The following is a 72089-nucleotide window of genomic DNA, read 5'->3' as shown; positions in this document are numbered from 1 at the left end:
ATGCATGATGCATTAGTCGTGTCTCATCCATTTGCTTTATTGCGACGTTGTGCGTGATTATGTGATTTTGATTTTTGAATTGTTTGTGATTGAAATTGAGACGTGAGATATATATTATGACTTGAACCGTAATATACTCTTTATCATGACTTTATTTATATTGTTTGATATCTCACCCTTTGCTTGTTTTCGCCGTTGCCTTTATACTGGTAACGTGCAGGTGATGCTAGTGAGTGAAGGATTAGCTGTCGCGAGTTGAGTCGGTTGTCGCTCTGATACGTAGCACTCGGGGGGATAAAACGATTGTTTTTATTATTGTTTTAATTGCTGAATTTTATTTAGTTTTGATTTAAATTGTAACTTAAAGTTACCGTGCAAAGATGCTATGACTCGATTTAAATATTTATGAAGTTTGATGATTCCGCTGCGAAGTAAATTATTTGATGAGGTGTTTTTGAGGACTAAATTAACGTTATGATTTGTCCGCTTTCGTTTAAGTGCTATGTATCTATGTGGAGGCGTAACTGCCGTAAGTGAATTAAATGACGAATGTGACATCCTATTTCATCGTATGAATTCTTTTAAAATACTCTGATTTTCTGTATAATTTATCGGGTAGATTTGGGGTGTTACATTATGCATTCTTTGTTGAATTAGAATACGAGAGTCTACCTCTTTTTTGTGTGAACATAGTGTGCATATTGTTCATTGTATAGATAAATGTTGAAAGTTGAAAGGCAAGAATATTGATAAGCTTATAATTTAGAATCTACAAGATTCACTCCTAAAACGTTCAAACAGGCTATACCAATTTATGAAAATGTGAAGGACATATAGAATGATGAATATGTAAATATGATAATGAATGATTACTCTATATATTTGAATAAGGAAAGAAATCATACTCTTGAGAATAACATAGAGAATGATCTATTTGTCGTGGCCATTCATCCAAAGAATGAGGTTAATGCTAATGAGGAGCATTTATCATAAACAAGCTCTTTGAATAGAAGGAATAGTGGTACCGTTTTCTAATTATTTAAATGAGAATTTGGTGATTGAGAAAGAGTCGGATGATGATAGAAGGGAGCAACCCGATTCTGATCTCGTGCTTATGGAAAATAGTTGTAATAATTTAGTAAGAGATTCCTATGATGGTTTAAATTTGGAGAAGAATAGTAACATTTGGAGTGATGAAGGTAATCCCTCTTGAGCCACATAAGAAAAAAATAAACTTTGGTCGAGAAAAAAGATAAAGGAAGGCATAAACTTTGGTCGAGAAAAAAGATAAAGGAAGGCATAAAGGAAGCCATTTATTAGAGTTCTAGAGGAGTAGGAAACTTTGATACTAGGATGGATATTAAAAATCTTTGTGATCAACAAAAGTATAACTTTCTATTAATTGTTGAACCATGGATTCCTTATGCTTATTTTCCTACTAAACAAAGTTGACTTAAGATCTTTGCATTAAATTTTAGACATAATCCTTATTCAAACAACTGGTTTTTTGAGTAGTAAATATAAATCCCTCAGTGTTGAGTTTGTGTTAATAATATGTAACGTTTTCTATATAATTGGTCAAACTAAGTTTGTCATTGAAGTTGTATATGAAAGTAACTACCATATGATTCAAAAAAAATTATGGAATGAACTTACCAATCTTCAACATGTTGGCCATCTTAACTCCTAAAATTATTTTAGAACACCAAATAGGCATTATTAGGGGAAGACATATTTATGGGTGTATTGGGATTACTTTAGAAGCCATTAATTAGTTGAACAAGAAATCCTTTGGAGGTATTAGGCTTTAAAGATAGACATCAGAAAACCTTTAATGTTTTAGAGTGGCAATATCTTATTAAATTTCTTGTTCAATTTGGCTTTGATAAAAAATTGTTATTATATTCTTACCATTATCCACTCTACCAGACTGTAAATTACAATAAATGGGTGTACTTGCCAAAAAAAAGTACAGATGTGTAGCACCCCTATGATGGCAGGGGGTGACCAGAGGCTTTAGAGTTTGTGGTGGTTTAGGGCAAGCTTACGGTGGTAAGAAACCCTAATTTGAGGTGTTTTTGTGAGGATAGAGCAAGATCAGAGGGCGAGAAGCTTTATATTTAGGCGTATTTAGTGGTTAACTCAGAATATCCTCCTCAACCGTAAGGATGAGGTATTTATAAAGGTCTATGGGCCTAGATTTGGGGGATCCTGAGAAATACTAATCACTCCACCGTGACTAAGGAGCCAATTGGCTGCCTAACTCATAGAGAATCATGGTCATAACTCCTTCCGCATGTGGTTATGGACTGCGTACATGTCACCATCAATGTTTACCCTTAGGGAGAGCCACATATTAAATGGGAACCATGCATATGCATCATATTTTAGGGCGGGCGCCTGATGGGGCCGACACCATATCACCCTATGACGGGTCTTTATAAATGCATCATTACACAACCCCTCAAGCAATAATACTTTTAAAGGGATAAGTGATTAATTTCCTCTTCCACGTAATCTTAAACCCTTTATTACTCTTAGGTTAATCCCGTAGTCAGGGGCGAGTGCCACAATTAGGGGTGAGTGCCTCATTTAGGGACGAGTCCCTCAATTAGGGGTGAGTCCCTCAATTAATAGTGAATCTTTTAGTTAGGGGAGAGTCCCCCACTTAGGAGTGAGTCATCATGCCCTTTCCGAATATCTCGTGTATAACTCATGTGTCAACTAAGGGATATTAAAAAACAGTCAAGTTTTTTAGAGGCGTCAAACATTTGTCAGTTATGGAAACTTGAGTGTTTAGTTGGAAAGAAGTGTGCATGACATTTAATGCTACTCATGATGATTTTATTGGGAAAATTAGTCTAGTTCTTTTCTTACGTGTGTCCTTGTCACGTGAGACCCTTTCCATTTCCTGAAACAATTGCCATACTAGGAAGGTACATTGTTGTGATCTTAGTTTTTCCATTATAAAGCGTTTTGGTTTGCTTTTTCAGAAAGACATTTTCCTCTCCCTTTTATTTTAGAATTTCCACTATTTAATAAGAGAAGTTTCATAGGCACGGTAGTGCTTCTTTGATCTTTAAGTTTGGATTAATTTTGGTGCGGTAGCACTTCTATGGTGAGCATAGAGACGACAATCGCCTCCCTCAGCTCATCAGAGATATAGACTCCAGTAGCCTTTCTTTCTTTGGGTGAGAGGCTATTCAGGGGTTGAGTTACTTCCAACTTATTAGCTCTCGTACTCTAATCACCATGGGCCAAGAATATGGAAGTGTAGAGAAGTACCTTGGTAATCTTTATGGTATGAAAGGAACCTTCTTACTTGATCCTTATTACTTTATAGGGATAGGATCAAATGAAACCAAGGTGTCAAAGTTTAATTTGACACCAAATCTCAACCGTTAAAATAATTGATCAAACGGTGATACTAAATAGCCTATTTTTTAGGAGAAAATATGTTATATATTTTTTATTATTATTTTATTTCATTTAGTATCACCGTTTAATCAATTATTTTAACGGTTGAGATTTGATGTCAAATTAAATTTTGACACCTTGGTGTCATTTGATCATATCCCCACTTTATATATCTTTGACATCTTTGTTTGTATGGGACATGTCTTGAGTCTCGCTCGCTGAAAGGAAAGACCTCTTAATTTAAATGCATGCTGAAAATCCAGCATTGACCATCTCTCTAGATTTCCTTAGAGATTTTCTAGAGAGAAAAAGGCAGGGGTGAGGCATCTTGTGATGGTGAAGCTCGAACTCCAAAGAGTCAAAGGCGGGAAGGGAATCCCTCAGGGCCTTTAGGAGATAACTAGATAGCCGATAGCCACTGGGAGAGGAAGGGAAGATGGAGAACATGTTTCCAGCAATCCTTCCTTTTCTTGTAACTTTATCTCCAACAATCCTCGATGATAAACGAAGACTCCTAATATCAAACAATCCTTGATACTTAGAAAAAAACAATAATTTGAATAAGATGAAAGTTTGTAGAATGGACATGACTTAATCAAACAACTAAAGTCTTCTTCACTTTCGCATATGAAACTCAAGAACAAATACTCTCTTAAGGGTCTGTTTGGTTCAAATGAGGGGGAGGGGAGGGGAGGGATTTTAATGGAGGGGAGGGAAGGGGAGGGGAGGTGAGGGAATTTTTTTAATCAGATAGGTGTTTGGTTCAAACGAGGGGAGGGGAGGGGAAGGGAGGGATTTTAATTAAAAATATGTTTGGTTCAGGAGGGGAGGGGAGGGGTTTTATTAATAATTTACATTTTTATCCTTATTATTTTATATAAGTGATACAATATAATATTCAAATTTGAAAAATTTATACATATTTTTTTAGTAAAATTTCTAATATTGAGTGACTAAAAAGTTATAATTTACTACATAATGTTAAAAAATTGAGTTCACTTAATTCGAATAAAATGTTCAAAAACAAATTAAACTATATGTTAATAACAACTTTTAAATCGTAATGAATTTTTTAACACATCAAATACATAAAATAATTTATTATTAAATATAAATGGCTTAAATATTTTAATAAAATAAATAAAAAAATGAAAATGAAATATTTAAAGTTTGATAAAAAAGAAAATATGATAGAATACATAACAAAATTAGAAAAAATATATAAATAAACATAAAATAGTTATAAAAAAAATCAAAAAAGTACAATGATTATGATTTATATTAAAGACAAAAATTTTAAAATAATTTGAAGGGGGAGAATAATTATAATAAGTTGATAGAAGCAGTCGAGAAAAATCACATAGAAGAGAGTAGTAATACAAAAGAAAATGAATAATTTTGAAATATTAAAATAAAACTGAGGATATTATAGTAATTATAATAAGTTTTAAAATATCAATATGCAGATTCCCTCCCCTCCCCTCCAAATCCCCCCGATTCGGGGGGACGCAAAAAGTATGTTTTGGAGGGATTTTGCTCCCCTCCCCTTCCCTCATAAAATTTGAACCAAACACATTTAATTAAAAATATTCCCTCCCCTCCCCTCCCCTCCCCTCCATCTACCCCGAACCAAACACACCCTAAGTGCTCAAGATACTTTATTGAATATGATATGAAAATGTGATTAAAAAATTATCAACAAATAAAAATTATGTGAAGAAATAATGCAGAGAGTTTTTACAAAGTTTTTTTTGTGAAAGGGGTAAAAATAACAGATAAAAATTCATGTTATATGGTAGCTAACACCTCTTGCTTCAAGATGCAACCTTTGAAATAATTATGAAAAGATACGATATTTGAATGAAAAATTTAAGAAAGAGATACCCTGGGCAGTTATGAACGTAATATGATTTTTTTTTGAAATATTACAGTGACAATCGATAGAAGATATAATGCAATCGATTGAACTTTTTGAAACGTTGAAAATTTTTGAAATTTAAAACTATGTCAGTCGTTTATACATTCCATTCAATTGATTGCAGCAATTAAAATTTCCGAAAATAAATAGATACAATTGATTACACATCCCATTTAATTGATTGCATAAAGTAAAATTAGTTTTTCACAAAAGGAAATTTTAGCAAAAATATTTTATAAGTTTAAAAACAAATGCATGATTAGATGGTTTGAGCACTTAAGTTATATATTAAGTCATACGTTTCGTACTTTACCATCTTGATAAATCATCCATAAGATAGTTAATTTGAGAAGATTCTTTTATGCACTTAATCATGTCTTCATTATCTAGACTGTCTTCATCAAAACATCTTTATAAAAGTTTGATTTTACAAAAATCCACATAGGATGTAAATGGATCTACAAAATAAAATATATGTGTGATGGTAATATTGTCACGTACAAAGCCCGTCTTGTAAAAAAGGCTACATTTAACTAGAAGACATTGACTATTTTGACACCTTTTCTCCAATTGCTAAAATCACAACTATAAGAACCCTCCTTACTTTATATATTTAGCCTCTATTAAAAATTGGCATCTAGAACAAATTGATGTCAATAATTCCTTTCTCCATGGGGATTTAAATGAATTTTATATGCCCATTCCAAAAGGCTATCAACTCTCTTATTCATCCCGACACACTAAGGTTTGTAATCTTAATAAAAGCATCTATGAGCTCAATAAGACTAGGAGACAATGGTATTCCAAAGTGTCTAAATCCTTACTTTCCCTTAGCTATGTTCACTTTAATGTTGATTATTATTTGTTCACAAAGACGACGACATAGTGTTAGTAGGTAGCAATCTCACGGAAATATAAAATGTTATAGTTATTCTTTAAAGAAAATTTCGTATCAGAGATTTGGGAGCTCTTCAATACTTTCTTGGCCTTGAAGTAGCTAGATCCCGTTCTAGTATTTTATTAAATCAAGGCCATTATACCCTTGATTTACTAAACACTACAGGAATGCTTGCTACAAAACCCTCTTCTACTCCTTACAAGTTACAACCTTTCTCTAAAACCTCACTGTTCTACTTCTCCATGCTACCATGACTCTACTAAATATTGTAGACTCATTGACCAACTTATTTATTTAACCACTATGTGTCCTGATATTTCATTTGTTGTCCAGCAGTTAAGCCATACTTTTTCTCAGTCTACTATAACACACTTCCAGACCGCTATTTGCATATTACAATATTTAAAGTTTTCCTTGGTTAGGACCTCTTTTATCTAGCTAATACTTACTTGTTACTTTCTGGTTTTGTAGATAATGATTGGATCATTTTCCTTAAAACACGTAGATTCGTCAAAGTCTTTACCATCTTCCTTTGACAAATCACTAATATCATGGAAGTCAAAGAAGCAAACTACCATCTCTCGCTCCAGCTCTGAAGCTGAATATAGAGCCCTTGCAAGCCTCAATATTGAAATGCAATGGCTGCATTACGTATTCAAGGATCTTCACATTGTTTTTTCGCAACCTTCTTCTTCATATTGCGACAACTGTTCTGGTGTTTATTTAGCACACAACCCTGCCTTCCACAAACGCTCCAAATACATCGAAATTGATTGTCACATCATCCGCAAAAATCTAGAATATGGCATAGTAAAATTAATTCCTTTTCCCTCTTCGGCTCAACTAGCGGACGTCTTAACTAAGCCTCTCTCTTATCCAACTTTGTCTTTCTTTTTGTCCAAGCTTGGACTCATTTCAATTTTCAGTCCATCTTGTAGGGAGTGTTAAACAATTAGTTATTTTGTTATATTTGTTATAAATGGTATGATTATGGATGTCCATCAATTAGGACATTTCAGGTTGATTTTCCATTTAATATAATGTCCTATAAATAGGACTCATATTGTATCAAAATCTCTTACACTCAGAATATGAATAATATAATATACTCTCTTCTTCTCTTTCTCTCTTATATTATTTTATTCAGTTTTATAACACGTTATCAGCACGAAACTCTACCAAACTTGAAAAGGAAAAAACAATGAAGTTCTAACTATTAGAGGTAATATTGATATTTTTTTTTCATATATTTTTTCTACCTTATTAGCTTAGATGATTGTATATGTCTTAAAGAAATTACCAAGCATCCCTGAAGGATAGCAAAATAATAGTTTAGTATATAGTTCTAGAAGAACTTATCAAGTATCCATGAATGATAGAAATATAATAAAATTTATATTGTTCCGGAAGAACATATGAAGCATCCCTAAAGGATAGAAAAATATTAAATTTCTTATATTGTTCCCGAAGAACATATAAAGCATCCCTAAAGGATCAAAATATATTAAATTTTTTATATAGTTCCTGAAGAACTTATCAAGCCATCCTTGAAGGATAGCAAAGATTTATAAGGTAACATTATTTTTTGTTTTATTTTGTTTTATAATATATATATTAGTAAACATACCTATTTTCTATTGATCTATTGATTAGAACAAAAATCAACGAAAATTTTCATGCATCCTAGAAGGATGGCATGGATAATGCTAAAATATATCTACAAAATTTCACAAATATTTTTGTGTTTCGGTGTAAAAGTTTGTAATATATTCATAAAATGATTATTATTCCAGAAGAATGACACAGATGATTCTAACGCATCCCAGAAGGTTGCATCTATAATATTAACGAATCACAGAAGGATTTGATCTATAATATTAATGAATCCCAGAAGGATTGCATCAATTATGTTAAAAAATTGCATCAATAGTAGTGAAGTATCCCAAAAGGATTTCACATAAAGATTTGATCTATAATATTAATGAATCCCAGAAGGATTGCATCAATTATGTTTAAAAAAATTTGCACCAATAATAGTGAAGTATCCCAAAAGGATTTCACAATTGCCTAATTTTTTCTCTTTAATCTTGTTTGAAGATTTGAAAAATAAACAAAAATATTACATCATCCCTAAAGGATTGTTCAAAAAAAAAACTATTTCTTTTCTAATTATCCCAGAAGGATTTCAAATAATATTGTTCGTTGAATAAGGATTGTCCAACTATTTTTTATATATCATCCTTTATGATGATTGAGCAATTGTTCCAAAAGAACTAATATTTTAATATCAAACATCTTTGAAGAATTATAATTTTTTGTTGATCGTTGTCTCTTAAAAATTTTGGTCAATTATATAAGAGTCAAACAATCAAGAAAATACTCTCAAGAATATCTTCGAGATATTTTATCATATTCAGTTATTTTTAATATAGCAGTTAAAAATATTATATTGTAATTAGGGGTGGCAAAACGGACCGTGGCCCGCTGGGCCGGCCCGCGCACCCGCTAATAAAAGGCGGGTTGGGTTGGGATTTTAGGCCCGCCCCGCCAAAACCCGTCGTCCGCCATACCCGCCCCGCCAAAGCCCGCCCCACCTCCAAAACTCACTCTTTTTTTGGTTAATTCTAGTAATTGCAATTCTTGATGGTTTATTTTATACATTTATTTAAAAATATATGTAATATTTTTTAAGTAAATTTGTTAAAAAGTTTCTTTTATAAAAAATTGTTTTAAAAAATAAGTGAAAAGTTTAATTAAAAGGTAAAAAAAAAGTCTATTAATCTATTAAAAAAACTATAAATAAAAATAGGCGGGTAAGCCCGCCGCCCGCCAACCTGCCATCTTGGCGGGGCGGGCATGAATTTTATACCCATTTTACTTGGCGGGCATAAGGCGGGGAGAGCGGCGGGCGGGGCGGGCGGCCCGTTTTGCCACCCCTAATTATAATAATAATTTAAGATACTATATTCCTATTCTTATTTATTATTTATATTATTCTATTGAAATCTGCTTATGATATTTTTATTTTATTTAGTTATTAATGAATAATGTTTTTTATTTTTTAGATTTAGTTTATAACAATTAAATCAAATGAAAATTAATCATTTGTTTAAAATATCTATTTTTATCTTGATGTTTTGATAACAACAAAATTCCAATTATATTTTCACTATATATTGTAAAAAAGTATAATCGGTTTACAAATCATAATTGTAAACCATAAGTTTACAAATTAAATTTGATAAATTAAACAAGAAAAAAATACAAGTATAATTGTAAATCAGAAGTTTACAAATCAAATTTAAGAATGTTGGCAAAATCGGTTAGGTCATCCCGGATGTATTATGATGCGAAAACTAGTATTGAAGAACCAGAAGTTTCTTCAATCTATTGAATTTTGTGTGTTTCTAAAGGAAAATAAAAATCTAAGAAATTGAGTTTTTCATGACATTAATTATTGCATCAACTAAAATATCATGCAAATGTTTAATGTCTACTCACAACTAGAAGTTTGTGAAGTAGTTTACTCAGACTAAGATCTCAATTTTTGAATTTTTCAGAATTTTCTTGATATGTATCACATATATTACTAAAATCAATATTGAACATCTTGTAGCATATGTTGATAAAAATGGACTTGAAGATTCATTCTTTAGACGTCTAAAGTTAATTATATGGTTGATACTTATCATATCATAAATTCTATATTATATATTTGAAACACCCAAAATATGATATTAAGATATTTATTCGCATTAAGCCAACATATGCTCATTCTCCCTTTAAATTATAAATTATTTTAGGTTAATAACTAATAATTCTCATCTAAGTAAACTTTTGGATGTGTCGTGTATAATTCAGTTGCTCTAATATAGTACACTAAGATGAGTCTTGAAAGAATATTAGGAAAAATGTATTTTTATATGAATCTCGTATTTGAAGATATATCTTGATTCAATAATTAGATAGTTGATTGCAGTCCGGAAGACTGATTATTAATTGAGATATTAATTTTCCCAATATTAGGGAGAGAGAATATGCGGCTGAAAAAGTGAACTAGAAGTTCAAATAAACAGTTTAAAATAATTGTTGTCTTGATCCTCGTACAAATCAATATGAACCAAAAGTTCAAAATATTATTCATTTGCAAAGTTTATGAAATAAATTATGCTGTTAATACTCCACTCAAAGTGGATTCTCCTATTGGATAATTTAATATTGCAAATGAGTTATAGTTGCGCCTGAAGCGTGGTATAAAAGTCGGTTCCATTGATAAAAGTCCTCTACCTAGAAAATAAACTAAAGTTAAAGATGACTCAAGTGAGGATATGAAAATTCTAAGAACACTTTGACATAGTTCATTGTTCAGTTCCAGAAGAACTAATCAAGTACTTGAAATATGAAATAAAGAGATCTCGATAAATTATGTCATGGATGAAATGGAATGGAACCAAAATTAAGATAACCAGATAAAGTCGACATTGACAATATATTTGTATACAATATAGCGCTAAAGATGATAAACGATAACGAGGATCATGAAACAGTCTACCAAAGATTGTAGACAAAATGATAATTGGTCAAAATGAACAAATCATGAGTCAAAGTCTATCATAGATTGTAGACAAATTGAGAATTGACCAAAATGAATATATTCAATTGAAGAAGAATTAAACTCACTTTACAAGTGACTCGATTTTGGACCTGTAGTTCGAACACTTCAATGTGTGAAACCAATGAGATATAAATGAGTTTTTGTGAAAAAGAAAAATAAGAATGGTATAAAGCTTGATTTGATTCTCAATGATTTTCACAAAGACTTAAGATCGAGTTTGATGAAACATACCCACCTGTAGTGGATTCACTTAATTTTCTATAATTAATTAGTATTGTAGCTCATGAAGGGCTTGATTTGAACATGATGGATGTTGTAACATTTTATTTGTATGATTCACTTGATAAGGACATAAAATTGAACAAGTATATCTATGGGATAAAATAATATGGACACAAGTGATATAATTGTCTCAAAAAATATTTGCCAAGGGAAAAACATTGGAGCGAAGTCCAACATATACTTTGATATATTAAGGATAAATGGAAATGAGTTTGTTTTATTCCAAAGTGTCCAAGTTATAATTAACAAATTATGCAGAAATAAGTCACTTGTCAAATTTTCTTAATGGTACAACTATTTCGTGGAGACCTGTGAAACAAATCATAACAACAACTTCATTAATTATGAATAACTTTTTAGCACTACATGAGGAAAGTCGAGAACGCTCTTGATTGAGATACCAAATACAACACACAAAAGACTTGTGATTTGACTTCTAGAAACCCATATATGAAGATAATAATGCATGCATTGCTCAACTGAAAGATGGTTACATTAAAAGAGATTGAACAAAACACATTTCTCCAAAGTTCTTTTTCACTCATGATCTTCAGTAAAGTGGTGATTTAAGCTCCAACAAAGTTGTTCATCTTACAGACTTTTTTAGTGCAAAAGATTGATCTTCATCATCGAAGAAATGATCGTTTAGCTAAGGCGGAGAACTGATCTCCTTCAGCTGAGGCGGATAAATGGATTTTACTTTAAAGGATATGTACTATTTTTCCTTCACTAGATTTTTTTCCACTGGATTTTTTTTAGTAAGGTTTTGACGAGGGATGTCCTGAACAAACATCCGAGGAGGACTATTATGAATAATGGATTATTGTCTCCCTATAATTTTCTTTCTTATTTGTAATAATATGTATGGATTAGTAATGAGGTAGTTCCTTCACAAAGAATGTTGAACTCTTTTTCCTTCACTAGAATTTTTTCCACTGAGTTTTTTCTAGTAAAGTTTTAACGAGGCATATTCTTTATGGACATCCAAGGGGAAGTGTTATAAATAGTATGATTATGAATGTCCATCAATTAGGAGATTTCAGGTTGATTTTCCATTTCGTACATATGTCCTATAAATAGGACTCTTATTGTATCAAAATCTCTTACACTCAGAATATGAATAATAGAATATATTCTCACCTTCTCTTTCTCTCTTATATTATTTTATTCAATTTCCTAACAATATTATAATTGTACCGTTAATAGGGATGACACTTAGTTGGTGCAAGGTGTATATATACACCATCTGTTTAGTGATGTAATTTAATTTTCTTTCTTGATCAATAATAATAATAATAATAATAATAATAATAATAATAATAATAATTGCCATTTTATGATATGGGAAATGTAATACCTTCTCTAAGCCATTTACATTTTGCTTCTTGATTCCTCCAGAGTTCTTCCCGCTTTAGATAGGGTTGTCTATGGTATGGTCATGTGAGAAAACTGAACTGAACCAAACTATAATAAAAAGTCATCCAGACTGAACTGTACCATTTCAATTTGTTCAGAACTCAACTGAACCAAAATTATTAGTTTGGTATAACGGTTCGGAATTCCGAACCTGAACCATTAAAAGATATTTTTTTCAAATCGAACCATTTGTTAAAGAATCGAACCGTTATACTTGTTTTTGAATTTATTTTGATAAAAAAATCATTTTAAACTTTTTTTTAACACTTTTTTTTTGGTAAACATATTTTTAATATATTATTTTACATAAGTTTTTTGACACTCAAAATTATAAATCGATTCAAGTCAATGCATTAAAAAATTGCATTTATAAAACTATATTTGCATTGTAACGAAACAATAAGGTATAATTAGATGTTCATTTACTATATTGTCTATATATTTACAGTAAAATATATTTAAAATATAAACTGGATTTTTTTAGTGATTTTTTTTTTTGGAATAATCACTTTTTGAAAAAAAATACGTAAATAACTATGTTCCAGAAATATTTACGCAACTAATTAGGTTTCAGAAATATGGTTATTTCCGTATTTCTTTTCAAAAAGTGGTTATTCCAAAAAAAAAAATCTTTTTTAGTTACTTTCTTTAAAAAAATCTTTTATATTTTAAAATGACCAACCAAAATATTTTTAAACTGAAATTAAATTCTCAATTCACATCAACCAAAATATTTTTAAACTGAAATTAAATTCTCAATTCACATCCTATTATTTTGTTTGGTTATATAAAACTATTTTTAACTTATGTTAAATTTATTGGAGATAAAAAGTTTAAGATTATGTTTATATGTATTAATTTGTAATTTGAAACAATTCATTTTATTATGTAGTGTATTCTTCTTTTTATCATTTCACCATTTTACATAAGATAGAAATCAAGTGTGTATATACTGATAAGTGCTAATATACTCTTCAATTTTTTCTTTAAAAAATAATGATTCAGTTTTGGTTTATGTTTGGTTACATGCAATTTGGTTCGGTTCTAAAACCGTTAATGAATTATCGGTTCGATTCAGTAATCAAATCTAACGGTTCAATTATTTTAACTTCAGTTCGGTTCGGCAATTCAGTTCAATTTATAGTTTTTTTTGAACAGTCCTAGTTTTAGGTGATTGTCTAGTACCTTGTCCCTTTTATATATTTATAAGCGGTATTAGAGTTTGGTTTAGGAGCATAAAGAGTATTTCAGCTTTGTTGAACTTCTGAGATATGATTAGGAAAATTTCCATAACTATATGTATCTATGTCGTGTTGGGCATTAGACATTTTTTAAATATGAAGTATTTACTTCTACATGAGTTTGGCACTTTGGCCTTCATTTAGAAGTGTTATTACTGCATGAATTTGCCTCAAGTTTGAGGTTAGCCCCAAAAAACAGTTAATCTTTAACTGTTCTAAAGAAACAAAAATTAACCAAATAAAAACTATTATAAAGTCAATAGTGTAAGGAGGATTTGCTTATGATTTATGTGAATTTTATTTGCTTCTGTATAGAATATGCAACACTTACATATTTTTTTATCGCTGACTTTTAAAAAAAAAAATATTCTTTTTGTGTTACCTCATAATTAATAAGAAACTGCTAAATGTGATTCTGCTTCTAGTTTTTTATATTACGTAAGACAGAAAGATTGAAGGTTTCCAGATAACCAACCAACTTTCTTGTATTAAAAAACGAGCTGTGTTGTGAATATGAAATGATACTATTCTATGTATTAGCAGAAAGAAATAGCATTCTGCAGAAGTTTACAATTTAATTGTAATTACCAAATGATGCAACTTGAACAATACTATGCTGAAGAACTTATTTGATATAACCTCCGGATTTCAACTCACATGATTGTAATCAAACTTGTTCTTCATCTTTGACTGCTAATGCAACATCATCACCTTGATGTTTATCATCTTTCTGTTCCTCTTTGACTGCTAAGGCATTGTCATCACCTTGCCGCTCACCATTTTTCTGATCATCTTTGACAGCTTCTATTTCAATTCTTCTGGCCTCATAATCACGTATGAGTCTGACAAATTCGTCAAACTTTTCAATCTTATCTTCAAACACAGATCTCACTGTCTTTACATATGCCAATACATCATCAAACGTGTCATTTGTTCTTGAACTGCTCATCTTGAAAGGTATAGAGGGAAGAGAGAAGAGGAGTTTTAATGGGGTAACTGAGTATATATAGAGTTAGTAGAAAACTAACAAACAAATTATCTACTAACAAACTCTAACTATCTAAGGGTAAGACTAAACTAGACAATTGCAATAAACATGAATTAAGGCCTAATAAACATGAGTTGTAATGAACAAATTTTCTAATCAGTTCATCATCACAAGAAAGCATTATTATTAGAAAAACAGAAAATGAAAAAATCTCATGAAGAAATTATTAAATGCATGGATGTATTAGTTAGTTAATTCTAAGTGTGATTAGTTTCTGAATTAACTACTTAACTGTAAACTGAACCGAACTGAAGTTAAAATAATTAAAAAGAATCTCCTCAGTTGCACACAGGGAACCTCTACTGTGAGTGCTTATTTCAGTCAATTCAAATCTCTATGGGAAGAATTAGGAGAATTTTGGTCTGTTCATACCTGTCATTGTGGGGGAGTGCAACCTATTATTGATCATATTCAAAATGAGCATATTTTTACTTTTTTGACGGGGCTTAATAAATCTTTTAATCAAGTTCGTGGTCAGATTTTGTGGATGGATCATTTGCCTTCAATAAACACTGTTTTAGCGACAGTTTCTCAAGATGAGAAACAAAAGGAAGTCACTGCTACATTGCCTCCAACTGAATCACTAGTTGCTTGTGTTGTTCAAGCAAGGTCCAAGAAATTCAAGAAAGAAAGACCAACTTGTGCAAATTGTGGTTTTCCTCCTGGATATCAGAAACCTCAGAGTTTAACGCCATCCAATCAAGCCAACAATTCAAATGACAATGGTTCTTCAAATAACAATGTTGTCATCGACATGTCTTCCATGACTTTTTACAATTATCATCAAATCATTTAGTTCTTACAAGCTCAAATGTCCAAGGCTAGAATATATGAAGCTAGTTCATCAGTGAATTCACTCATAGGTATGAATCCTCACATATACAATTATTTAGAAAAAAATCAAATACAACAATGAAAATTATTGTTAAGCCACTACTACCTCACATGCAAGTAAGCATGTTTTTTTTGAAATTAACTCCACACTCCTCACGTGTATTAGTTTTCAAAGCACCCTTTGCTCTAGGCTTAGAAGCAACTTTGCTTTCTCCACCTCCTAAAATACAAAGAAAAAGGTCAACATTCCAACACATAGTACAATATATAATGAATCACACATATTTGATTTTCAGTAATATATTAAGAATCCGTACAATTAGCCAATTAAAGATTATAACCACTGATGGCTCATCATCTATGGATTTAATTTAATATAATATTAATGTCCATGACATCAAATCTTTGTTAAGATTAATCATTTTTACTTGAATTTCTATAAGGATCATGAAACATGAGTGTGCAAAGGCAATGTTACTAAAAATTGTGAAGTTTGTTCAAATTTTGAGTCATTGCACGTCTATACCACTTATGCTTCCTTTAATGTCTTTGTTTTTATAGGATATTGAATTCAAATTCAAATCAAAATCATTCCATGAACACTAATGATTCAAAAATTGCAAAAGAAAAAGAAAATGTATTAGAATATTCATACCTACAACTTTACTCACACCAAAGATCTTGGTGTGAATAAAGTTGTGGGTATGAATGTTCTACTATATTTTCTTTTCTTTTACAATTTTGATTCATTAGAGTACATGAGCCGATTTTGATTTGAATTTGACATGTTACTAAAAAAACAAAGTCATTAAAGGGAGTATAACAAGTATAGCTATGTCATTGACTCAAAAATTAGAACAAGTTTTATAATTTTTTTGGTAACATTGCCTTTGCATACTTCTAATTCACGTAGAAATTCAGGTAAATATTAATAAAAACAATTCAATGATATTGTGAATTTTTATGTTGATATCTAATGTTGATAATTTTGTAAAATATGATTTTATATGATACAATGTCTACTTGATAATTTAGGTGTTTTTATTAATTATTTTATGCTATTATATGTTTTTCAAACGCAAACATGTGGATGAAGAGGGAACCAAGAAAATAGGTAAAATGACCTAAAGCAAACACTAGTGACATCATTTTTGGGGTCTGGCGCATCTCCGGTATTAAGTTAACAACCTAGATACAAATTAACCATGAATATATATTCCTTAATAACTGAATTAATTAATAAATCAATAGGTATAAATTATGATAACTCAAAAGTCATTATCCGGAAAAAATCAAATAGGACAATGAAAATTATTAATGAGCATTTACCTCAAGAGAATGACTTAGCATAAGCTGCAACAAATAAGAATGTTTTTTGAAAGTAGCACCATACTCCTCACATGTATTAGTTTTCAAAGTACGGTCATCTGCTTCAGATTAAGGAGCAACTTTTAGTTTCTCCACCTCCTAAAATCTACAGAAAAAGGTTAATCACACGTACTTGAATTTCAGAGATATATGATTAATCCACACAGTAAGCTAATTATTGATTAGAGAAGTTTCAATCTTAAGAATAAGAAATTGCAAAACATAATAGGTTGAACCTGTAGATCAAACAATTATTTCAACAAAAAATAATACATTGTGTTTGAAACTGACGGGAGAGGTGATTAGTGTTAACACAGAAAAAAAAGTTCTGATCTGAGTTATTTATTAGAAACTGAAAGGGTCAAATTTATAGACTTAGCAATACAACTGACTACCTGAAAAATAGGAAACTGAGTCACACACTAACAACACATCTTAAATTTTTAGACTTAGCAATACAACTGACTACCTCGAAAATAGGAGACTGAGTCACACACTAATTGCACATCTTAAATGTGTGTGAGAAAATAGAAATTGAAAGCAACAACAGTTATTAAAAAACAAACCATTGACATGAGAAGTGATTAAGGTTATTTTGGACCTACGTACTCATATTGCAGTATGGGCAAAAATGTCATCTAATATCTTTGAATTTCAGTAATTAATGACTCAGCAAAAGCTTCTTCCATAATTTATAAAAAGAATTATAAGCAAAAACTTTTTTGAATAATTTTTTTAATTGCTACTTTTATTAAAAATTGATAAGCAATGTAGAGTAATATTCATTGAAATAACTGAAAGATGGAATTTTAAAGCTAAGCAACATTTCTTGAATAAAAAACGAGCTGTGTTGTGAATATCAATTGAGACTATTCTATGTACTATTGCTGAAAGAAATAGCATTCTGCACAAGTATAAAATGGAAACAATTTACTTGAAATTCACAAATGGTGAAACTTGAATATCACTATGCTGAAGAGTTTATCTTATACAAGAATTCAAGAAAATATCCAAAAGAACAAAGAACCTGTCATTTTACATATCAACCTATGGATTTCTACTCACATGATTGTAATCAAACTTGTTTTTCTTCATCTTCTTTCTGTTCATCTTTGGCTGCTAATGCATCTTCATCACCTTGTTGTTCATCGTCTTCGACCGCTAATGCATCGACATCACCTTGATGTTCACCATCCAATGGAACTGAGATTTCGTGTCCCCGAGGCAAGAACACGTTGAATCTTGAAATTAAATCTTCATGCTCTTTAAACAACTCTAATACTCCATCTTTGAAAACTCCTATATCAATTCTTCTGCCATGGTAATTGTACAGGAGGCTTAAAAATTCATTATACTTTTCTGCCGTAACCACAGATTTTGCTTTCTTTACGAACACCAGTTCATGACCAAACATGGGATCACTTCTTGAACTGCTCATCTTGAAGGTTGAAACAAAAACTCAAAAGTTATAGATGGGAGAGAGAAGAGGTGAGTATTAAAGAGGTAAATGAGTATTTGAGAGGCTTTGGATCTATATATAGAGCTTGTAAAAAACTAAAAAAACCAACTATCTATTAATTAACTCTAACTAACTTAGCGTGAGACTAAAAAATATTTGAAAAAATATGACAAAAACAAAAACCTAGATTTAAAGCCTAACAGACATGAATTGTAGGCTTTATTTGGATGCAAAGAGGAAGGAGGGAAAGAAGGTAAAAGGAAAGAATGTCAAATGAGTGAAAGAGAGTAGAAAATAAATAAAAAGTGGAAGGAAAAAATATTTATTTGGAAATTACATAAAATACTTATGGGAAATGAAATATTAAGATTTTTGTCCTTTTTCATTTTATCACTTTTCTATTCACCTTTCTTTCTAGTTTTGAGTAAAAACATTTTAAAGGTGAATCCCATTAAAATATTATTTCTTTTCTTTTTTTCAAAACAAATAATAGAAAGTTGTGGAGGTACCTGTAATTGTGGAGGTATATGTTGTTGTAGAGGTATCTGCTATTGTGGAAGTACCTGTACCTATTATTGATGAGGTGCCTCATGAGGAAGTTGCTGTCGAGGAGGCTCCTGTGACGGCTGAGCAGGTTCCTGATGCTGAAGAGGTGTCTCTCATACCTCACATACCTCATGTTGCCGATGATGTCCTACTGATACAGATGCCACTGCTTGTGCTTTCACATAGTAACAGATGGAGCTTTTTCGGGAGGACCTAGTGACTGATTTGTGCTCACGGGGTATGCTGATCATGTCGCATACACAGTATGGCAGAGAGAGGTATATATGTTATATTTTTTAATTGCAAAATATTTATTATGATTCAGTGACGTGTTGATTGTTTACTGATAATTTTTTTAACTTTGTTTCCTACTGGAATGTTCGACACTGAAGATCACATCCCACAATTCAAAGTTGAAGAACTTCCCACTGAGTCTGATGCCTGAGTAGGTCAGACGTATTGTTTCAGATTTAAGTCTCATGGAGTTCGCCGACTACTCACTAACCATGCTCGACGCCTCCCTTCTGTCTGCTTTTGTTGAGCGGTGGCACTCAGAGACATCTTCCTTTCATCTTTCATATGGGGAGATGACCATCACTTTAGATGATATCTCCTCTTTGTTTCATCTCCCCATGGTCGGTAGATTCTTTACAGCTCTTGTCATTAACCAGGCGACAACATTGCTACAAGTAGTAGAGGATATGCAAGTTGTTGAGGAGGTCGTGCTAGAAGAGTTTGATTTTAAAAGGGAAATTCACCTTCCGATGTCTTGGCTGCGGGACAGGTACTAGGTGCTTTTGGAGGAAAAGAGGTATGAGGCTGCCGCTAAGGCATACATGCTCTATCTATTGGCACGTACTCTTTTTGCAGATAAGTTAGGTATTTATATTGATGTTCGATACCTGTGGTTGTTCAGTAGCCTAGAGGCTCCATGTTGGGCTTGAAGTGTAGTTGCATTGGCCATGCTTTATACGACACTTGGAGTTGCGACCGTGTCTGAGACCAGACAGCTTGCTGGTTATTTAAGTCTTTTACAAATATACGAGCATTTCTTAATTGTTTTAATTTAATTGGTGTATGTGATATTAATTACTTTTTATTTATCAAGTGCTGGATATACGAGCATTTCCCCCACATCTATGATAAGAGAGTGCAACATGCCTCAGCAGACGCTCCACAAGCAAAGAGATAGAAGGCAGGAAAGTGCATCATAGTGGTGTTACGGAGTACATGAGAAGGCTTGATGCTCTGACAATAGATGATGTCGTCTGGACATCATACACAGCTAATCGGGCCCATCGTGCATTTGAAGACTCTTCCTTATATTCATGGCATATGAGATGGGTGACCCATGTTTCTAGATACTTTCCTGAAAGGTGTTTGCGACTGTATGGTTATGTCCAAGATATCCCTCGATCAGTTCCGGTGGCTCCAGAAAGGGGCATTGACAGATGGTTTTAAAGTAACACCATCAGCTCAAAGGACAAAATAACTTTTTACAACCTTTCAAACATGATTCACATGACATATTATTTGCATTCATTTTAGGCATGTCAGATACTAAGTTTTTTGAACTTAATTCACTTAGACTTTTAAAATTCAAGTTACCATACCTTGTATTCTAAAGACACTCAAGATCATCATGGTTGACAAATACACCTCTTTTAAAGTATGGATGCTACAATTTGAATGTCAATTTCTTGGATAACATGGACTTCAAAACCAACTTGTCGTGAGGATAAAAAAATTGCAATGACTTATCATTCATGATAAAAAAATTGCAATGAATTCATGGTAACTAAAAACCCCTTCTCAACCAATTTTCAATGCTCATCAAAATGCACATCATACCATATACATAATACCTTTTTTATGAGTACATTCTTGTTATCCTTTTTCTTGATGACAATGTCCTTATAACTTCTATTGCAAGAAATTCCCACATAATTAATATTTTTAGTTTTGGAATTGATTTTTCGGAAGTCAAGAGAAAACTCTTGCACCTTCACGAATTAGCTTCAAAATCCTATCATTTGCCTTCACCTCTTGCACTTTACACAACTTTAGCTTTCAAACAAGTGTGATGCTTAATTTTTCACACTGTTAACACTTACTCCATATTCATGCTAGTCTAAGTACCTAACATCATTGGTAAGGAAATTCACAGCCTTACATTCTAAATCTAATCTCAAAATTACATGTTCAGTTTTAACTCAAAGAGCTATAGGCAACCTTGATTACTTCCTAGAAATTGAGATGTCTCATTTTACAATGGTAGCTTGTTTCTCCCTCAAACAAAGTACATCAATGATACTAAAATAAATATGAGCGATGCTAAATTTGGAAATTTAGTAGTCTGATCCAATATTAAAGTTGAATACAAAAGTTTAGCCAATACAACAGTTGAAGTTCTCTGGCTACCATCTTTCCTTTTTTGGACTCGGTACCATTTACCACTCATATTTAATTATGTGACAATCTAAGCATTATGGCACTATCTCACAACTATGTCTTGTATGCCAAAACTAAACATATGGTGCTAGATATATTTTTCCTGAGTGAAAGAGTTATTAAAAGCTCTCACTGTTCAACACTTCCCTGCTACAGATAAGAATGCATATCATATGACCAATGCATTGTCCTCTCTCAGGTTCCTAGCCCTCGACGACAAGCTCAAGAGTCAAGACTGTGGACAAGTTTACTCTCAGCTAAAAGAACCTTCCTTAGTTTAGTTTGAAGGGGAAACATTAGAGTATGGCAATAATGTAACAAGTTTGCATATAGTTAACAAATCAGACTTACAATTAGGAAAGGAGATTAGTTTGTTAGAAACCTCTAGAAATATTTAGAAGGCTCTTATAACAACCATGTGCTGAATTGTAACTGGGTTGTAACTAACTCAATTCAGACACAAAATCACAATTTCATTTTACTGCTAATTTTAACCAGAATCATAAAAAATCATGAAAAGACTTCCCCGTCTTTTCTGCAGTCCAAAAAATGCCGCAGCTAATTAGTGTATACTAAGCAATTAACTGAACAACAACTATTGAATTAAAAGAAATACCTGAGAAGTATACTTGCTAATTCTAAAAATATTACAACATTTATCTAAATACATGTATCACCTAAGCAATTGTTATCAACAACTCCATCAAAGATTTCAATGATAGCGCGATTTCAATGATAGCGCCGTCTTTCACCCCGTGCCACTGAAACGACCTATCTTCAAACATAACTCGACGGTTGTGAATGAAAAAATAATTATAGTCTTGCGGAAGAACACTCTTCTTGTTACTTTCTAGAAACTTCTTCAAATCGCTTACTTTCGAACATGGTTCAATTTCGCAAACAACAAAATTATCTTCTCCTCTAATAGCCCTAGGAACCATCGTCACACTCAAAGTTCTTGATCTTGAATTTGACAACACTGTCGGCTGTGTTTCAAATTCCTGTGGCGTTGCTGGTGCTATTGGTGGCTCTTCAGGAACGGTTGCCGGTTCTTGTGGCTCTGGATTGTTGATCGGCGTGTCGGGGGAGATTCGGAGGTGAATGGTTGAGGCGTCATGAGTGATGTTGATCATTAAGATGATGTCGTAGTCACTGAGAAGTTGGTTATTGAAGATTAGAATTTGCTTGGAAATGGGAATGTGATTCTCCACTCTCTGTCACGAAAGTAATATTCATCTTAAAATGCGGGTGCAGTTGTAAAATTTGAACGTAAATTTATAACTGAATTGAAAAACTCACGTGTGTTCATAACTCACGTGTGTTCATATAGCACGTGACGTATATTGTTAGATTGTAACTGAGTGAGCAATTATCGGAAAAATCTACAAGCTTCTTTTTAAAATCATTTTAGCTTCGTGTTTGTTAATGGAGAGGCCATGGAATGCTACTTTATTTTATTTAATCTTCGCTTTGACCTTAAGAAACAAATCAAATAAGAATAAAATTTATTAAATTATGAAAATTATGTGAAAATTTATAAACTTATTTTTAATTGATAAATAGAAAAGTTAAATTTAAAAAACTTAAAAATAAAGATTGTGATATAAAATAATATGTATTTGCTGGGCACATCCTAACTAAGTACTTGTATGTGATAGCCATTAACTCTCAAATGTATGAGTTTCATCACAAGATTTGAAAATGCAATGTATTTGACGGGAAATGCCCCAAGTATAAGAAAACAATTATTAGAGAAACCTGAGACTACTCTTTGACATTATGACAGTGTTTAGTTACTATCAAAAGAACATAAAAGGATATTATCATCGGCAAATTTCTTTCATTTTTATGATAACTTCAACATTATTCCAAATTGAAATTTGTTATGCACCAAACTAAAAAATAATGAAAAGCAGAAGTACTTCACACAATTCATAACTCTGCTAGAATATGCCGCATTCTGCTAAAACTCCTCATACTTATTGAACAACAGGTGCACAAAACCACTGCCAAACATTCAACTGCTGCAAGACTGAGGTTAATTACCTATATTAAAAGAATGTAGCAATAGCTAAACCAGAGTTTCCTTTGGTTTTCGTTTACAGACAGTCAAAGTGCCAGCCTATTTAAACTTCATGTGCTAACTTAGTACATCTTGTTTATAAATATAAGATTTTGCATTTGATCAGAACGATTTTACTCTCCTCCCTCCCAAAAATATTAATAAAGCTACCCATAATAAATAATTTCTAAGTATTATAATTTTAACTATTACGTTGTAATTCAGATCAATTTCAAAAGTAAAACAAAATTTTGCCCTTTGAAAACAGCAGGTGAAGCAACTGTAGAAGCTATCTTCTGCGCTTTGATTCATTGGACAATATTTGTGTTGCAGCAACACTCAACTTTAAGACTGATAGGATACTGGATTTGGGCCTTAGCCTAATAGAAAGGCTTAACAGAGAATTCGTTATAGCTGCTAATGTTAGAAGGGAAGGGTAGTTATATGAGGTCACTGATAGCGAGGGAGAATTCATTATGTGTATTTTCGGTTAGAAACCTTTTGAGTTGGGTAGAGTGAGAATCATCTTTCCTCTGAGGAGCACTTGGCTCTGGGATTATATTATTCCTCTATGTAATAGTTTTAGTTTCAATCAATAATACATTTTCCGTTATCTGAATTTGAAGTTTCTATCAAAGACTTAGGCTCCTTGCCAATATATGTTCCCACAGACAGAGAATTTGGTTCTACACCCACAAATGTAAATGGAATGGTTTGTACAAACTCAAAACCTCTTGCAAAATTGTGCCAGACTGCTCTGCATAGCCACATAAGTCAGCTGATAACAATACTTAACACCATAAGTACATCTCTTCAGCCATTGGCAAGTCTGTTAGACCACAGAGTGGGATAAATAAATGCACATTGCACATAATTACAAATTACAAATCCACACACTTTTGGCAATATATTGTTTGTGTAAGCAGATAAATATCCAGAACATCACTTCACATCAGGGTCATAAAATCCAATGATAATTAATACATCGCAGTACCTGATTATACCTTGTCGTTTGATTTAGATATTGGAAACCAGAAAGAATAACAAGAAGGCCAACCAATACAGCGCGAGCATCCTAGCAAGTCAAATATACAAGTACTAACAAAATCAGATTCCAACCAAAATATCATTCAATCATCCATCATTTAAAGTTAATTCGAACCAAAATATATTAACAGTCAGCAAAGAATATTGAGCAAATCTCACCATCTTGTGACCATAATACGCCCGATAGTATTGTGCAGTATTATAAAACACCTGGAATCAAAAGAATAGAACTCAATTCTACTTCAATCAATGAACATTAATACATTATGAACAAATCACATTCAGTGACCCCAATTTCAAAAGGTCACCAAACTTATACACATGAGAAAAATCTAAATACCTCCTCCGGATGCGCAATTGCATAATCGTATTTTTCTCTTGTAGCCTCATCCTTCAAAATCTGTAAACAAGAAATAATTCCATCATTCATAATCACAAACACAGCATTTTACACCAAGATATAATGCAATGTGGCTGCTATTTAATTAGCTTCACATTGCGAAACGTTGAATTTTAACAACACAATAACCAAATCACCTCATAAGCCGTGGCAATTTTAACGAAAATCTTTCGCGATTCGGGATCAGGGTTCTTATCTGGATGACTGATTTAAATAGAAAGCCAAATATAAATGAATCAATTGAAATAACAACAAATCAAAGAGAGAAAGGAAGTAAAACCGAGCTTATAGATAGAGGTACTGTTTCAAGGAGAGTTTGTAGTATGCTTTTTTGATTTCAGAAGAATTTACACTCTGAGTAACCCTGCAAATAAAAACAAATGAAAATCAACAAAATTGAAAAAAAACTGAGGAAAAATTTCAGAAGTTGGGTTAGGTTAGCTGACCCGAGAAGATCATAGCAATCGTCTTCGTCGCAGTAGATTGCATTAGAAGGAGAAATGGTGGCGAAAATGAGAACTACCACGAGAATTGAGATTGCGGTTGAGCGCCACCGGATTAGCTTCAGAATCCTAACATCTTTTTTCACACTCTTATACACTTACTCCATATTCATGCTAGTCTATGTAGCTAACATCATTGGTAAGGAAATTCACAGCCTTACATTCAAAATCTAGTGTCAAAATTACATGCTCAGTTTAAGTTCAAACAGCTAGGCAACCTTGATTACTTTCTAGGAATGGAGGTGTCTCACTTGCTCTCTCAAACAAAGTACATCAATAATGCTAAAACAAATATAAGAGAGGCTAAATTCAGAAATTTAATAGTCAGATCCATCACTAAAGATTTCATTTGTAATCAGAGTTTCATTTTACTGCTAATTCAAAATAGAATAATAAAAAATCATAAAAAATGTACTTTCTAATTCTAAAAACATCACAACATTTCATCTAAATACATGTATCACCTAAGCAATTGTTATCAACAACTCCATCAAAGATTTCAATGATAGCGCCGTCTTTCACCCCGTGCCACTGAAACGACCTATCTTCAAACATAACTCGACGGTTGTGAATGAAAAAATAATCATAGTCTTGCGGAAGAACGCTCTTCTTGTTACTTTCTAGAAACTTCTTTAAATCACTTACTTTCGAGCATGGTTCAATTTCGCAAACAACAAAATTATCTTCCCCTCTAATAGCCCTAGGAACCATCGTCACACTCAAAGTTCTTGATCTTGAATTTGACGGCGCCGTCGCCTGTGTTTCGAATTCCTGCGGCGTTGCTGGTGCTATTGGTGGCTCTTCGGGCACGGTTGCCGGTGGTTCTTGTGGTTCTGGATTCTTGATCGGCGTGTCGGGGGCGATTCGGAGGTGAATGGTTGAGGCGTCGTGAGTGATGTTGATCATTAAGATGATGTCGTAGTCACTGAGAAGTTGGTTATTGAAGATTAGAATTTGCTTGGAAATGGGAATGTGAAGATGATTTTCTATTATCTCTTTGACTTCCATGAAAGTGTTGAAGGGATTTAACTCCAATGTGAAAGATTCTCCACTCTCTGTAACGAAAGTAATCTTCATCTTAGATGGTAACTGAGTGAGCAATTATCGGGAAAAATCTACAAGCTTCATTTTAAACTAGTATTTGATATCTTGGATTACTGATGACGATGCACGCACGAGACTTCGTTTCAAAGAGTTTTGTGTTTGTTAAGGGAGAGGCCATGGCATGGTACTTTATTTTATCTTCGCTTTAACCCTAACAAACAAATCAAGTAGGAATAAAATTTATTTTTAAATTATGAGAATTATGTGAAAATTTATAAACTAACTTTTAATTGATAAATAGAAAAGTTAAATTTAAAAAACTTAAAAATAAAGAATGTAATAAAATAATATGTACTTGCTGAAAAATCTGATACTATCAAAAGAACATAAATGAATATTTTCATTGACAAATATTGTTGGAACTATACTCTCAAACCTTTGAGTAATTCTTTATCGTTAAAGATGACAATGAAGAAAATAAGAACAAAAGTAGGATTAGGGTGTGCGGAAATTAAAAGAGAAGGAGAAAGTATTTTCTGCAGAATTTCTCTCTGCCCACAAACTATGGAAATTCTGTTATTCACTTGCAACTGCAACTTCTGTGAATACAAGTTAATGACTTGATTTTAAAATAATGAGGGTTACTCCCTATTTATAGATTTAGGTTAGCTTTTTCCCTAAGGCAAAGTCCAAAACTATAAAAGCCCAAAATACCTATTTTGGAACTAAATCAAATCTAATCTATTTTAAATCTAAATCAAATATATCTAAAACAAATCTATGTGTAACAAACTGCTACATACTTCGACACACCTTGTGTTCGAGCAACAACCTCCTTCGACACAAGGAATTACAAATTAACACACCACCTAATTCATTGTGTCTAAGCTATCTACATTCATCATAGCTCTTAGTCTTCTGAATATTTCGACCAACACTCCCTTCGTCGTGATATTTGCAGTCTGATTCTCAGTTCTGCAGTGTTCCAAATTCATCTTCACTTTAGCTACCTGCTCTCGAAGATAGTGGAACCTCATTTCGATGTGCTCGCTTCGACCATGTGCTATCGGGTTCTTCGCTAGATTGATAGATGACATGTTGCCGATCTTCATGGTAATTGCTCCATGATCTTTACCTGTTATCTCTTCGACCAAGTTCACCATCCATATTGCTTGACATGCACAAAGAGAAGCAGCTATATACTCTGCTTTGCACGATGATAGTTCCACTACTGGTTCCTTCCTCGAACTCCAAGCAACTGGTGCACCACCTAGCATAAACACATAACCAACTGTGAATTTTCGATCCTTAGCATCACTACACCAACTCGAGTCGGCGTAACCCACTAATTTGCATTCTTTTCCCTTATCAGCTACAGGAAACAGAATGCCATAGTCGAGAGTTCCTTTCAGATACCTCAATATCCTTTTCGTCGTTGCTAGGTACGATACCTTTGGCTTCTGCATGAATCTACTTATCATACCTACATTGTATGCTAAGTCAGGCCTTGTGTGACAAAGGTATCTCAATGACCCAATAAGTCTTCTGTATTGGGTTGGATTGACATCCTCTTCATCTGATTCCTTCGACAGTTACAGTCTTGGCTCTGCAGGTGTCGAAGTCGAATTGCATTCTTCAATTTCAAATCTCTTGAGAATTTCACTTGCATATCTTCTTTGATGCATCATCAAGCCTCTATTACTCTTGCAGAATTCGATGCCAAGGAAGTATGAAATTTCGCTCAAATATGACATTTTGAACTCCTTACTAAGATCACCTTTGAAGTCTCCGATCTCTTTTTTGCAGCTACCTGTTATCAACAAGTCATCGACATAGAGACATAGTACAAGCAATTCACTCTTGCTTTTTTTTACATATACTACATGCTCAATTGTGCACTTCACAAATTCCTTCTCCCTTAAAAAAATGTTGATCTTCTTGTTCCAAGCTCTTGGAGCTTGCTTCAGTCCATACAGGGCTTTATGCAACCTGTACACTTTTCTCTCTTCGCCATGTTTCACAAACTCAACAGGTTGTGCAGCATAGACTTCTTCGTCTAAGGGTCCATTCAGGAATGCACATTTAACGTCCATCTGACACATGTGCCAATTGTTCATGTTCGCTAGACCAACAACCAACCTGATCGTTTTGATCCTGGCAACAGGTGCAAAAACCTCATCGAAGTCAATTCCTTCCTTCTGAAGAAATCCTTTCGCCACAAGCCTTGCCTTGTGTTGAGTCACTTCACCTTTGGGATTACATTTCACCTTGTATACCCACTTCACATCAATTGCAATTTAACACAATTCCAAACCCTAATTTCACTTCTCTCAATCTCAATTTCAACAAACCCTCATCATCACGTTCCACCCCTTCCCTTCGTGCAACCCTCCATTTCAACAAACTCTACAAGGTTACATCTCTTTCTACCTCCTTGCTAATCTATTTTTCTAGTTTAACAATTTGATATTCCCATTTTCATTATTTTGAGATTCTACGAAAGTAAGCTTTTTTTTTTGTTTTATCTTTTTCCTTTCGTCAATTTTGTACTAAATTATGGAACTTTACGGAAAAAGCAATTCACATTCCCAAATATTCGTTGAATGCTGTTATGGGATTTTTTTTTTTTTTCAGGAATAGACAAATGTTACTTGTTAGTATGCTATGTTAGTAGTTAGTATGCTATGTTAGTAGTCAAAGTTTGAACTATAAACTTTGTTCTCCTACTCTTCGAGTGTCTATGTTTGGTTTTACATTTGGAGCAGCACTCAGTATTGATTCTGGTTGTGTAAAATTGATTCTGACATGTTTGGTTGTTCTCGAGTATAATTGATTATACTTTCTAGAGTTGGTTCTATTTGAAGTTAGGATTTGTAGCTTTTGAGTATAAATGTGAATTTTAACTGAAATTTAGTGTTCAACTCTATTTAAGATAAATTTATCAAAGTATAAATCACTTTACTTTCAACTCACTTTTAGACAAAATCAATTTTAGAAAATCAATTCATTTGAAATCAGTTATCTGAACTGCAGAACCAAATCCATGCTTAAACTCTTTTAGATAAACAACTTAATTAACTTTTATTATATAAGTGCTAATGTATAAGCTATTTCTATACATTATGATAACTTCAACATTATTCCAAATTGAAATTTGTTATGCACCAAACTAAACAATAATGAAAAGCAAAAGTACTTCACACAATTCATAACTCTGCTAGAACATGCCGCATTCTGCTATAACTTCTCATACTTATTGAACAACAGGTGCACAAAACCACTGCCAAACATTCAACTGCTGCAAGACTGAGGTTAAGTACCTATATTAAAAGAATGTAGCAATACCTAAACCAGTTTCCTTTGGTTTTCGTTTACAGACAGTCAAAGTGCCAGCCTATTTAAACTTCATGTGCTAACTTAGTACATCTTGTTTATAAATATAAGATTTTGTATTTGACCAGAACGATTTTACTCTCCTCCCTCCCAAAAATATTAATAAAGCTACTACCCATAATAAATAATTTTGAAGTATTATAATTTTAACTATCACGTTGTAATTCAGATCAATTTCGAAAGTAAAACAAAATTTTGCCCTTTGAAAACAGCAGGTGAAGCAACTGCAGGAGCTATCTTCTGCGCTTTGATTCTTTCCGCATCTCTGTCATGTAGCTCTCCATATTTGACTTCTCCCATAAGCTTCTTAGCACAAGATCTTCCTTTGTTGCTTCATCTATTAATAACAGGCACCAAATCAGTAAAAACACAAATTCTTAGTGCCTAAAGAAGGTTCATTGTAGAGAAATTGTAATCACCTATACTTCTCCATCTGTCATCAGGAAGACCAAGGGAGCTTTGTGTGAGATAAGAAGCATCTTCCCAAGAATAAGGCGACTTTTTCACCTTGTATGTCCAAAACCAACAGCCAGACCATAGCAGCAGCTGAATGGAGGACAGAATTAATGAATAGTAACACATAAAGCAATATTAGTTTTCAAAGTTCAGCACTACAAGTGGGAAAGAATTTCATATATTAAATAGAGTAATTAGAGATTATAAGTATATGATTTCACTTTCCAAATAGATTATGTTAGCACTAACCTTTCCTAAAGTATAAGGTAAAAGAATGATGCGGACGCCAATAAGTTTCCATACGGAGGGCCTTTCAGTTCCTGTTATCTGCAGATCAAGTTCTTCCTCCACTTTACTGAGGTCTTCCTCCACTTTTCTGTATATAAGGTTATTCACATTGTGTATCAAAAGTAAAAAAAAAAAAATACAGGCAATGAATTCAAATCTAATGAATCAAAGAGAAATAAATTTAACAGAGGAAATGAAAATTTGCGAGGAAAAACCAAATTGAGAAAGCCAGTAGACATATGTAACATACAAGGGCTATACAGAATCAGATTGATACCATACCTGTCCTTATTCTTTTGACCCTTCTTCTTATTTATAATCCCACCACTGCGCTGAAGTTCCAACGCCCTTAGTTTATTTTTATAAGCTGGTGTCTTCTTCACCATGGCCACAGCCTTAATTAACACAAAAACAGTCAGTGCAATGAATCTGGAAGTTTTCATCTGCCAAAAACATTTCAAAAATAACAAATAGAGCAATTTGCAAAAAATCGATTGTACATATCTTCAAAATGAGGTACTTTGCAAATGCCTAACCTACTTCAAATATTTATCTTGCATCCAAGACTAGAGAGACTTTGATACATTTTAGCTTAAATTAACACCTAGATTCATTGGACAATATATGTGTTGCAGCAACACTCAACTTTAAGACTGATAAGATACAGGATTTGGGCCTTAGCCTAATAGAAAGGCTTAACAGAGAATTCGTTATAGCTGCTTATGTTAGAAGGGAAGGGTAGTTATGAGGTCACTGATAGCAAGGGAGAATTCATTATGTGTATTTTCTGTTAGAAACCTCTTGGGTTGGGTAGAATCAGAATCATCTCTCCTCTGAGGAGCACTTGGTTCTGGGATTATATGTATTCCTCTATGTAATAGCTTTAGTTTCAATGAAGGAAACATTTTCCGTTATCTGAATTTCAAGTTTCTATCAAAGACCTAGGATCCTTGCCAATATATGTTCCCACAGACAAACAATTTGGTTCTACACCCACGAATGAAAATAGAATGGTTTGTACAAACTCAAAACCTCTTACAAAATTGTGCCAGACTGCTCTGCATAGCCACATAAGTCAGCTGATAACAATACTTAACACCACAAGTACATCTCTTCAGCCATTGGCTAATCGGTTAGACCACGGAGTGGGATAAACAAATGCACATTGCACATAATTACAAATTACAAATCCACACACTTTTGGCAATATATTGTTTGTGAAAGCAGTTAAATATCCAGAACATCACTTCACATCAGGGTCATAAAATCAAATGATAATTAATACATCACAGTACCTGATTATACCTTGTCGTTTGATTTAGATATTGGAAACCAGAAAGAATAACAAGAAGGCCAACCAATACAGCGCGAGCATCCTAGCAATTCAAATATACAAGTACTAACAAAATCAGATTCCAACCAAAATATCATTCAATCATCCAACATTTAAAGATAATTCAAACCAAAATATATTAACAGTCAGCAAAGAATATTGAGCAAATCTCACCGTCTTGTGACCATAATACGCCCGATAGTATTGTGCAGTATTATAAAACACCTGGAATCAAAAGAATAGAACTCAATTCTACTTCAATCAATGAACATTAATACATTATGAACAAATCACATTCAGTGACCCCAATTTCAAAAGGGCGCCAAACTTATACACATGAGAAAAATCTAAATACCTCCTCCGGATGCGCAATTGCATAATCGTATTTTTCTCTTGTAGCCTCATCCTTCAAAATCTGTAAACAAGAAATAATTCCATCATTCATAATCACAAACACAGCATTTTTCACCAAGATATAATGCAATGTGGCTGCTATTTAATTAGCTTCACATTGCGAAACATTGAATTTTAACAACACAAAAACCAAATCACCTCATAAGCCGTGGCAATTTTAACGAAAATCTTTCGCGATTCGGGATCAGGGTTCTTATCCGGATGACTGATTTAAATAGAAAGCCAAACGTAAATTAATCAATTGAAATAACAACAAATCAAAGAGAGAAAGAAAGTAAAAAAAACGAGCTTATAGAAAGAGGTACTGTTTCAAGGAGAGTTTGTAGTATGCTTTTTTGATTTCAGAAGAATTTGCACTCTGAGTAACCCTGCAAATAAAAACAAATGAAAATCAACAAGATTAAAGAAAAAATTGAGGAAAAATTTCAGAAGTTGGGTTAGGTTAGCTGACCCGAGAAGATCATAGCAATCGTCTTCGTCGCAGTAGATTGCATTAGAAGGAGAAATGGTGGCGAAAATGAGAACCACCACGAGAATTGAGATTGCGGTTGAGCGCCACCGGATTGGTGCCGGCGGCGGATTCATTTTGGGGAAAATGTGAGTCGCCGGAATTCGGTGAATTTTCTGCCTTTTTTTTATTATTAGTTTTTTCAGTTGACCCAAAATAGCGAACGGAAATTGCTCTCTTTAATCAGAATCACAAATCTCAAACTGTTTCGGATCTTCAATGCTCCAAGATCCGACTTGAATTGCAGTGCTACACAATTCTGTTTTTTATTTTTATTTTATATATCCTTACAGACAAGTTTTCCAGTTTGCACTTTGCACATGGGAATTTTTTTTCAATATCCTTTTTTTATTTAATGAAATTCTAATTTGAAAACAAATTCTTCAAATGCTTTATTTTTCCCAAAAATTACTTAAATAATCACCCCACCACCAAAATGAATTAAGAGTTTATACGGATGAGTGAGTTTAATTTTTTTAACGAATTTAAAATTATAAGGAATTTAAATAATTCAACTAAAATTCATTTATTTTTAAATTATTTTTTATATATAGTATTAAGATAAACTATTGTTAGATTCTTAGATTTATTTTTATAAATTCTAAAGTTATACGGCTAAATTTTAAAATTTAAAAATAGGAATTATTTTATAATTTTTAAATTTTAATTTAAAATTTAAAGGGATCAATTTATAAAATTTAAAAATTATTAAAGACTAATTTTCAATTTGTTAAAAAATTTGAAGATCAATTTTAAAATTTTGGAAAATATAAAGATCACTTGCAAAATTTGAAATAATAGCATTAACCAATTTAATATTCAATTTATATGGAGTATGAGGGAAATTAAAAATTATTTAATTTTAAATATTATTTCAAAATTATAAAATTAACTTGAACAAAATATTTTATAGAATTTCATTATTTTAACAATTTCAATATTTTTATTCAAATAATAAGTTTTATTCAAATCACTTTAAATTCTCTTAAGAAATTACACTCCTTTATTTAAATGACTCATCCAAACACACTCTAAGAATGCAATTTTGTTGGTCTCTTCGGCCATTTAAGTATGTCAATCCATTTTTTATTTTCTGTTTTATTTAATTATTTATTATTATATTATATTATTTACTTATTTGTATAATCAAATTTAAAAAAGCAATAATAATTTATATATATTGGATGGGTGAGATATGTGTTAGTTAAGTTAACTGAATGTAATCTGATGGTTAAGGATTCAATCTGTAGCTGCAATAGTTATTTATCTTTATGTATTTATGCAAGTTGATATTTATAAATAGATAAAAACAACTTATATATACATTTTAGTCAAAATAACAAAGGGAAACATTATTGAGGATTGGAGTAGGTTAATTTGTTTAGGTCGTACCAAGATATATTTCAAGTATGATATTTCTATCCCTTATCTTTTTTTTCTTTTTTCGTTTCCTATTTTTTGTCTCTTCTGCTGCTTCATTTATGTTTGTATCTATCTTCTAACAAAAACGATTTTAAATCAAACGTTTTATAAACCAATTTTTTAGAAATCTGAATAACAATTCACCCCATTTTGTGTTTGGAGTCACTTGATCAACATAATCTACCTTGAGAACCATAACTCATATTGCAAATAGATTTGAAGGAAGTGTTAAATCAAATGATGTAGGAAATTGGCAAATCACCCAGTTTTTTGAGGTACCAATACCAGCGTAATCCTTAACCGCCACAAAAAGAACATTTTTGGCTTGCTTTAGAGGAGGCATTGTATACCCTCCTTGGACCTTTTTTGACATGTTTTCCCCTCTAACTTATAGCAAAAGGCGATTTAGGTTACACCTAGGGGTGCTTATTGGTCCAGGAAAATCCGAAGCAAACTGGAATCCAAATCAAACCATGATTTTTGGATCGGGCATTTTTTTTTGTTTGGGAAAAATCAAACTAACTTAATGAATCTGATCTTAATTGGTTCGGGCAACAGATATCCGAAATTATATCAGCGAGCCTGTTTACCCGAATTTATAACAATTAATGCAAAGGAGGTGTGCAAAGGAGTTTATCTCCTTTTGGATCTACGTTGCACCTAAAACAAAGAAGACTTGGCTTGTTGTAAAACCTCTTTTATTTAGAACTTCGTTACAAATAAGAAAGGGAAACATTATTGAGGATTGGAGTAGGTCAATTTGTTTAGGTCGTACCAAGATATATTTCAAGTATTTTATTTCTATCCCTTATCTTTTTTTTTCTTTTTCGTTTCCTATTTTTTGTCTCTTCTGTTGCTTCATTTATGTTTGTATCTATCTTCTAACAAAAACGATTTTAAATCAAACGTTTTATAAACCAATTTTTTGGAAATCTGAATAACAATTCACCCAATTTTGTGTTTGGAGTCACTTGGTCAACATAATCTACCTCGAGAACCATAACTCATATTGCAAATAGATTTGAAGGAAGTGTTGAATCAAATGATGTAGGAAATTGGCAAATCACCCAGTTTTTTGAGGTACCAATACCAGGGTAATCCTTAACAGCCACAAAAAGAACATTTTTGGCTTGCTTTAGAGGTGGCATTTCATACCCTCCTTGGACCTTTTTTGACATGGTTTCCCCTCTAACTTTTAGCAAAAGGCGATTTAGGTTACACTTAGGGGTGCTTATTGGTCCAGGAAAATCCGAAGCAAACTGGAATCCAAATCAAACCGTGATTTTTGGACCGGACATTTTTTTGTTAGGGAAAAATCAAACTAACCTAAAGAAACCTGATCTTAATTGGTTCGAGCAACGGATTTCCAAAATTATATTAACGAGCCTGTTTACCTGGATCTATATTAGTTAATGCAAAGGAGGTATGCAAAGGAGTTTATCTCCTTTTGGATCTATGTTGCACCTGAAACAAAGAAGACTTGACTTGTTGTAAAACCTCTTTTATTTAGAACTTCGTTACAAATAAGAAGCGTTTGTTATTACCTTTATCATACTATCTATCTTCATCAAGTTCAAATCGATCTAAAGATGAACCAAGAATATGGAAATCAAAGCATGAAGAGTTCTTCTACCTCTTATGCAATTAGTAGGGTCACAATTGCTGGATCATCTAGTATGGCATCTACTACTAGGAAGAAATTTGTAACCAAGGAGACGTCCTTGAAGAAGAGACCTGTTCAAGTTGAAGAAGAGAACCGTTTAAACTCATAGGGTGATGAAGACCGAGTCAAATACCTGCATTGTAAGGATGCATTGATGAATAAATCAGTAAGAAGTTGATTCCTAGTGATTGGTCCTTGTTTTCTAGGATTGTTTTTTTGGTTATTCTGTAAGGGCTCTATAGCCTATTGAGACTGGGTTATGTAATAATGATTATGCATCTGGTGATTTCCCTCATGTTTTGGTTTGTATGCTCTAACATACTAACCTTGCATGATTGACCTTCTACATACTATCTTTTATGCATGATGATTTTTTTGAAGTAATAATCCTTTGTGCAAGTAAACCTAATGTTATTTAGTACAGACTGTCTAGGAAGTACTAATGTTGTGCTCCATGCTGGATCATCGGGCATGTCATATGGCCCTTGTATTTATGCAAACATATCTGAAAGTTAGTTTTCTTGTGTTAGTAGATCTTGCATCCTAATCATTAACTACTAACTATTTATGTTGTTCATGACTAAGTCTATGAATGATTACATACTAATGATTACTAGTTAGTAGAATTATATGCTACTAACTATGTGCTAACTGGATACATGCATGACTAAGTTTGTGACTGATTGCATGTTAGATTATCTGTTTGGTTTGGAGTAACTAAATGGATTATGTGTAAGCATCTGATCGTGATGCTACTGACTTCTACTATTATTGTTGTGCTTAACTCTGATATACTGAAGAATGCAACTGATACTGACTTAATGCTCTAATGAATACGAGTGTTCCTACTGGTAGATAAAGGCCAGTGATTCTACTAGTTGTCACTTCTTCTGTTCTGAACAAAGTGTTATGTCTTGAAAATTTGAACAAAGTGATATACCTTAAAGAGTTGTTTTTCCACAATTTGCCAAAGAGGGAGATTGAAGTTCTTTGTGAAATGGTCCCTTGGATTGATTGCATTTTACATAACACATGGAAGAAGCGTTCAAAGTGTTCAAGTTGATCTAGCTTGCTAAAGTTGTATGAAGGTGTACAAGGGACATATGTTAGACACGATGTCCCAACATGTTGCTCAACATTTGGGCCTTGCACATCAGGAATTGGATGATGCGTTTTGGAAGATTCTCTGATCAACGATTGGATCAGATTTTATTGTTATCAAGTTAACAATATGATTATATGATTTGTTGAACAACTATGAAGATTAAATCAAAAGAGATTTAAATTTGAATTTGTAACAAACATAATCATATATTTTTGTTGGAGATATTCAAGGTACAAATCAAATCTGGAGGAGACATTATTTCTGGACGAAATCAAATCTCAAATCCATGAAGAAAAGCCGAGAAGAATTGTTATATAAGGAGGAGACAACTTATTTTGAAATTCAAGAATTCAAGTATACACATTGAAGATTTTTAGAGTGCTAGATTTTATGTCTTGTATTCCATTCTAATCTAATAGGATTAATGTACAATCTACCGCACTGGGCCCCAAATATTGAAAGGCCCAATAATTTTTTTTAATTACCAATTTAATATATTTTCGTTTGTTTTTTAAAAAGATATAAAATTATAACTTGTTTTTAAAATCTATTTTACACTTATATTTCAAAAATATCTACAAATCATAATTTATTTTTAAAATCTATAATTTTTTATTGATTTATTTAAAAAATTTAGTATAAATTTATATATTTTTAGAACTATTTTTCAAATTAAAATAGAGTCTCCGAATTGATTGAGCCGATTCTGGTTGTGGACTCAACCCTTTGGACATAAATGTGATTTCACTGAACTGAATCAGCAATTCTCTATATTATTTATCATTTTTCAGCTCCATCAAATTGCACAACTCATATTGTTTTTTTTTTATATCTGTATTAGTTCTGATATATTTTGTCGAATTTGTTGCAGAAGCATCGTATTCAATATATATTTCGTGAGCAAACTTGTGGAACATAAAGCAACGTAATGAATCGATAAGATTAATTGCAAGAAACAAGGGAGTAAACATGCCAGAAGCGGCAAAAATAAAGTAGGCGGTGAGTTAAATCCTATCTACAATTCTTAAAAGAGTATTTTTCATACAAGAATTGAGGCCAAAAACCATTTTTCAACTTTATCAGTTAACGCCACAAGATTTTAAGACCACAAATCAACTATCAAATTTATCTATGTACGAAGTCATGTATTTGATACACCTAAATATTTCTTCTAGTCCTATTTAGAAGAAAATATATGTTTTTTAAATATTTTGAATAATCAATGTCTTTGCTTTTTCTATCTATATAATCAGAAGTTGGAGGTACTAATGGACTTTTATCCTAAAAGCCACCATAATAAATTGTTATAGAAAAAATAAAAAAAAATTGTATTATTAAATTACTGATTTTTTTTGTTATAGTAGAAAGAAAGTGAGAGATAAGACTGACACACAAAGATTATCGTGGTTGTAGCATTTTTCATTAATCTGAAACTTCCTTAAAAATTAAATAAAATATCCTACTAATCTGAAACAGTTACTAGCTATGCCAATTTCCCAATTATGTTCAAACACCCATCCAATTCTACAAATCAAAGCATGCAACCTCAACAACAACGACACTGGATCCAAGTCAGTTACAGGAAAACCCAAGGCCAGTCCCCAGCTGAACCGGTGGTCCAGGGCTCGTGCAATACGTTCCGGTCGAAAATTGGACCGCTCTAGTTCCCGAACCCAAACCCTAGAACCCAACCACTCCCCACCTACACTTCCCTTCGACGTCGATTCAGATGACGCCGTTAGTGAAGACGGTTCGGAGTTTAGGGCCAAATCCATTTATATTGTCTCTGATGGTACCGGTTGGACCGCTGAACACTCCGTTAACGCCGCTTTGGGTCAGTTCGATTACTGCTTGGTTGATCACGGCTGCCCCGTTAGTACCCATTTGTTTTCTGGGGTAAGACCAATAGTTTTATTAGAACTCGTAATTAGATATAAATCATGGCGGTTTTTACTTTTAGTTATTTGTTTATATTTATATTTATATTGAGATTGTTGATGTTAATTAGGTTGATGATGTGGAAAGGTTATTGGAGATAATAAAGCAAGCAGTGAAAGAAAATGCATTGCTTGTGTATACATTAGCTGATTCTTCATTATCTTCAGCTGCTGAGAAGGCCTGCAAATTATGGGGTGTGCCTTCTACTAATGTACTGGGACCCATTACAGAGGCCATTGCTTCTCATTTGGGCGCATCTCCTTCTGGCCTTTCTCGTGGAGCTTCTGGCGTTCCGCTTTCTGATGATTACTTTCGTAGGATTGAAGCTATTGAGTTTACTATCAAGCAAGATGATGGGGCGTCTCCCCAGAATCTTGCTAAGGCGGATATTGTGCTTACCGGGGTTTCGCGTACCGGGAAGACGCCTTTGTCTATTTATCTTGCTCAGAAAGGGTATAAGGTTGCGAATGTGCCGATTGTGATGGGTGTGGATATGCCTAAGACTCTCTCTCAGGTTGATCCGAAGAAGGTTTTTGGATTGACTATAAATCACGGTGTTTTACAGGAGATTAGAAGAACAAGGGCTAAAACTATGGGGTTGAGTTCAGGATCAAGGACTAATTACTCGGAGATGGATTATATTCGCGAGGAACTTGAATTTGCAGGAAAGCTCTTTGCTCAGAACCCTGTCTGGCCGGTTATAGGTAACAAGTTTAAATTACACTAAATTTTACATTTCTATAATTTAAACTGTGATTTAGGTTATTTCAAAGGGAGTTGCAAAATATAACTTTCAAACTAGTGCTTATGAAGTCTAAATTTATTTATTAATGAATACAGATGTGACTTCAAAAGCCGTAGAAGAAACTGCGGCAGTTGTATTGAGGCTGTTCCATGACCGAAAGCATAAGTGCACAATGTCTAGGATCTCAAAACGCTATTAGAGATGACGATTTCTCTTTTGTTGAACTCCATATTGTAAATCACCAAAGTTGTATACTCTTCGATGATAGGGTTCAATTTCCATTCACCTATCCTCTTGATAATTCTGTAAAGCCTCCATATAATTTCCTTTCCGATTGAGTCAACATCCGTAATGGTTGTCATTTGGTTCAAATATTCTCTTCCTTCCCTCCTTTGATTTATGTCAATTGCCTAAAATTTGGATTCATAAACCAATGTTTGTCACGGGTTGAGTTGTGTTAACTTGTGTTAACCAACCTTAGGTGTTTTATATATATATATATATATATATATATATATATATATATATATATATATATATATATATACATATATCTTTTTATTATGTCTAATGTTAGTTATTATGAGGTGTTTGTTATATCAACCCTAAGGTTAGTTACTTTGAACCATATAAATAAAGAAGTTCATTAGGTTGTATGATAAAGAATTCGGAAATATAATTTATAATTCTATTTTCAATGTTTGTATTATTACTTTTAAATTTATCACATTTTCTGTGCTAACATTTAACAAGTTGTGGCAAACAAAGCTATTGCTCCATATCTCAATTGGCTATAAATAATGTGGTAAATTTTTTAAATATGTTAATCGCGTTGATCCAACAATGAAATGAAAATTACAAATTGTATCTCACAAATCTTAATTTTATAAGTTAATAAACTTTTTTATTTATATGGGTTAAAACTAACTAACCTTGCATAAAAATAGAGTTTGATATAACGAACACCTAATATCTAAACATTAGGCTTAACAAGAAAAATATATACAAAACACCTAATGTTTGGTTAACACAACTCAACCCGGGAAATTTCTCCATTGAACAAACATTTGGCTTCAAACATTGGTTTATGAATCCATATTTGGCTTCAAAACCGAATGTGAGATTATCTCACACAACTCGTCCTCTATGTGTATAATGATAAACATATAGGGAATCAAATAAAATAAAAATTACAATACTCATTATCAACGAATTGTCATATACTTTCACCAATCGGTATGCCTTTTTTGTATCATACATCATTCTGTTATATTATGGAACATCACTATCAAATTCAAAACTTGATTTGTAAGTATTCTAAGAAATAGGAATGCTAGTTAATCTTGAACAGTATCTTTCTAGGCCCAGCTGTTGAAAAGCGGTTTCGATCGGATGAGTACTGGTGGCCTCTCTTCTGTGAAAAAATGCAATGAATGGAAATTAAGTTTGCTTTCCTTCAAGGGAAAGGAAGCTCTGGTCCTGCCAAATTGGTGAAGTATTTCTCCATGGTTTGGTTTTCAAAGTCAGATATAGAAAATTTGTCCTAAGAGCCTTTAATAGAAAATTTATCATAGGGATCTTTTTTCTTCTTGCCTAGTTGTCTTTATGGTTCCAGTAATACTTAATTGTCATGTAAGATACCTCTATTTTCTTACCAAACTATCCGGTGGGATATAATATTCGTGCACTGTGTTTGCATTCTTGTTGAAAAAAATGCATTACATGCTAACAATATTAAAAATCTTAGACTCGAGGCAACCTATATAGGTATTTAACATATTTATGTAAGACTACTGGTGTACCAAACATGCCTGTAGCTGGGACAAAAACATGGGCATTTGAATGGTGAGTTTCCTTAATTCTCTCATTCCTTTTCATTGACAAATTAGTCAAAGCCACAAATTTCTTAGGTTGAGTTCTATGATTTGTTCTTGTTCACCTAACTGGGGTGTATGTATTAAATTTTTTAACCGCAGCATTACAACTAATGAAATTGTATTGGAGTCTCATATTACTCAGGTTCTCTTAGATTGTATTGTGTTTGAACACCTTCAATTTTTGAACTAATTTTAGGAACTGGATCCAAATCTATTTATCATGATATTAGAGTTAATTAAAGATTGTGTTCCAAGTTGATTAAAATAGTCTCACGAGAATAAAGCTAATGATATTAGAGTTAGATTGATTGTGTTTCGGGCGGATGAAAAAGGTCTCACGTTGTTTGAGAATCAAAACTAATGGTACTAGAGTTAGATTAAAGATTGTGTCTTGACCAAAAAATTCAGCGTTTGAGAATCAAGGTTAATGGTATTACAGTTAGATAAAAGATTATGTTTCGGATTGACAAAAAATAGTCTCACATTGTTTCAAAATTAAAGCTAAGGATGATTTATATATAACATTCATACATTTCAACCTAACGAGACGTCTTTTGTAGATAACAAAGTTGTAGGAGTTCTTACGTCTAAAATGGACAATACTTCGTAATTGCAATGAAACAAACTTGAGGTTGACCGAGACACGATGCTAGAAGGAGGGGTTGGACTCACATGCTCGCACATGCCCTTTATCCACGACTTGGGGCTTGGGGCAACTATTCTTGACTGATTAAAATAGTCCTACATTGTTTAGGAATTGAAATTAAGGGTAATTTATATACAATATTCGTACACCTCAATTCAACAAGACGTTTTGTCTAAAGAGCAAAGTTGTGAAGGTTCTCACACTTAAAATGAACAATATCTCGTATCTATAGTGACGCAAAGTTGAGATTGACCACAACAAATTGCAATAATTTCTTTTGACCCATGACTCATGCTAGACGTGAGGGTGAGTATTAAAGTTGTATTAGAGTCTTACCATATTATTTAACTTTCTGAATTGTTAGATGTATAAAACTGCATGCACATCGTCACCCTTTAAACTTGTTTTTGGTAAGATTCAAACTCATGACATTTTCTCCTTCTCTAAGGATTTAGGTTTTAAATTTTTTATCAAGTTTGTTTGGTTCAGTTAGTGGCAAACATCAATCTTAAGATAAAAGTCTTTGTTGAAAAGGATCTAATGCTCACATGCTTCTATGTAAACCAACTACACAACATAAGAAACTTGCCAAATCAAACTAAATGATTCACACATGACACATCTAGTTTATTCCCAAAAGTTTCCCTGTATATCAAACATGACATGGCCCTGAAAATTACAACTAGTGGATTACAGCTTTATTGACAAAGACCAAAAATCTCATAGAGCGTGCAATGTCTCTTTAGTTCCTACTGCTCACGGTATTGCACTTTTGTATTGTAGCTTCTAGGCACCTTTCATGGGCCTCATTCATAACATTGCACTATTGCTTCTCTTTTCCTCTTCCTTTTCCCTATCTTAACTTTAAAATTTACAAATATGGAAAAAGTTTCATTTGCTATTATGATTGCATGTGAGAGCAAAAACAGAACAGAATCATACAAGCTGAGGTATATAAACCCTAAGAGAATAAGAAAAAAGTAACTTCCTCATACTTTAACTCCCTCTTGTACCTCCAGAAGAGGTAATTGATTCCGACATAAAGATGGTGGGAGCTCTAGTTAGCATTCACAAGCTTTCAAATCTCATTCTATCTAGTATAAGTCGCGCTCGAATATATAACTACTGCAAATCACTTCCATATTCAACTCCGTTATTATGCTTGCTTATACTAAGAGTCAAGTATATCAGTAATAACGTTCCCACGCTTGACCTGTTTCACGTTTCAAAACATATTAATCATTGCACAGAAAATTGTGCACACTCTGATCATTATTATAAGTAAATTTAACTTTTTTGCTTTATTCAACAATTGATGTATCTAATCCATATATAATTCAGATACGTCAATTATTAAATGAACAAAAAAAAGTGAAATTTGCGACCAGAGAATGTATTAAGGATTAAGACTAACTCAAGTTTATAGTAGATAAGAGATGAATCTTACAATGTGGCAAAGATAAGAAGAATTTTCTTAGGATCAAGGAGCCATGAATAAGATCGTCCAAAACTATTTCTCCTCGTCGTCATACATTTGTTTTCTGTGTTGGTGTTGTTACACATGTTACTACTAGCTGTTGTGATAGTAATTTGATGATGTACTTGTTGTTGTTGTGTGTTTATTGAATTCTGTATGGACCCTACAGCCATTACTGTTGACTTGGAAGGTCCCAACAAAGAAGCTACAGTTCAATGAAACAAAAACTAGAGCTTACAATTTACATTACATTACAAATTCACAACACTAATATCCAAATTTCTGATAATTATTGACAGTACATGTGGCCCCTAAGTATGGTGTACCAGAAACATATTAATTGCATATCATATGATAATCTTATATAATCTCTTCTGTAGCCTTGCATATGATTGACCCAAAAACTTATATCAACCAGTTTTAACCATTTGAATTAAGGGTTAAACGAAGTGGTAATAACCATTCAAAACTCACACTCACAAACGTGAGTACTAGAGTTCAAACCCTGATGATGACGTCTAATCTAATAATATCGGCTTCTCTTAGTTGCAAATTCTACAAAGTAGGTTTCTTATATTGGTGTGAAATGAGATATACTGACATAAGAACATGTTTGTTAAGAATTATTTTACCATTTAAATTTAGTGACCAAATGAACTTAACTTGCCATAACGGTCAAACAAGGAAAACAAACACACATAAAGTAGATAGTAACATGAAACATTTTTTTCAACTGAACAAGACATCAATGAAAACAAAATCTCAAGCATGAAAACAAAATCTTAAGCAGCGCGGGTTTATAGGTCCAGATCTATCCCTAACATATAAACAAAAATATATTTGTATTTTTTCATGTATTTTTTTGTATTTTTGTTGTTTACATATTTTTCTTTAAACTGTCATGTGACATAAAAAAATCAAACCAAGATGATCCAAATCATAATAAATTCAAAAAAACAAACATTTTAGTGCATTAATTTAGTTAGAATACAAAAAACTAGTCGGTAACACTTTGGAATTGGTATGGTACCTTTCGGAGAGCATGTAGTAGGGACAATATCTTTGTCTTGAACTGCAACGTTACAACCATTCACATTCCTATCATTCCAACGTTGAGATCCTTTCCTAGAAAGGCTCCTCTGCAACTATATTATATAGCCAAAAAATAAATAATTCATGTGAAAGAAATTATTAAGTGTAATAATCAAAAGAAAGAGCAACTTAAATGCAACTTGGTGGTACTGGTGGAAGTTGAGTAAGTCATACACAAAGTTAATTAACTGGCTTTATCTAATCTCCAACGCTTGATCAATTAAAATATTGTAATTATAAGACTAATGGAGAAGGCGTGAGAGAAAAATAATGGTTGAGAAACATGTTAGACTCTAATGGCCGAAAGGTTTAGCAAAAGTTTATAACATATATGTTTTCTGTTTCATAATTTTCATATAAGTACATACTCGATATCCGGTCTTAGAACTGACTAATCTAGCGTCTTAAAGTCAGAGCAAACTCTGAATGAACCGAATTAAAACAGGAGTTATTGACGGAGCAAGAGTCTTGGGTCAAGTACAAACTTATTTAAAACTCTTGACTAAACATGAAGTTCTACTTCTAAGTTCTAACATTTAGGTTAATTTATAATTGTCTCATCATAACAAAAGATAATATATCTATAAAACACGGACACAAAAACGAATACCGAACATAACACCGACACTAACACATCGAAGAATATATCTATAAAACACGAACACAAAAACGGATACCAAACATAACACCGACACTAACACATCGAAGAAGAGATATCGAGTATGACAACAACATTGACATATCAAAAATTAAAAATAATCAAAAGTGTCGACGTGTACAAAAGGGACACAAATACATTTTTCAGATGGGTGAGAATAACTAATATATACAAAAATTGTGAGGTTGCATAATAAAAAAATCCCATTAACAGAACATGACACTGACTCTGTTTTGCTTATGAGATGGGCCAAATATTATAAAAAATAAAATAATCATGACAACATAAAATATAATTTAAAATTCATAAAAAAAATATAAAAAAATCAAATTCTTACTGTTGTTCTTGAATTGGCATTGATGATGTCTTTATTGATGGTGGAAGAGAAAGAGTCCATATCAACGACAAAGCTATCTCCTGATTCCAAAACTTCACAAGAAGAAGAAACCATATCCTAAAAGAAAAAAAAAAACAGAACCACAGAGATTGAATAAAACCCATATTTCAAATTCAATGGAACAGTTAAAAGAATAAAAAAAAAAAAAAGATTCTTACCAACTCAGGAATTTCAGCAAGTTCCATCACTTTCCAAGAAGAAAAAAAGGGCGCAGTGTTTATTTTTGTTTTTCAGCGTCAAAAGTTACGTATGGAATGGGTCACAAGACTAGACTTTATGGATACAATACCTGATAAAAAATTGAAAAATTGAAATGAAGAAACATGATTGATGAACATAATGAAAAACATGAAACCAACAAAAACAAGAACAAAGAAGAAAAAAATACCCAGAAATTAGTTATTGTTTTGAGAAACGGCAAGGTATGGAAAAGACAGAGGAAAGAACGGTTGTTGGTAGTTTGGTGTGGTTAAAATAATGATGATGGAATGGAAATGGAAGTGGAAGAAGAAACAAAGAGAGTTATAAAAACAAGGTTTTGTGTTTGTCTGATTAGAGGTGGATGTTTTTTATTGGAAGGTAGAAAGGAAGGGAACAGTGATGAGAAAGAGAGAGGGAGAGAAGAGCATGATAATGATATTGATGATCATGTGTGGGGTTTTGTTTTGTTATCTTAACAAACATTCATTGATAGTGGATTAAGAATGATTTAGAATTTAATTGTAAAAGTGTACTTGCTTCCACACTTCTCCTTTCTATATCTCTTGAGTCTATCTATTTATATAAGTATTTTCATTTTTCAAAATTATTGATGCATACCAAAACCAATCTCTTATTATTTTTTTTTTTATATTTATAATAGTCAAACAATATCACATATTTATAATAGTCAAAAAAGTATATTTTATTTTTATTAAAGTAAAAAATAAATCTCATTTTATTAATATATCAAAGTAGTTTTTTTTTTTAAATTAAAATATATTAGTCAATTTAATGGTTTTATCAAAATATCTCTTTGGAAAAAACCATTAAAATAAATAAAAGGCCTACATGTGATATTAAATAGAATATTGTTTTATAAAAATAGATATGGAATACTTTGTCTATTTTCAAAATTTATATATGGAATATTTAAAATTTAGTCTTTGAAAATATATTAATTTATTGAATATTATTTAATATTAAAGACTATTTTATTTGGAGTTATATTGATTAATTTATTTTTTTTAAAAAAGTTGCTGTGTATAAATTTGCAGGTTAGAATTTTCAACTATTATATTTTCTCAGTTTTATTAAAAAATAATTTTACTCATTCTATATTTTATATGATGTTAGATTTTGTGTTAGTTTTTTTTTTTTTAAATTTTTTAATTCCAATAATTCTTTTCTTATTATTTTTAGCTTAAAATTATAAACATTATTTTCCATAATAAATGTTCAAACTGAATAACACATAAAATTAAAACTAATAAACAAATAATAAAAATACAAGGATTATTTTTTTCTTTATAAAAATATGAGAATAATAAAATATAAAAAAATATATTGGAGATATTATTTATGGATTCATTTGCGATTTTGATATTTTTTTTCTTCATAAAATAAGATGATTCATATATGCTTTTCTTTTACATTTTAAAGTTAGACAATATTACAAACTTATCATTAGTAAACATTGTATTATATTTTTTTTCATCTTTTCAATTTTCAAAATTAAAAATCAAAATATCAAAATATATTTTAGTTTTTTAATTTTTAAAATTATAATTAAAAGAAATATTTCAAAAATACTTTTGCAAAATTAGATAACCAAATAATTTTTTTTTGAATCAAATATATAACTTTATTGAGATTCAAAAACACAAACAGTCCAAGTGATCTAAAAGATCCAACACAGCCTAATACACCAAGCGACAGGATAACACAAACAAAAAACCTTTACATCAAGGCATCATCAATCTACTTAGAGGGATTCTCAAATTCTTTCTTGCCCAGCATCTAAAAACCACCGCATCAATGATCGTGGCCACGCTTTGCTGCACACTCACAGTTTCTCCAAAACATCTTTTGTTTCTAAATTGCCAACACTCATGTATCGTCTTGGTAAAGGCACATTGAGCTATTCTATGTTTCCCACCTTTCTTCTTACAGACGTTGACAAGCCATTCCAGTTCTCCCCTCCAGTTACAAGGGATGTGTGTCACCTGCAGCCAATTCAGGATTTCTTACCAGATAGGCCTTACACCTTGGCATTCGAAGAATATGTGGTCTAGGGCCTCACTTACCATGCAGAAAACACACTCATCAGAACTTAGCATGCCAAATCTTCCGAGTCTCTCTTTCGTAGGTAAGTTGTTGTGACAAGCTCTTCAAAGGGTATGAGCAGCCTTTGGTCTAGCACAGTTGCTATATAGCACTTTTCGCCAGTCAACATCACTGCCATGATCCTGCAGATTCAGATACATCAATCTTGTGTTGAACTTTCTTAGATGTTGGTTATGCTGCCAAGCTTGCAACTGATTCACCCTACTCCTTGTTTTCAGAATGCTCTTAATTACCCACGATGCTGATTGCTTAATAGGAATCTCCATGACATTCTCACCTTTTACATAGTATGTGTTAATCCACCGAATCCAAAGGCTATCAGCCTTTCCACTCAAATTCCACAGGTTTTTTGCCAAGCAAACTAGATTTCAGTCTTGCAAGTCAATTATGTTCAGGCCTTCTTTCTTCTTTGTGGTACACACTTTTTCCAAGCTACAAGGGACTTTCTTGTAATCACTTCTGTCCCAGTCCAGAGAAAAGATCTACAAATCGCTTCAATATTCCTTATAACTTGTTTAGGCATAGGCAAGCATTGAATCCAATAGTTGCAAGTAGAGAAAAGAACACTTTGTATCAGTTGTGTTCTCCCTGCAAAGCTTAATAACCTCGAGCTCCAATGTCGGATTCGACTAACTAGTTTCTCAATAAGGCCAAGACAGTGTTGCACAGTAATCTTTTTACTAGTTAGTAGTATACCTAAGTATCTAAAAGGTAGTGTCCCCTCTTCAAAGGTGGTGGCTCTGAGTATGTCTTGTTTTATTCCTTCCTCCACATTGCCAAAGAAGACCTTACATTTTGCAGGATGTACTTCCAAACCTGTTGAGATTGAAAAAGTTTTCAGACCTGCCATCATCATATTCACTGAAACACTCTCACCTTTGGTAAAAATTAGTAAATCGTCAGCAAAACTCAGGTTCACTATCCCAAGCTTCTCACATTTCGCATGGTATTTGAACTCCTTTTGCTTGCTACTCTTCATAAGTATTTTGTGGAGATACTCCATCACTAACACAAATAAGAGAGGAGACAAGGGGTCACCTTGTCTCAGACCTCTCCTTGCTTGCAAATTATCAGTGACACAGCTGTTCACCTTGTACCTGTAGGACACTGTCTTGACTATAATCATAGTCCACTTAATGAATTTGTTGGGAAAGCTTAGCTCAGCCATAATGTCTTCCATTGCAATCCAATCCACACTATCATAAGCCTTCTTGATATCCATTTGTATCATGCATCTAGGAGGACCATTCCTGGCAGAATATCCTCTAATCAGTTCATATGCCAACATGATGTGATCCTGTATGTGTTTTCCTGGGATAAAGGTTGCTTGGCTGTCATCTACTATGCTACCAATTACTCTGCCCAGTCTTGTAGCCATGATCTTGGATATAAGTTTGTAGATGGTGGTACAACATGAAATTGGCCTGAAATCTTTTATCATGCAGGCTGTGGCATGTTTAGGGATTATGGTTACCAAACTGCTTCAACAAGGTCAGTTTTTATGGCCTCCCTTGATGCTTTAAAAAACTTTGATCCATATCCATCTATTCCAGGAGCAGTGATGTCACTCATACTTTTCAGGGCCTTGAATATGTCCTCTTCTGTCACTTGAGCAGTTAGCATCTCTCCCTGCTCAGTAGTCAGCTGTCTGCCCTCTCTCATAACCTCAATGTCTATTTTCCTCAGACCATTGGCATCTTTTCCCACCAATTGAGTATAGAATCCCATAATTTCCTTCTCAATTTGCTCCTGTCCAGATAAAATATTACCATCCTTATCCTTAACCATACCAATATGGGCCTTGGTAAACTTACTTTTTAAAGTAGCATGAAAAAAAGGCATTATTGCTATCTCCCAGCTTTATCCAGTCAACCTTAGCTCGTTGTCTCAACATATGCTCTTCAATACTAGACAGATCCATCACCTTCTGCATACAGTCCTTGGCTGTGATGATTTTGTTGATATTCATTCTATCATTCATTAGCACATCCTGAGCTTTGTCCAAGTCCTCCATGGCTCTATCTAGTTGCTTTCTAATTCCTTGAAAAGGCTTATTTTTCTCACTAATAACACATAACCAAATAAATTTTATTATTTTTAAATTTTAAAAATTAAAATACAATTTTATAAAATTAAATCAAACGTGTCCTTAATGTTTAGAGTTGTTCATGAATACGAGAAATGTATCATTGGTGTTAGTAATGTGGACTCCAATATTTGAGTATTTCTTTTCTTTTATTTATGGATTTTTGTAAGATATTAAGATCAATCGTGTGAGAATAGCACTATATATATATATATATATATATATATATATATATATATATATATATATGTATGTATATATATATATATATGTATATATATATGTTATAGTTGATGTGAGACTTATATATAAATATAAATACATATTCTATCACACCCCCACAGTTGAAGCGGGAGGTTGACAGACGTTTAGACTGTTCTGAAAATCATCAAAGAGAATTTTAGGAAGCCCTTTGGCGAAGATGCAACAATCTAGTGTCGAGAAAGAACATGAAGAACACAGGCTTGACCACTAGCGATCTTCTCCCGAACAAAGTTAATGTCCATCTCAATGTGTTTTGTGCTCTGATGCTGGATAGGATTGTCGGATAGGTAGATAGCACTATCATTGTCACATTACACGAGAGTAGCCTGGGAAATAGGAAAATGAAGCTTTAATCGAAGGTTGCGGAGCCAACATAATTTTTCACATGGACAAGACAATTCAGCAAAAATGAAGATTCCATACCATTTAGTCAATTGAGGGGTCAAAGACACGAAATCTTAATATTACAAGGGGGAATAAAAATATATTACAGGGGGGCAAACTGAACCTCACTAACATTGCAGGGGTAACTATATTTAACTAAATAATTAATAATATTTATAAAATTTATTTATAAAAACACAAATTAAAGCGTATACTTACTTATGTATAAATGGTTCCATATAAATATAACATTCTTTATTCTCACTATCCAACTTATTTTGTATGTATATCTTGATAGTGTTTATGTTAAAGTATGAGAACAACGAATATAAATTGAAATTACCGTAAAAATTATACTACGAGCATCACAACTGTAGTACGGGTATGTCCAACCAATCATCTGCCTTCAAAAGTTCTACAAGACAATTCTTTTGAAATATAAAAGATTGTTGTGGTTCATATTTTAATTTAAACAAGGAGAGTTCAAGAATATCGTCTATCATCCATAGTCTCTGAGCGTTATCTAGTTGAAGTGACATGGTCTCAATATTTTAATTCGGGGCAGAACAATTATCCTTCGTGCTTGCACCACCATAATAACTTTTTCAACTACTTTCTCATGTATGTCTAACCAATATGGAAATGGGTGGTTGAGTACACCCATTGATTTTAATTTCTTCATCATAAAAACAACCGACGTACAATACAAAAATTAAAATACAGAAACAATAACAATAACATACAACACAAATATTTTAAATTAAGTTTATACCTCAATTACATCGCACATACACTTCTCTCGACCAACATCAGCCAACCTTCCTCGCTCCTCCTAGACACTCCACTCCTCATGCAACATCGTCTCCTACTCCTCCAGATGCACCTTCCATGTTTCTCCTGAACTTCTTCATCGCTTACTGTGTCCACTTCTCCCGCTTTTTCCTAATACATCCCTTATCTTTTCAACAACTATTTCTTTAATTTATCTCTTATAGTTTAATTTGTTAATTGGTTACGGTGGTCCAAAAGAATAACTTCAAGGAGATGCCTCTTCCAAGACCATGGACACGCCCATCATGCTCCTCGATTCTAATCGCTTCTATCAATATATCATGACGATCTTGTGGAATGAAGATACAAACTTTAGGTTGGTCAACCAGTACATCCTACAACACATATAAAATATCATCTTTACCAAATTCAGGAGTGGTGAGAGACTTTACAAAATCCTTCCAAACTTTCTTATCAATATATGAATACTTCACGTATGGAGGCACTTCGTTATCTTTTCGATGTTTAATATAATCATCAGTGAGTTGTGTCTTAGATCTCCTCCAACGCTCACCAGCATATAAAATCTATTTCTTTTTTCAACATACTATCCTCTAGAATAATAAATACTTCCTACATTTACATAATAGAGTTGATATTAGTATTAAACCAAAAGATGGTCATATATACTTGTAAAACAAATAATAAAATTTATAATATATACCGTAATATTGATCCATATGCTATCTTTGAAATCACCGTCAACTTAGTGCCAATTATCCATCAAAATACTCACTTTGCTTCTACCTCACAATGTCACTTATCCCTTAAAATCATCAGCATTTTGACCATAAGCCTTACCGGTTCTTAGATCAAAATTAACTGGGGTGCGAACACCGGTTTCATGGGCTTTTTTAACCTTGGTCAACATCGTGGAACCTCTAATTTTTCTTTTACTTTTTGTATTAACAGAGGTTGTAGCACAGGTTGGACGAGAGATACTTGTTGAATCACCCATGTCCGTGTAAATTAAGAAAAATAACAACATATAACAGATGCACCAACATGAACTTCAAAGCCACATCACACAACACTTTATCCTAAATGATCCAGAACATAGAAACATACTAACTAGATATATGGAAAAGAGAGACCATCGAATAATACTAACTAGAAACATATACTTAAGTAATAAGTTATGATGAAATATTTCAAGAAAAACAACATTTATGGAATAGTTACGTATATTTCAGTGTAACAACATTTTTATGAACATTTACAAAACTAACACCATAGTGCATAACAACATTTCTAAAACAAACACCATTTCTATGAACATTTCAGTGGTGAGTTACGTACCTCAAACGTGATGACGAAGCTTCAATGAGTTTTGAAAAGAAATGATATTCGAGTTGATGTTGGAAGAGTTGGCGTTGAAAAGAGATGATGCTCGAGTTGATGTTGGAAGATTTTTGATGAAAATCCCCTAGATTTTTGTGAAGAGAATGACGATGAAGTTAAAATGTTTGTTGATAGGTAAATGAAAATGTTAGAGTCTAATTCTCTGAAGTATTCATGCAATAGAACAAACACGTCAATTTTTAGGCTAAACCAAGGGAATATATTAATTAAAAGTTAAAAAAATAAAGCCCCATAGATCCATATTCTGGGAATTCATTTAAAATAACTAACACGTAGGTTTTTGGACAAAGTCGAGGTAATAGATTAAAAATAATTAAAAACAAAAAAGGCATTTGAAAATGTTGATACAAAAGATATGACCCATCGATTGACAAATATAACCGAGGGTAATACAAATTAAAAATAAATAAAATGGGAAAAGGGAAAAAGTAAAAGGGAAAGACGCCATGTGACCCTAAACCAATTAAAAATAAAAATAAAACATAAAATGCAGTAACTGGAATTCGAAGCGAGCTCCCTCGTAGTTATATTCTCTCGATTTTGGTAATAACCGAGGGTATAAGTCGTATATATATATATATATATATATATATATATATTAAAATAAAATAAATGATGGCGCTGCCAAGACATATACCTCGGTTATTGATGGGCCGAGGTAAAAACTTTGTAATGAAATGTATTATTTGTAGTAGTGCAATCATATCAAACACAAAGAGTACTACATCGTATAGTGATATCATGGTCTCTAAACACTCGGTGTTTGAAATCCTTGGACCTTTTCCACTTGCACTAGGTAAGTTCAAATTAATGTAGCTTTTGTAGATTATTTTTTCTGAGTGTATAGAGGCAGAACCTCTGTCCATACTTATCAAATAAAAAATGTGGAAGTTTTTATGGAAAAATATTATATGCAAGCATAACATTTCTTACACAAAATCTAATTCACAAGTCATAGTTTTGAAGGCTTCTACAACCACCATAACAACAAGTTGAAGCTTGCCTCAATTGAACATCCATGAACAAACATCAAGGTTGAGTAGGATAATATGATCATATTGAAAAAATTAATAAAGATATTGGATCAAACAAAAGGAAAATATGTCCAGTATCTCATTGGTGTACTATGGATAGATCAAACCACACCACAATATTCAACACATGGAATACCTGTCGGACGAGAAACTTTGAGATTAAGCTATTGATTAACTTAACCCACAAAAAGTAAGATTCGCCACCAATCTTTATTGTTTCCAAAGGAATGGAAAAAGAGAGAATAAAAACCAAATAAGTTTTTTTAAAACAAAACTAATAAAACAAAGATAAAAGGGTACGAGGTTGGTTATGCAAGGGGAAGGTATAAGCATCCCTCACATCTATGGTACTCCACAAGAAACTTTTTGAAAAGTTATGTTAAAACAAAAGAGTTGTGTGCAAAAGATGGATGGGATGAGAAAAGAACCATTTTTATGGTTTTTATTATGCTCGGAAAGACGTCGCATCTTGTGCCTATATACCTCCTCGGTGAAATGGAGAAGTCAGAGTATTTGTAGTTCTGCTCACAAAGAAACACAAGGGTTTGTTTTTAGTTGATTTTAATTGAAGAGACATTTTGTCATCTCAGAGGAGAAAACTCATCAATCAAATCCTTCTTAGTACTTAGGAAAACTTATCATCAATCCAAAGTACTCAAGGTAACCTCATGATTACTTTAAAATAGATTTGAAATGATGAAAGTTCATCAATACTAATGAAACCCTAATTGAACAAGATGAATCCTCAAGTCCAATTGATCAAAAGATAAAAGAAGAATGGGGTTGAGATGAAGATGGATGAATATGAATCAATCAAGGTCAAAGCCACAAAGAATTCCCTTAACCATATAGGACTTCACCTTGATGGTTCATTACAGGAATGGTAAAACCACAACCTCCACATAATGAACTTCTCAAGTCTTGCACCGATGAGTTAAGAGAAAGGAGACGAGGAGAGATCAAATTAAATCAAAAGGCCTTTCACCATAATGGATCACAAAACATCAAGCATAAATAGGCAATTAAAACATTTTTTAATGATTTTTAAGTGAAAATAAAAGACAAAATTCAAATAAAATATCAAAACACCAAATAAATTCAAACCAAAGATCACCATAGGCCAAGGACCATCATTGGATCATCTCCAATTTTTTTTCCAAAATTTTGGATACTTAAAATTTTTTTTAAAGTATTTAAAACATAATAAAAATGAAGAAAATTATTAAAAAACTTAAATGATAAAATAAGAAATATGGAAAAGTACATAAAATCATAAATAATTCAAAGTATTTTTGGTATTTTTTTCATAATTTTTGGAATTAAACCAAACGAGATATGAATTTTTGAAAATAAAAGAAATAAAATGAAAAAAAGAGAATAAATCAGAAAAACAAGGCGTGTTGGATCTCAATTTATTAAATGATGTGGCTAATATAATGGATATGGGAGCTCTAAACATCATGAACCTTCACTGAAGCAACATACAAGGTCCATTTTAAACCAGCCCACAAAATTAAAACAAATGGCAAGCCTTCGTTGGTTGAGGATGACACGTATGTCATCTTCAACCTTCAGCCAAAGGAAAGTGCGGAGAATTCATGAATCTTCAAAGAGTAACAAACAAGAAAGCTAATGGTATCATTAAACTCGTCTCATCAAGACGATCTCAACCATATCATCGAGAAAAAGTTATTCAAACAGTAACTCGCTCGATTTGAAAAAACCAGAAGAAGTATGAAAATGATTTTTGAAAATACGAATGGTTTATGCATATTTTCAACCAAATTGAACATCCAGAAAGCATCAACAAGTCAAAAGCTACATTGTGGTATAAAAAACAAAGCAAATAGATGCTTGAAACTACCGGTTCAAAGTATGATGAAAGAGCTCTGAAAATGGACTTGGTCTGAGTGATTTAGGGCATAATTTGCTTTGTTCTTGATATGGTTAGCTTCATGAAAGACCAAGGATGCTAAAGGATTCTAGAATTCGGAACTGGAAGCTTTGGATACAAGAATTCAAAGTTGCAGAAATTGGAGCTATGGAGTGAGTTTAGCAGAGTGTTTATGGCTCTCAAAAGATTGGGAAATGAAGGGAGAATGATCCTATTTATAGCTGAGGATGATGCAATGCTCAAATGTGTGAGATTAAGGTATGCTATAAGATTTCAAGTCAAGGAAAACATGATGCATATTTATAGGCATAACATAAATAGAAAATAAAAAAAATGAAATTAAGGTTTGCTAGAGTTCTAGGCAACCAATTATACATGTTGATGGTAAAATGCACCGACCAAAGATTAAATTACAATAAATTATACATTACCAAAATAATGAATCATCAGTGATCCAATGCCTCCAGAAACGACCTTTCTAGGATTCCATTGTAAACACTTTCGCAAGGGATGACAAGAGGCATACGTTCGCGGTTCTCTTATTTTCGCCTACTCTAAACGAGTCGGTAGGTCTATCGTTCCACAAGGACGAGTTGGTAGTCATTAAATGCTAGAAGGTTCTCACCTTTTTACGACTTGAAATCTTTCATGAATGGTCCTAGTCTCATGAATACTCTGAGGTAAATCAGGTCGCATGAACTTGCATCATCGACGAGGATTCACGATACTGAGTGGTTGGTTTATGACAATGTTTACGAATAATGGATATGTCGCGTTAGGAGTTCTATCCACCTTCTCGTGGTCTCAAAATCCTAAAATAGGCCTATCTTTTTCTTGTCTTTGGACCAATGTTGATGATTTAAGTGAACTTCAACGTGGAGCACCTTTCTTTGCTAGAAGGTCTGATTCCAATTGTGTCACCGACGAAGACAAGATACGATTTGCATACTGGAAGAGCTATGTTGTTTTCTGGGGTTGGATCAAAAATCATTTTCTTCGTCCGAGTGTAATTATTGTTATTATTCGTGACTTTAGATCAGAAAGAATCTAACAGTAGAAATTCGTAGAAATCAGAAGTCGATTCTCACAATCAACACCACTGTTTCGCTAGGGAACCAAACATGCTTAGCAAAATGATGGAGTAAAGTCTTGATGCGGCGGATCAGGCCTATGGTACGCCAGCGAGGGAGTGGATCTGTAAGGTTAACACTCTAAAGTCCACGTCAATAAAAAAAAATGAGGAGTAAAATGCGAGTTATGGTTTAGAGAATATCTCAAGTTTCACGTAGGGTGCTTTATATATGAAGGGGGTTATATACGTTCCTTGTCATTTCAACGTGGAATACAAGAGACCTTCCGATGGCATCTAACGGAAGGGAGCAACCCATGACGTAGGTATAGTGTGGAGCTCCAGAGTATAGTTACATTTGATGCTTTGGTGAAGTGACTTCGGAATGATGATTGAGTCTTTTCCTTTTGGACTTATGGCATGTGAAAAATAAAATAAATTGAAAAAATTTAAAATTTTAATTTTTATAACATTTAACAAAAAATCATTTAAATTTTATAATGAATTATATGGTGCACACGTGAAATAAGTTTTAGATCAGGCGCATGTTTGTTTCTAGTTTCTACCACTAGGTCATCAAACTCCACCATTAAATTGAATGAAAATGACAATTTATTATTTTAATACTAGAAATATATCTGTGAATAGAGATTTGTCTCATTTATGCACTATAGCTTAAATATGTTTTGTTTTGTTCAAATTTATCAATTTTGAATAAATTGATTTCTTGTTTTGTTGTGTTTTTATTTTTTCAGTGACGTGCTGCAGATAATCACATTTGCAATCACGGGGGTTGGTGGTATGGACTCATGGGTCCGACCCAACTGGAGGATCCAAAATATCCTGATTGATTCAATGTAAATGAATAATTAGATGGTATGAATCATTGCTTCAGTTTCTTTTTTCTAATTAAATATGATATGCTTGATTGATTTAGATTTTAGACACAGATTGAGAAAATTGTATACCAATCAATCTGAAATCTGTGAGCTATTTAAATTTTATTATGATTAATTTCATGAAAATAATATTCAATGATATAAATTATTAGAGTAAATTTGTTGAAATCGATTGTTTTTGAAAATTTCTTTATTCACCTTCCTATGGAGTCACCCCCAGCGAAAACTCCAACTTACCCCTGCTTCGGAGATGCATCTCCGAAGTATTTTTTTTTCTAAATTTTCTCAGACTTCGAAAGTGCATCTCCGAAAACACCAAATGGGGAGTGTTTTTGGAGATGCACTTCCGAAAACACCTTTTTCACAATTTTTGGTGATTTTCGAAAGTGCATTTCCAAATTATGCACAAGTCTTTTTTTTTTATGCTTTTTCTAACAGTCCCGTACAAAATATATACAAAACGAGTAGTATATAGAAAACGAAAACGCCGAACAAAACAAACGACATATCAACGTAAAATACTAATATAATAAATAAAATCCAAATAATATATACAGATCGAGTCATAGTGTGCAAAATATACAATCCGAATACAAGAAAAATAAACTCGAACCCCTACTGGGTATGCCTAACCCTCTCTCCCTGGGACCTCCTCTGTCTCCTGTATGCCGCCGCACGGCCCGCATCACCGACGATCCTCTCCACCACGGCGACTGCCTCTGGACCGCCCTGATCAATGATACCTCGATCCAACGCGTCCCACCCAAGCAGCTCTATCTTGTATTTGGATGATATAAAGACTAGATACATCATTTATTCAATGAATGTGAAAAGTTAAAATTTGCTTATAAATAGGAATGGAGGGAGTACTAGACATAGGAAAAAACGCCTTCATGACTGAACAAGTAAATTACTAGTATAACGTCACGCTCTTTGGAGTGAAGAACGCCAGAGCTACGTACCAGAGGACGATGAATAAAGTCTTCAGGAAAGAGATAAGCAAAACTTTAGAAGTGTAAATGGATGATATTAATGTTAAACCGAGCAAAGAGGATTTGCACTACCAGCACTTGCTTGTATCTTCCAAAGAGTCCGACAATATAACATGAGGTTAAATCCCGAGAATGACACCTTTGGGGTGAGAGCCGAGAAGTTTCTAGGATTCTACCACATAGAAAGGGGAATAGAAGTGAACCTAGATAAATGTGACGCACTAATACAAATGAACTCACCCATGTCAAAGAAAGAAGTAATGAAACTAATGCTTACCACCTTGAACAGATTCATTTCGAAGTTGACACATCACGCCTTTCTTTTATACATATTATTGAAGAAAGAAACTCAATTCAAATGGATTCTTGAATGCCAATAAGAATTCTTGGCTCTGAAGGTAGCCATATCCACTCCATCGGTGTTAACCATACCACTTCCAAGAGAACCCTTGTTTCTTTACTTGGTCGTCTCCTAGGAAACGGTCAGTTCCATCCTCGTCAAAGAACCAGACATTCAATAACAACTATACACTTCATTTCAAAATGTCTGAATTTGACATGACATATGAATCCAGGAAGGCATTTAAAGCTCAACAATTTAAAAACTTCCTAGTAGAGATGTCACTTGGAGAGCCAGGACCGACACATTTTTGGACAATATCCATCGATGGGTTGTCCAATAGCCAAGGAAGCGAAGCCAAACTTATTCTAGAAAATAAGCCTGGGTTAATTATTGAAGTATCCTTGAGATTCAAATTTCCATCCACTAACAATCAGGCCAGGTACGAAGCAGTAATAGTTGGTCTCATATTGGAATCTGAGATGGGGTAGAAAAGATTAACCTGAAAACTGATTTCTAACTAGTAGTGTCGTAAATAAAAGGTGATGCTCAAAATAAAGATCAACCACTTCAACACTACATCCAACTATTTAGAGAAAATCTAACCAAGTTCATGATGGACGAGATGGAACAAATCCCAAGAGAGGAGAACATGAGAGCAAATATTTAGCCCAAGCTGGCCAATATGAGATCTTCAGATGTGGGTCATTCGTTTATTCAAGAAACTTTGAGTAACCCCAACATTGAGGCCCCAAGGATGGTGACGATGGTATTGAATAACGACGAACATGCTTCTTGGTCCGTCCCTATTTCTAAGTTCATAGAGAAAGGAAAACTCCATTCCGAACCATCAGAAGCAAGCCTCATAAAAATAAAAGCCAACTCATACTCCTTAATAGAATGAATATTATGCCAAAGAGGATTGTCCACTCTCTTATTGGAGTGTTTTAAAAAGGAGGAAGTCGCATATGCCCTGGCCAAAGTACACAAAGGAATTATAGGATAGTACGTTAGATCCCGAGCGTTAGCAAAAATAGTCTTGAGAGCCAATTATTATTGACCAATCATGGTTCAGGATGCAAAAGAATATGGTAGGAGATGTGACCTATGCCAGCGACACATGGATATATATATATCACTACCATCTGGCTACATTCCCCAACCATGCCTTGACCCTTCTTGCTATGGGGAATGGACATCCTCAGGCCATTTCCCTAAGCCTTATGACAGCTTAAGTTTCTGATCATGGCTATATACTACTTCACTAAATGGATAGAAGTAGAGGTATTAGCAAACATCATAGCAGCGAACATACTAATTTTTTAAAAAATAAATGCCATGGCATGTTACAGGATCCCTTAGGATGTCATCACGTATAACAGTATGAAGTTCATTGACAGAAAGCTCAGATGCCTTTGGGAGGAACTAAAATCAAAACATCACTTCACGTCAATAGAACACCCTTAAACCAATGGAAAAGATGAAGCTACTAATCACGTGATTCTCAGAGGGCTAAAATAGAGGTTAACTGCTGCCAAATGAAATTGGGCATATAAGCTTCCGCATGTCCTTTGCGCCTACAAGACAATGTCAAGGAAGAACATACATATTAGAGGAGACCAGCAGTGCCACATCTCTACTGAGCGCGACCATAAAGCAATCAACAATTGTTAAATGTCAAAACCAAACCATGCCAATACTTGGGGGCAGACAAGAGGATTCGACCCTTGACCAGGGAGGGTCCTTGACGATGTTGAAGAACAAAACGAATATACACAAAGCAATTAAGGCCATGAAAGAAAACAATAAAGAAAAAAAATAAAGGGGTAACATCAAATTAACAAGGGCAAGAAAATATTGTTTGAAATACAAGGTTAGGATATGTTTAATAAGGTGAATGAAAAAGCAAACAATCCAAAATATTTCATGATTAACTCATGTGTACATACCACAATGGCTATCATTTATAGCCGTCGTGAAATGTTAATTTTATTCTAATATAGATAACTGCTGTGATAGGTAGAGTGCTACCAAGTTTATCACCATGGTCATACACCTGTGGTAGAAAGCATCATACTTATAATCAAACGCTACCTAACAACGAACGTACAACCGTCATTTTATGCATTTCACAATCGTTGTCGTATGTGTTTTTCTTAGTAGTGAACCAATGCGGAGTTTTGAACTTACTATCCTCCGAACCAAATCGATGTTTTACACGGGCTGACCACAAACCAAACCAAGATTTTACACCTGGATGATCTTAAACTAATTTTATCTTTTACATCAGGTTGAGCTCAAAAACCGGTAAGAATATTTTTCATTGGTTATCTTCAAGAACCCAGAAAGTGAGCTTTTCCTTGACTGTCTCAACTCATGAACCAAATCGAGACTTAATATTGAATCCCCCAACCAAAGCTTTCACCATGTTTAGATTTGAACCAAAAAAACACATCCCAAGCACGAAAGATTCGCTAAAGAAGAAAAATAACTCTAGGTGAATTTACAATATTACCCTTTCCAAAACAATTTCCTCACTTAAACACAAAAACCTTTCTTAAAGCGTTACGGCTAAATTTATGTGAGAGTGTGAGGAAGGTGAGAAATCTCATATTTCTAGATGTGAAAAAATGAAAAGGAAGCCACCTATTAATAGGTTAAAGGATGGTTCAAAAAAAGAAATGATTCATGGGCTAAATTAATCGTCCAATCCATTGGGTCTTTAAACTTATCGATTAGATGACCTATATAATCAATTATTTGTGCCCATTTTGGAAAAATTTGATAGAGGGTCGTTGTCCATCATTAAGACACTGTCATAATCAATTATGGAATAATTTTTCCCTCATCTAATCAATCAGGTATACGGTCCAATTGATTGGACAATTCAAAAACATGTCCTAATCATTTTTGTCGTTTCTAATTTATTTGCCTAGGCTCCAAAAAAAGAGGTTTTAGAAGTAATTTTAGTGAGTGTGTGATTTATCCATACTACTTTACAAAAATTCCCTTGTGTTTTTATAAAACCCCGGCCAATCAGACACGATCAACCGAGCATTCACACTTCCTTTAATTCATACTCTGAAGCTAAAAGTATTTTGTCGCATATACCAATTACATAAGCACTTCATTTGAATCTTCTCTGAGATGAGGCTTGAGATATCTTTAAGTCACACACCATTGTAAGTATATAGTGCACCTAAGAGGGGGTGAATTAGGTAATTTAAAATGTCTTGATTTTTAGAGTTGGGTGTTTCTTTATTTTTTGGTTTATGGTTAGGTGATGAAAGCAGTAAATTGCATAAAATAAAAAACATTGAAAAATTATACTAGTTTCCTTCAAACTTTGATAGCACGTTTAGTCCCCTTACATAGTGTAAGAGATTTTAATATAGTTAAAATTTTGTACAAGCCTAGTCCTAGCTTTTTTTACAAAAGCTTCTAACTTAATCACCAAGGAAAACCACCTTGTGATTTTACAACACAAAAAAAAAACATTTTCTTTTTCCATACTTCTTGTATCCAACAATCTTGGATAACAAGTTACAAATACAAATATTTTATAATGATAAGTTTTGGTGTAGTAGGATAGAATGAATCCTAACAGTAGAATTTATTCCCTTCCAAAATATGGTAGATCACAATATATAACTTTGAGTACTCAAGAACTTTCACTTCATTTGAATATGAAAAATAATGCACAATTCTTAGAAATTGAAAATTGACGGATGCAATGAAATACTTAGGAAGGAAATTTTAAAAGAGATGTATTTTATTCAAAGAAAATACTTTCTATTTATATGGAAACATACAAATTTTGAATCAAGACATAACTCTTAAAAAAATATGATAAGGTGTGATTTTATTAGGAAAAAATGCATAAAAAGGTGCCCTGAAAAGATGCAAAAATTGCAGTTGTCAATCGTTTGAAAGATATGAGAAATCGATTGCACCTTCGTAAAGTTACAAAAATTTGAATTAAAAACTAGAGACAATTGATTGTGCATCCCATGCAATCAATTGTTAGCCTTAAAATATTTGAAAATTCGCTTGATGACAATCGATTGTCTTGCTTGGAAAATGCTTTTTCATTTTTAAGATTTTGAAAATTATTTTAAATATCAAATGAAAAGCCATGATTTTTTATACGATGTTATGAATTGAATTATAGGATTTTAGCACTTAAGTTTATATATAAATATGAAAGATTATACTTACCATCCCATTCAATCATCCATCATTGAGCCATTTGAGTATCATATTCCATTCTATAGCATTGATCAATATCTTCACATTATGAATTGTCGTCATCAAAATTAGAGGATAACACAATGATCATTAAACCCTAACTCTTCAACTTTATTCGGAGGAAGAACTTGAACAAAATGTCTTGAGCATCTTTGATCGCTTGAAACAAGTTTAGCACTTCCTTGTTGTCATCCGTCATGTTTCATCTTAATAATTTATCATAATGAAAACTATGATAGGCCTAGTCATGAATTGCTTAGCTTTTATCACTTCCTGATCAAACCTGCAAGTACATAGTTTCGCATTCCTCCCCCTTTTTGATGATAACAACGCATCTCTCTGGGAGGCGGTAAAAGAGAAACTTTTATATATATATATATATATATATTGAGTGGTTAAACTCCTCCTCACATGAATAGAGAGTATACTTTAATCCCCTGTGAGTATACTTCTCCTTCTTTGTCACAATCAAATTGGAGGGTAACGATGCAAGGGGGAAATTTAAATATGAAGGAACATAGTCGCATAAGCATTTAGAAAGGGAAAAAGCGAAAATTTCATTGATTCAAATTTTATTGGAATTTAAAATACAAAAAGCGGGGAAATTGTAGGAATTTAAACAATGCAAAAGAACTGAAAAAATCAAACACACTTAAGAGTGAAACACATAGGTGAGACTACTCGTGGATATAAGTATCATCATTCCTCGAGGTGTTCTTGATATCAAAATCATCTTTGGCTAAATTCTGTATGGCTTGAACATTTTGTTGGCACATTTTCATGATACTATTTATTTTTTGTGTTTTCTACGTCTGGTTGTTCTAAGTCTTCTTATTCCTCCATACAATCCTATCTCAATTATCCATGTTGGATGTGGGCCTTCATCTTTCTAAGAAAGGAGTAGTCGACCTTGTTGTTTGATGACTCCATTATTTCTCCCATAGTATGAATTTCAAAGGAAATCATGATCTTAGTGATCAGAGCTCCATATGAAAGTTCTGCTGCTTAATTTTATTTTCAAAGGTTCACGTGAAAAGTATGTCTTCAACCCAATCAGTTTGAAACAATTGGGTTAGGATCCAAAGAGGAACAATGTCATTCTTGATGACAATGTCGAGGTTGATGTTCCTTGGGAGGAGGATCCTTGTAAGTAGGTAGTGAGTAATACAAACTTTTGGTTTCATGAAGCTCACCTTGACAGGAAGCTTCATATCCTCCATGGGATTTTCAGTAAAGGAGTAGACGGTAATGGTACACTTTATCTTTCCTTTGTTGGTATAATATACCCGTTGAAAGGGCAACTCAAACATCTTTCCAAACTGATTCTTATGAATGTCGATTTCAACTCCTTTTACGGTTGACTATAAGGATGTTCCTACAATCGTTACATTTAAGTAGAATTCTTTCACATGATTTGTAAACATTCAATCAGGTGCCTTAATGAAAAATTCTCTTACGGACCTTTGGCATATATGAATATATGGCTTGTAGCTCCTCATGAAGCTTTCCTCCATAAAAGATAGTTGAATCACTCTTTGATTGGTCATCATTTTTCTTTCTTGAGTTCTTTCTATTATGACCTCCACAAAAACTCTTCTTGATGAGGTGTCTTTAGATTAATGGCTTTTTGATAAGGTTGTGGTGATATTACGGTAAGGAGAAAGACTCGCATAAGAACAAAGAAGAAAATATTAGTTGCAAGAGAGTGAATGAGAGTTACTTATTTATAGTGTAGCCTCTGGAAGTTGAAGCGTGTAAAAATTGCACAAAATTAATGAGGATTACGTCCAATAAATATCATAACCAATATTCCAAAAATTGCTTATCCAATCGATTAGATCTTGATATTTTATAGAATTGGAGGCAAAACTTCTATTTGATTTGATTTGAAATTTGAAGCTCTTAAACAACCAAGTCGACTAGCTTGTGGATCCAATCAATTGGGCTTTTGCATTTCAACCTCCTTTGTGCTTTTGAGCATTGGGCTAAATTTTGCCTTAGTTTTCATGCTTTTTGCGATCCTAGTCAAATTGTCTGTACCCCATTTCATGAAAAGCAAGTTTTGAATGATGAGCAATTATTAAACACACTATTTTAATGGGTTAGTAAGAGTTTTTCAATTATATCACCTTTAAATAATGTACTGCCTTGATTACCGAGTCTAGATATGTCCATCATTGACTTCTCTTATCAATCTACTAAGAGGTTAATAAATCATCATATATCAGAGATATTGAGACCATCTTCAATGAAAACTTGCTTTGATCACGATCGTTGATATACATCATCAGCGAGCATCCTTGGATCATATATTTCAAATAAAACTGTTGTATACTTTGAAAGTATAGTATTTTCTTTGCACAACTTCATTTAATATGCACTAAGACTTCATAAAGGATGCAAAGGATCTCTACAAAAACATAATAAGGTTTCATCTTTGTTACCTAAGTTTTCTTGGATCCCGGTGTGTTAGTAGTTCTTAGAGTTCTAGGGTTTTTACCTTTAGACATTTCCAATTTATCAAAACAAAATGACTATATATGGCCAAATCTATTACAGTGAGAACATTTATAAACAATTTGTTTCACTTTCTTTCTATTTAACTTTTTTCTATGTGCTTTACCGGTCTTAAACCCTGATTTAGTTTTATTTAAGAGAGGCGTTTGACTTAATAAAATAAAGTCAAGGTTTTATTGCGCTTTAGTAAATTTACTTAGGGTTTCATGTAAATCTGCTACTTTCTTTTTCATCAAGACATAAGTCTCACATGTTTCATATAGGTTTTTAATATTAGCTATTTGATGCTTAAGCGTTTCATTACTCTTTTCTAAAAAACTCAAGATAATCCTTAAGGTCTAAGTTACGCTTTTTATTTTATCATTTACCTTAATTAACTTAGCACTTAATTTAAATAGCTCCTTGTATGATAACTCTGTTACCTCATGGTCTTCTTCTTGAGATACTTTCAAGTAAACTTCATTTTCTTTGTTCGAAGAAAATTCTTTGAAGGTTCTTACGGAGGTTGACTTATTTTTAGAGGCTTTATTCTCCTTTCTTATCTCAAATATTATATTAGATAATATTTCTTCTTCACATCCTCTTATAGGTGAAGTTCCTTCATTTGATATTGAATCCTCCGAAGATTGTTCAACTACTAAGACTATTTTTTCGAAGGAAATAACTGGAGTTGACTTGTGAGAAGTTGTTCATGAATTTGTTAAGGTTTATTTTGGATTTAAGATCATTCCTTCATCTTTAAGAAATTGAATTAATTCATTTAACTTCTCTACAATTTCTCCCTTCTTTGTTTTTTCCTAAAAGTCATACACTCCCATCTCTTGATTTAAGGATTGGATCAGATTTCTAATTCTAATTCTTAACTCTTAGACATTGTTAGAGACAAATTTTCTAATATTCTTTCCAAAATTTATAAACTTAGAGAGGAACTTATGAATAAAACATTCATTTCTCCGCCTCTTGTGTTCATTTGACCTTGTTCGACACTTAGAGAAACTCCATATATCATTTAAAGAGTGTCCCATACCTACTAGGTGAATGTGCAATCATGAACATAAAATAATTTATGATCATCTAAAGAAATAAATAAAAAATTATTTGTTTTGAAATCAATTTCAAATTCTTTTCCTTTCCTCTATGTTCCAAAGGACCGTGTTTATCTACTACTTATCCGTTTATCGGTTATCTACTAATTATCGTTTCCCACAACTAAATATTAAAACTTTAAATGACGATTTTAAACCTACCTTTCAATAGTTCAAACCTATCACCATTAAATGATAGAGGAATGTTTAGGAAAAATATTTTGTTAAAGATATTTTTGGAAATAATCCTCCTCTTAAGACGATTAGTCTTTAAACAAGAATTAGACTCTGATACCACTTGTTGAACATGTGACTACAAAAAAAAGAGGTTGAATTGTGGGGGTTAGAAAAATGTTGGTTTAAAACAAAATTGTTCTCTAAATTAGATTTTAATTTTTTTTTAAGAAAGTGTTTGAATATTTCAGCGGAAAATCAGGGTAAAGAAGACATGTGGAAAGTAAAGAGATAACGGAAAAAAGATAGCACCGCAAATTTATAGAGTTTGATCTAAGTGAAGTGACCTAATCCTCTACCCAAGAATTGATCTAGAGAGTATACAAAAATACTTATCAGCTTTTAGAAGGTTAAGCTCATGAACCCTCTTTTACAAGGATAAATAAAGTTTCAAGTAAACTTGCATCCGAACAGTGAATAATGGAATGATGTTGTTACTCATCCTTCTAAACACAAATGAATATTTGAGCGTTTAGTCCCAAAAATAAATCGATATTTTATACGAACTAATCTCGAAAATTTATGGAGTTTTGAAATGCATATCCTCCAAAATGAACCGAGGTTTTACACGGGATGACCTAGAACCGAACCGAGACTTTACATTAGGTTGATCATGAATCAATTTGAGATTTTACATTTGGCTAAGCTCTAGAACCGATAAGAATATTTTTCACTAGTTATCTTCAATATCCCAAAGAGAGAGTTTTTCCTTAAGTGGCCCAACTCATGAACCAAACTGAGACTTAATACTAAATCCCCCAACGAAAGCTTTTAACGGGTTTAACTTCAAATCCAAACAAAAACTTTCTAAGGAAAAAATGTTCAATCAAGAGTGAAAAAAGTCTTGGTGAATTTACAATATTAACCTTTCCTTGGCATTAGAAACATCCAAGATTTCCTGAGAGTTAATAGCACGCCTCCGCTGCTTCATATATCCTACTTCCTCAGGGATTTTTCTCTCCTCATAACCTAATCTCTCCCAAAAGACACTAGATCCTTCTTTAGTAACTTCTCTTCTGGAGAAAGTTTGTCGTTAGCGAAAGAGCATTTAAGAGACTCTCACTTGAAATAGACCCAAACCAATACGTCCTAACCCTTTTCCGACATAGAGAAGAAGAAGAGGGGGAGGCTGGAACCTCTTGATAAACTTTACAGAAAACTAAATGAGTCCTTGGGCTCAAGGGAGTTACTAAAATGTAGTGGTCCTTGAAATTATTCCAACCATCCATATACATGCCAAACATCTTGTTCGATTGACGAATGGAAATGATCCTCGGACCACAAACAAAGTCTTGCATAGTCCGAGATATGAGGAACAAATTGAGAAGATCCTACCAGATGGTTTAGATTGTCGATACTCACAGTAATACTGGAACACCTTTGTGAAGGCCCAGACAACATATGAAATTGGGAAGGAGATATAGTCAAGTGATCCAATGATTCCTCTTCGAAAGTAGTAAAGGATAGCTTGAACCTCAGCCGAGTAAAAAGACGCTCATAAAAAGGAATAACACACCCGCCATAAGGACTACAAATCCGTTTACCTACGCCAATATGAGAAAAGACCTAATCAGAAGACGAACCTACCTCTATGCCAGCATTAGCCATATTTTTTGAATGACTATATGTAGAGACAGTTCCTATTATCTCAAGATCAACCAAAGGAAAGAGTCATGCATCAGGGGGCTGAACTAAGACCACTTGTCCCCATTTAACTATATCATTCCAACCGTCGCATAAAAGGTAAAAACGATCAAAGGTAGAGTTGTTGTTCCTAAAGAGATGTTCCTTAACTTCTTCCTTTATAGGTTCCCTATTACTAGCAGCGGCGAAAGTCTCAAAAAAGTGATGAACCTTTGTTTCATTTTGAGAAATAATGACCGCCTTCATCTCTTCATGATAACAGATGGAGGAAGTAAAGCATGTGATCGCTTCTAGGTAAACTAGAGTGTGGGGGTTTCCCTCCTCACTCCTATTAGAAGGGCTAGGAGGACCACCTCCACTCTCAACAGAACCCCCTCCAGTCTCCATTTATGTTTAAAGGTATATCCCCTAGGTCATCGATGGAAAAAAAAAGAAAGGGCAAGGAAGAAATGGTACAAGAAGAAAGAGGATGAACAAAGTAAACTTCTTGAATATGGAATAATAGCCACACAAAAATTCAAGAAGGAGGAAAAACTAATGAGAACAAAGAAGGTTCACCCAGGACAATGCAGAGGAAAACACGAAAGTGAGAGCAAAGAGAAAAAGAGGAAAACTGAAAAGTTATAAAGGAAGGCCATAAGGAAGTTTATATAAAGAGAGGGAAAAGTTATGAAATCACGGGGTGACATCATCACAATGATCTAACGGAAGAAACGCCTCATTGAGGTAACAAATACACTTAAGTTCACTTGAATGGTCTAGCCTTACGCACCACTCTCTATACTGATTACCTAGAGCCATGTGTGAGACAATCAGGTGAAACATCCTAATGATTAGACACGCATTTATTGAGGGTGTTCTATGATTTTTCATTGCCTAACACGAAATACAAATGCACCATTTTTCCCGAACTAGTCTGAAGACTTCCCATACCTCTCAGCATGGCAAGCCCGGGGTCAATTGTTCCCACTTATAAATACCCTCTCTCTAGCACCAAAACATCTATGAAACTCATTCTCCAAGATTTCACTTCACTTTGAGTTTTCTCTTAACTAACTTAAGCGTTTGAGAACTAACCTTGCATGTTAGCTCCATCCACTGCATCAAAACCAAGACACTGTAACTAGTGGCGGAAGCAACCCATTTATGGGGGGTTCAACCTGAACTTTAAATATTGCACCTAAATGTCGAAATAAATTGCATTTTGAACCCCCTAAAAATTTTGTTTGCACAATTTATTCACTTGATCTTGAATTTATTTACTTTTGCATCCTCAAATCTAAAATTTTGTCTATATAAATTGTACTTTGAACTCCTAAATTTTTTTATTTGCACCATTAATTCACTTAGTCCCAAGTTTATTTATTTTTTACATCCCCACATAGGATCTAGGCTCCACCAATCACCTAATAATACAAGATTCAAATTAACTTCTTCTATCATCCTCTGATTTATGTGCATATCCATTAATAATAAAATTCTTGATTTGGTTTTGAGAAATAGAGAGGATTATACCTTAGTGAAAGTACTAGTCAAAATTCCCGCGTCTCAAGATTCAAGAATCGCATCACTGGTTAACCAAAACATTAAAAATGTTTTTCTCAATAAATCTGCTTACTTAATTATATATATCTATCTCCACTATCTATAAGATTCACATACTTTTTGTTGGCATAACACTTGAAGAGCAGAATCCGTGAGATTTAATAATATACTAAGGCACGTGTCGATATGCAAGAGTAGTGCGTTGGATTTCATTGACTCAGTGATAGCTAGTGCATGTATTGGCCATTATCTTGAGCTTGATCGAACACATAATCATGGTTGGCTTCATCGTATGTATGTTTGCCCTTTTGGCTAAAAGGTACGGGTCATTGTGTTAGTTATACTTTTATATTAATGAAAAGCAAGAGTAGTCTCTATTGTCACACATTTCTAATATTTGTAATAAGCATTAAACATTAATTTATATAACTTTATATTCACATAACAATCTGATTTTGAGTTTTATTTGCGATTTTAGAAAATATATATATATATATATATATATATATATATATATATATATATATATATATATATATATATATATATATATATATATATATATATATATATATATATATATATATATATATATATATATATATACTATAAAAAAAGTCTTAGTAGTGACGTGAATATCACGCCACAAACTAAAAAAACACATCACAAACCAATATTTGCGACGTGAAAATTTACGTCGCAGGAGGCAAGGTGACAACTTTTAGTGACGTGATTTTCACTTCACTATTTAGTGAAGTAAAAATCACGTCGCAAAATTTGGCCCAGAGATTAATGCATATTCAGTCAGAGCAGGCGTGACAGCGTTTGGGTCAGAAAAGCATCTTTAGTTGCGACGTGATTTACATGTCACTACTTAGTGACATGCAAATCACGTCACTAAATTTGCCTAGGAGTAAATGAAAAGCGCATTTAATGTGTAATGTTGCGACGTGATTTTCATGTTACTACTTAGTGACATGGAAATCACGTCAATAAATTTGCCTAGGTATAATATACAAACTTATTATACATAATATATTTCATCAATTTTTATGATCTCTAATCATCAAAATTCAATTATACCAAATATACAAACTTATTATACCTAATATATTTCATCAATTTTTCATCATCTCTAATCATCAAAATTCAATATTCAATCTATTTTAACAATCTAATTTCAACTATAATTTTCTACAAATCTAATTTACTACAAAATTAACATTCATCAACAGGGTCGGCCCAAGGACCAAGCTGCTTAAGCTAGGGCTTTAGGCCTCAAAAGTTTGGGCTTAAAAAAGGCCTCAAATTTTTTTTATTTAGTTATAAAAAAATATAATGATACATGAGTTACATATATTATTGTAGTTAAGTT

General features: G+C 32.9%; 5 protein-coding genes across 6 annotated transcripts; 1 reads left to right on the top strand and 4 right to left on the bottom strand.

The window, feature by feature from the left end:
- Window positions 1–14454: 14454 nt before the first annotated feature.
- Window positions 14455–14736, bottom strand: LOC131648497 (paired amphipathic helix protein Sin3-like 4). Its single transcript, XM_058918252.1, has one exon. The coding sequence runs from the start codon at window positions 14734–14736 to the stop codon at window positions 14455–14457; it is 282 nt and encodes a 93-aa protein (XP_058774235.1).
- Window positions 14737–18112: 3376 nt separating this feature from the next.
- On the bottom strand, window positions 18113–18475 carry LOC131648488 (uncharacterized). The gene has a single exon (XM_058918244.1). It carries the CDS (start codon window positions 18473–18475, stop codon window positions 18113–18115), a length of 363 nt encoding a protein of 120 aa, XP_058774227.1.
- Window positions 18476–29686: 11211 nt separating this feature from the next.
- On the bottom strand, window positions 29687–33149 carry LOC131643437 (chaperone protein dnaJ 50). Its single transcript, XM_058913650.1, has 10 exons — window positions 32885–33149; window positions 32739–32801; window positions 32572–32638; window positions 32375–32434; window positions 32194–32244; window positions 31982–32062; window positions 30969–31081; window positions 30648–30774; window positions 30362–30488; window positions 29687–30279 (listed from the first exon to the last, which is right to left on the bottom strand). Exons 1-10 carry the CDS (start codon window positions 33016–33018, stop codon window positions 30176–30178), a joined length of 927 nt encoding a protein of 308 aa, XP_058769633.1. The 5' UTR covers window positions 33019–33149; the 3' UTR covers window positions 29687–30175.
- A 5301-nt stretch (window positions 33150–38450) lies between these two features.
- On the top strand, window positions 38451–41828 carry LOC131643436 (pyruvate, phosphate dikinase regulatory protein 1, chloroplastic). Of its 2 annotated transcripts, none has more exons than XM_058913649.1 (3): window positions 38451–39027; window positions 39140–39773; window positions 41177–41828. In XM_058913649.1, exons 1-3 carry the CDS (start codon window positions 38617–38619, stop codon window positions 41245–41247), a joined length of 1116 nt encoding a protein of 371 aa, XP_058769632.1. In that variant the 5' UTR covers window positions 38451–38616; the 3' UTR covers window positions 41248–41828. The 2 variants fall into 2 exon arrangements, with proteins under 2 accessions (XP_058769632.1, XP_058769630.1); XM_058913647.1 differs by lacking the exon at window positions 41177–41828 and adding an exon at window positions 39910–40186 and having other exon boundaries at window positions 38456–39027.
- A 1077-nt stretch (window positions 41829–42905) lies between these two features.
- Window positions 42906–46715, bottom strand: LOC131643438 (uncharacterized). Its single transcript, XM_058913651.1, has 6 exons — window positions 46350–46715; window positions 46120–46250; window positions 45902–46018; window positions 44845–44959; window positions 43785–44019; window positions 42906–43550 (listed from the first exon to the last, which is right to left on the bottom strand). The coding sequence occupies exons 2-6, from the start codon at window positions 46144–46146 to the stop codon at window positions 43460–43462; spliced, it is 585 nt and encodes a 194-aa protein (XP_058769634.1). The 5' UTR covers window positions 46147–46250; window positions 46350–46715; the 3' UTR covers window positions 42906–43459.
- Between the last annotated feature and the right edge of the window lie 25374 nt (window positions 46716–72089).

This window comes from Vicia villosa, linkage group LG1 (genome assembly GCF_029867415.1).
Source record: "Vicia villosa cultivar HV-30 ecotype Madison, WI linkage group LG1, Vvil1.0, whole genome shotgun sequence".
Classification (NCBI taxonomy): Eukaryota; Viridiplantae; Streptophyta; class Magnoliopsida; order Fabales; family Fabaceae; genus Vicia; species Vicia villosa.
The sequence above is the reverse complement of the archived record's forward strand: the minus strand, read 5'-3'. Positions and strand labels throughout refer to the sequence as shown.

Coding starts and splice junctions, on each gene's coding strand:
- LOC131648488 (XM_058918244.1), bottom strand. CDS start 18,475: ATGAGCAGTTCAAGAAGTGATCCCATGTTTGGTCATGAACTGGTGTTC.
- LOC131643438 (XM_058913651.1), bottom strand. CDS start 46,146: ATGGAACTTGCTGAAATTCCTGAGTTG. Junction 46,019..46,119: donor TTGCTGAAATTCCTGAGTTG/GTAAGAATCTTT, acceptor TTTTTCTTTTAG/GATATGGTTTCTTCTTCTTG. Junction 44,960..45,901: donor ATGCCAATTCAAGAACAACA/GTAAGAATTTGA, acceptor TATATAATATAG/TTGCAGAGGAGCCTTTCTAG.
- LOC131643436 (XM_058913647.1), top strand. CDS start 38,617: ATGCCAATTTCCCAATTATGTTCAAACACCCATCCAATTCTACAAATC. Junction 39,028..39,139: donor GTACCCATTTGTTTTCTGGG/GTAAGACCAATA, acceptor GATGTTAATTAG/GTTGATGATGTGGAAAGGTT. Junction 39,774..39,909: donor CCCTGTCTGGCCGGTTATAG/GTAACAAGTTTA, acceptor TAATGAATACAG/ATGTGACTTCAAAAGCCGTA.
- LOC131643437 (XM_058913650.1), bottom strand. CDS start 33,018: ATGAATCCGCCGCCGGCACCAATCCGGTGGCGCTCAACCGCAATCTCA. Junction 32,639..32,738: donor TACAAACTCTCCTTGAAACA/GTACCTCTTTCT, acceptor TATTTAAATCAG/TCATCCGGATAAGAACCCTG. Junction 30,489..30,647: donor TACCTTATACTTTAGGAAAG/GTTAGTGCTAAC, acceptor TCCTCCATTCAG/CTGCTGCTATGGTCTGGCTG.
- LOC131648497 (XM_058918252.1), bottom strand. CDS start 14,736: ATGAGCAGTTCAAGAACAAATGACACGTTTGATGATGTATTGGCATAT.